Source organism: Gastrolobium bilobum, unplaced genomic scaffold (assembly GCF_033153095.1).
Source record: "Gastrolobium bilobum isolate Gb01-03AN ecotype WA unplaced genomic scaffold, APGP_CSIRO_Gbil_v1 utg4571, whole genome shotgun sequence".
Taxonomy (NCBI): domain Eukaryota; kingdom Viridiplantae; phylum Streptophyta; class Magnoliopsida; order Fabales; family Fabaceae; genus Gastrolobium; species Gastrolobium bilobum.
The window spans coordinates 172,074-243,850 of NW_026897812.1; the positions used below are offsets into that span (position 1 = coordinate 172,074).

At 36.6% G+C, this 71,777-nt stretch overlaps 6 protein-coding genes across 8 annotated transcripts; 1 reads left to right on the forward strand and 5 right to left on the reverse strand.

Annotated features, from left to right (window-relative positions):
* Positions 1–2,101: 2,101 nt before the first annotated feature.
* On the reverse strand, positions 2,102–3,971 carry LOC133310529 (uncharacterized). Its single transcript, XM_061511466.1, has 2 exons — positions 3,697–3,971; positions 2,102–2,702 (listed from the first exon to the last, which is right to left on the reverse strand). Exons 1-2 carry the CDS (start codon positions 3,969–3,971, stop codon positions 2,102–2,104), a joined length of 876 nt encoding a protein of 291 aa, XP_061367450.1.
* Positions 3,972–28,053: 24,082 nt separating this feature from the next.
* LOC133310527 (thioredoxin-like 1-2, chloroplastic) lies at positions 28,054–29,211 on the reverse strand. 2 transcript variants are annotated; one of them, XM_061511464.1, is made up of 4 exons: positions 28,990–29,211; positions 28,720–28,908; positions 28,402–28,566; positions 28,054–28,320 (listed from the first exon to the last, which is right to left on the reverse strand). In XM_061511464.1, exons 1-4 carry the CDS (start codon positions 29,209–29,211, stop codon positions 28,075–28,077), a joined length of 822 nt encoding a protein of 273 aa, XP_061367448.1. In that variant the 3' UTR covers positions 28,054–28,074. The 2 variants fall into 2 exon arrangements, with proteins under 2 accessions (XP_061367448.1, XP_061367449.1); XM_061511465.1 differs by having other exon boundaries at positions 28,999–29,096.
* Positions 29,212–34,472: 5,261 nt separating this feature from the next.
* Positions 34,473–34,967, reverse strand: LOC133310512 (uncharacterized). Its single transcript, XM_061511442.1, has one exon. It carries the CDS (start codon positions 34,965–34,967, stop codon positions 34,473–34,475), a length of 495 nt encoding a protein of 164 aa, XP_061367426.1.
* A 1,268-nt stretch (positions 34,968–36,235) lies between these two features.
* Positions 36,236–37,078, reverse strand: LOC133310513 (uncharacterized). The gene has a single exon (XM_061511443.1). The coding sequence runs from the start codon at positions 37,076–37,078 to the stop codon at positions 36,236–36,238; it is 843 nt and encodes a 280-aa protein (XP_061367427.1).
* A 4,057-nt stretch (positions 37,079–41,135) lies between these two features.
* On the reverse strand, positions 41,136–42,809 carry LOC133310524 (photosynthetic NDH subunit of subcomplex B 4, chloroplastic). Its single transcript, XM_061511456.1, has 6 exons — positions 42,641–42,809; positions 42,507–42,551; positions 42,258–42,417; positions 42,071–42,126; positions 41,922–41,993; positions 41,136–41,355 (listed from the first exon to the last, which is right to left on the reverse strand). The coding sequence occupies exons 1-6, from the start codon at positions 42,737–42,739 to the stop codon at positions 41,227–41,229; spliced, it is 561 nt and encodes a 186-aa protein (XP_061367440.1). The 5' UTR covers positions 42,740–42,809; the 3' UTR covers positions 41,136–41,226.
* A 4,086-nt stretch (positions 42,810–46,895) lies between these two features.
* On the forward strand, positions 46,896–53,402 carry LOC133310520 (2-hydroxy-palmitic acid dioxygenase MPO1). 2 transcript variants are annotated; one of them, XM_061511449.1, is made up of 4 exons: positions 46,896–47,341; positions 52,757–52,819; positions 52,905–52,976; positions 53,062–53,402. In XM_061511449.1, the coding sequence occupies exons 1-4, from the start codon at positions 47,003–47,005 to the stop codon at positions 53,176–53,178; spliced, it is 591 nt and encodes a 196-aa protein (XP_061367433.1). In that variant the 5' UTR covers positions 46,896–47,002; the 3' UTR covers positions 53,179–53,402. The 2 variants fall into 2 exon arrangements, with proteins under 2 accessions (XP_061367433.1, XP_061367434.1); XM_061511450.1 differs by lacking the exons at positions 52,757–52,819; positions 52,905–52,976; positions 53,062–53,402 and adding exons at positions 50,498–50,652; positions 50,764–50,889; positions 50,976–51,244 and having other exon boundaries at positions 47,209–47,341.
* The last annotated feature ends 18,375 nt before the right edge of the window (positions 53,403–71,777 follow it).

Consider the following 71,777-nt stretch of genomic DNA (forward strand, 5'->3'; position numbering starts at 1 on the left):
AAAGTCAATAATCCGCTTCAAAAATATTGCCCGAAGCAAATGCCAAATCTATGAAAGAAAGTCAATGATATAACCATTGAAAGGGTGGAAGAAAATTCAACATTGGATCAAATCATAAAAAGGAAAGAAACCAAATAACGGTGGCTAAATAAAAATAAATTAAGAACATGCATGGTGAATCTCATGCCATGAAAATTACTCATATTGCCTTAACCACTTCTAAGACAAATAATATCTTTGTCAGTTATTAATCTTGAAGTAGCAAATACATATTTAGATTAATGTTTCTTATTATTTTGTTTTATATTAACTTCATTCATTGCTTAATTATCTTTTATGGTTTTCTTCATGTTGTTTAAAAAATACAGATATATTTTTATGTTTCATCCATGGAGATTTTATTGTCGAATATTATTGACTAACATGTTTTGTCTTATATTGAGTTTGTTAATTTTGTTAACTTCCTGAATAAGTTATATTTTATATATCCTAGAATTATTGGACAAAACCAATCATTTTTCTTGGTAATTATTTTAATGAATATATATGGTATAGCTCCCGAGGAATTATAACTTTAAACCATGATTGAAAAGATCTTATAGATTTGTAAAATAATTTGAAATAAAATATTAAAAGAAAATATTTTTTATATTTTATGGCTTTTGAATATGCTACAACAGTAGTTATATCAAGAAAAAAAGGCTTGTAAAGTTTGGTCAATAGATTGAACCATATTCCCTTAAGTGAATGTTGGAAATTATAATTTTAGACATGATACAAATTTTGGTCATATTTGATGACGAATTGTTAATTACGACCAATCAGTTCTCTGTCATTTCTTGAAGTGAATACAATACAATTACATAATTATATATGGTCGTATACATAACTACTACCGTGGTCACGCTTGCAACAATATTTGGAATGTGATGGCTCTAGAAGAGCTAGTTATGTTAAGAACCTTGAGGTCACCACCCCAAAAGCTAGCTCAAGGGGTGGGAGTGCCCAAGGCCTTATAAAGGCCATATTAGTTGCCCGTCCAATCAATGTGGGATTATATATCTCAACAAGTTATGCATTTAGATGAATCACTTTGATGAAATTATTTTTTAGAAAAGGTGTGATGATGGTAAAAAATTGATTTTGTCTTTTACCTTCTTAAGAGGATTTTATATTATTTAACAACAGGGAAGACTACAGTTCTCATGCATTATTATTTAGAGTTTCTTTCGATAATATTGTTACTTACACAAACACATACATATTGGTTAGTTGTACTTAATTAAATGAAAATCTCTAATAATTTTGTCAACACATTTACGTGTAAGTAAAGATACTTTTGAATAGGTTTTTTTTTTTAATTTAAATTTTCAAAAAAAAAATTGATTTAAAATATTTTTTTTGAAGTACCATTAGTTATATTTTGTTGAACTTCTGAAAATTATTTAGAACTTTATTTGGTGCAGTTAGCTACAATTAGATAGAATTACATCCAAAATTCATTTAAATACATTCAAATATTTTCGAATCCATTAAACTGTAAACTACTTTGACAATTGTTTGTAACCTATTTTGACAACAGCTTTTTTGGACATGACAAATTGTTCCATTCAAATTTCCATCAAACTGTAAACTATTTTGACAAATGACAAGTGTTTTTGGATACCGCAATTCGTTCCAGTTGAATTGTGCTGAAATATCCAGACCAAGAACAAATTCTAATGAAATATACTGTTTGCATCCCTCGTAGAATCTAAAAAAAAGTCTGTCACTATTCCATTCCATTTTATCAATCCAAATTACTTGTCATCAATACAAACAAAGCCTTAATTGTGAATTCAGAGTCACTTTCAATTGGCAAATGCAACAACCAAATTATTGCTGCCCACTCAGATAAATTAAAACTACCAAAAAAAAAAAGTACTGTTATCCATTCAGCACAACAAAATCAGTTCAACAGAGCATCAAACACCAAAAACAAAAAATTGCTTGTAGTATATATATATATATATAAATATAAAATAAAAAAAACCTTCAGGCATAATGTATAAAGAAAAACAATTGAATTTGGCCTATATATTAAAAAAATCAAAATCACTGCTTATAAAAAGAATGGGACTGTCAAATTAGCAACCTGACTGTTCTCATGATCGTTGCTCTGAGCAATTTTCTTTAAACTAGTCCAAGATTTTCTTCGTCTTTTGCTCGCTGTGCTTAGAGATTTTGCTTCTTCTACTTTTGCAGACATGCCTGTCATTTCAATTGCTTTCTCAGACGTCAAACTATTTCTCCTTCTCTTCTTCCCTTCTGACAAGGTTGTAGACGTAGTACTTGTACTTGGGGGAGTTGCCAGACTATCTATAAGAGCCACGTCCTTAACTACAGCTCGTGAAGCAAACATATTTATTTCATTAGCTTCATCTTTGCTTATAATGCCTTTCTCTAACTTTGAACACCCGTGTGTGACGGGTCTTGAAGGAGGTGTTGATTCTAACAATGATTTATCTTTTGATGGGCATATTCCTTTTATATGTCCCTTAGGGGTCCCTCTCTTCAAATTCTGATGGAAACAGAAATGGCACTTGTATACTATGTTATTTTGAGTGACGGTACCCGACTTCCTGTGTTTATGTCTCACCTTTGATCTATTCTTCTCAATTCGTACAGTTGAATTAAAGCCGGGATGCAGTACAGTTTCACATCTGTAGAGTAGTCAAATGATTTAAGAATATTTTATACTGAATCTTATGAAATTTCCAAGTATCAACTGTTTAAAGATAACCTAGGAAGTTAATCTGAGATATTCAAACACATCCAATAAATAAATAAAAGTAACTTCAAACATTTGTAGCTGTTAGAGCTATCTCATGTTCTTTATTCTATCAATTACATTATAACAAAAGATCACCAAATGCTTCAACAATACACCACATGGATGCTAAAAGTAAGCAGAAAAACTTATAAACTAAACCATCTTACTGAAGTATAGCATAACAAAGAGGAGCACAAGAACAGATGGTCTGTTAATTTGAAACTTGACACATTCCACAAATAATATATGGATCGTGTCCAACTAATGGAAGCTGTTATATCTATCCACGGAGGGATGGCAAAGATGTTTGATAAAGTATGGATCAGAACCTCCAATCAAATGTCAGATAGAAATAACAAGGAGGGGGTGTGTGTGCACATCAGAGGAATGCCCTGGAAGTGTGTGTGTGTGTGTGTGTATATTTCCCCCCTTGACGCTATACTAGCCTTTTATAGAGGCCTTGTGGCAGTTGGGAGAATGTGGGGTTATTCACCGTACAAATCCTGCAGGTGGTGATCCTGGGTGATGTAGTGGTGACACAGAAATATTGAGAAAAGGCCACCTCGTAAGCTAGTAAGACATGGCTGGCTGGCGGGCAAAGGCAAGTTTTGCCCATAGACAAGAGTGGCCTCTCACCTAGCCAGGCGCCCAATACTCAGGTATCTGGAAGGCCCTCTAATCCGGGAACCTGCTCGGGACAAGATCATATTGCTCCGTATTACACTATTCAAAAAGTTGAAAACGTATTTTTATAACTCACCCATCTTCATAGTTCAACTTTTCAAATTTACTAAAGGCATTAAAACACAATGATAACTAAGCACATAAAAACAAACAAAATCTGTAAGCAAGAATGATATAGGAAACAAAATGGAAAAGCAAACCTTTGGCAAGTCATTAAAGAAGGATCAGGCGGTATTCCTGTGGCCTCTCCAACGGTAGCCAAATGCTGGCCATAGAAGGCACCCAAAGACGGTATCAAAGGGTCATTAGTTGCCCACAATGCTAGCTTTTTCAAGTGCTCAAATCGCAAAATTGACTTGAGGTTAGAGGCTGGCTTGGTTTGTATTTTTCCAGTGGCTTCTTCCCTCAATGATATTGGGGTGCGGGACCCATATTCTAAATTTGGCAATTTTTTTGCCCCTCCTTTCTTGCCCATGAATTTTGTTTATAAGGAATTTCTTCGAGCACCTGCTATGCATATATATATTTAGGTTTCCCACATAAATGTTAATAGATAAAAACAATGCAGCACTCAACTATGTTCACCTTGGATTGGTGGAATGGGGAATAATCTGGAGAAATACAAGGTAAGATTTTAAGTGTAAGGATGGAGACCACAACAGAATAGATAAAAATGGTGGAGGGCTTCCATATCTGCTTGAAGGGGGCGGTCACAGAATGTAAGGAGGGGTTATTACTACAGCAAGCCAAGACAATGGAGCAGCCGTCGACCCAGAAATTTCAACCATTGAGAGTTGCAAGGTTGAGGAGAAGATCATAGCTGCACAAGGGAAGGATCAAATGATTCAGATTCAGGATATGTGTTAACCTAGAGGAAATTACACTTCACTATTCTTCATCGATATAAATTCTAAACAACCAAAAATTAAACTTTTTTATTAACTATTAATTTAATACTGTTAACTATTTGAAAAATAAAAAATTACTTATTATTAAGTCTTAATACTTACCTATATATAGAGAGAATGTATCAACCTACCCAAATTTAAAAAAATTTACATTCAATATTACCTATGGGCTAGGGCCAAACCGCAGGCGTTCCAAACTTTAATATATATATATATATATATATATATATATATATATATATAAAAGGAAAAGAAAATAACTTTCATGATATAAAGCCTTCTGAATTTGATCAATACCAACATAACTGATAAAAAGAATAAATTTGATAAGTAAAGGATAAATGAAACAATCACACATACTGATAAAGGAATTATGAACAGTTGTCAACCATATTACAGAAAATTACACAATCAAATTTTCATTTGGAGCATTTATATTTAGAAGATATAGCTAACCCTTAACTTCACAACTTAATCCTTACACATACTCATTCGGAGTCATGTGCCAAATAGTGAAAATTGAATCTTCACGTCACAATCATGAATTGGCACGTCACCGGATACATGGTATTTAATAAGAAAAGTATTATATAGAAGCATTTTTTCTGTGGTCTATGGAGAGAGTATCTTGTTGGAAAAACTCGGTTCCCTCAAGCTCGGCTAAGCAGCCTTTGTGCGAAAGTCAATCAACAAGATCCTGATTTCGGATCTCGGCAATACCTCGGCCTGAACTTCATCAGATCGGGCAGCACAGCGAAAAAATCAAAACGAAAAACACGGGAGAGAGAAGAGGAGGAGAGAGAGAGAACACAAAAAGTTTTTAACGTGGGAAAATATTCTCCAATGAAGAAGTAAAAATCCACGGGACCTAGTCCAGATGAAAAATCCATTATGAAAATAATGGTTACAAAGAATCAAATACACCAATGTGGTGGTTAACTCAACCTCTCCAACAATGGTGATAATCAAACTATCCTAGAGATGTTTCACTCAAACTCTCTCTAGAGATCTCTCAAATACAAAGCATAAAGCTTTGCTCAAAACACTCAAACAATTTTTCTCTCAAATCTGTTCTCTCATACTCTGACCTAGCCTCCACCCACAACTAATGAGTATATATAGAGGAGGTGGAAATTAGGGTTAGAGATTTTAGGAAACCCCTCAAATGGGCTTGGGCTTAGCATTGAAGGAGGAAGCCCAACAAATCTCCCCCTCCGACTTCAACGCATCGGCTTCAACATCAACCCGGCTCCTTCACAGCAGTCTTCAAATTTTCTTGCTGGAACCGGCTTTGTCATCATGTCGGACCAATTATGGTTAGTGTGCACCTTGACGAGTTCGAGCTCTCCACCTTCCACCACATCCCGGATCTAGTGATACCTCACATCAATATGCTTAGTGCGGGAGTGATAGGTTGAATTCTTTGCAAGATTGATTGCACTTTGATTGTCACAATCCAGCTCGTACTTGTCTTGATCATGGCCGAGTTCCATGAGGAACTTCTTCATCCACAGCATCTATTTGCTTGCCTCAGTAGCGGCAATGTACTCAGCCTTAGTTGTCGATAATGGAACACATTTCTGAAGTCTTGATTGCCAAGAGACAGCTCCTCCGGCAAATCTCATCAAATATCCTGTAGTCGACTTCCTCGAGTCGGCGTCTCCCCCTAAATCAGAATCCGAGTAGCCTTGCAACTCGGTTTTGTCTTCTCCAAATCGGAGACATAAGTCGGTTGTACCTCGGAGGTACTTGAAGATCCACTTCACTGCTTCCTAGTGCTCTTTGCCGGGGTTTGACAGATACCGGCTTACCATTCCAACAGCATATGCCAAGTCGGGTCTGGTGCAAACCATTGCATACATCAAGCTTCCCACGGCGGATTGGTACGGGACCTTCATCATCTCATCTTTGTCTTCATCATATCTTGGACATTGCTTCTGGTTCAGCTTTATGTGTCCGGCAAAGGGGGTGCTCATTGTTTTGGCTTTGTCCATGCTAAATCTCTTCAGAATCTTCTCAATATACTTCTCTTGACTTAGCCACATTAGCTTCTTTTGTCTATCTCGGATGATCTTGATTCCGAGAATCTGCTTTGCAGGGTCGAGGTCCTTCATTGCGAAGGACGAGCTCAACGCCTTTTTCAGGGCGACTATCCTCGATTTGTCTTTCCCTACAATAAGCATGTCGTCAACATAGAATAACAAGATCAAAAAATCTCCGGCCTCATACCTCTTCACAAATACGCAGTGGTCGGCTTCTGTCTTCTCAAACTTATGATCAGTCATAAATGATTCAAACTTCTTGTACCACTGCCGAGGTGCTTGCTTCAAGCCATAGAGGCTCTTTTTTAACCGACATACCAAGTCTTCTTGGTCAAGAGCTCGGAACCCTTCAGGTTGCTCCATATATATTTCTTCTTCTAAATCACCGTGAAGAAATGCCGTCTTCACGTCCATTTGTTCTACCTCGAGGTCCATTGAAGCCGCCATGGCTAACACAGTTCGGACCGAGGTCATTTTCACCACAGGAGAAAAAATCTCCTCAAAATCTCCTTCTTTCTTCTGATTGCAGCCTTTCACTACAATCTGGGCTTTGTATCTCGACTTTTGCCCGTTCTCTTCGTTCTTAATCTTGTAGACCCATTTGTTTTTCAAAGCTCGTCTTCCTTTCGGCAACTCGGTCAGCTCATAAGTCTGATTCTCGTGCAGAGACTTCATCTCGTCTTGCATTGCATTTTCCCATTCTTCTTTCTCTGAGCTCGTCACAGCCTCATCATAACTCTGAGGCTCACCGTCTTCAGCAACAACGGTGTATTCATCAGATGAGTATATTGTAGAGGGTATTCTTTCTCGAGTTGGATATCTCGGTTGTTCTTCAGCTTGAGAACCCGGTTCATCATTCTTATCCCGGATCTCATCCTCAACTCGGACCTCAATGTCTTGGTCATCTTCAGCTTGTTGCTGGTCATTAATCTCTTCATTCTCTTGATTTTCTCCCCCTGCTTCAGCTCGGACATGAGGGATGAGTTCTTCACGTTTGACAGTAACTCGGACTTTGGGCTTCGAGATGTCATGAATGTTCTCATGCTCATGAAAGATCACATCTCGGCTTCTCACGATCTTCTTATTGATTGGATCCCAAAGTCGAAACCCGAACTCACATCTCGGCGAACCAAGATAGATGCATTCTTTTGTCTTCGCATCGAGTTTTGCCCTTTCATCTTTAGGGATATGCACGAAAGCTCGGCATCCAAACACTTTCAATTGATTATAGGCCGCTTTCCGACCTGTCCAGACTTCTTCCGGAATTTCTCCTTCAAGTGGCCATGATGGTGAGAGGTTGATCAAGTCAACAGCTGTTTTGACGGCTTCTCCCCAGAATGATTTCGGCAATCCAACATTGGATAGCATACTTCGGACCTTCTCTTCAATAGTCTTGTTCATCCTCTCAGCCAGTCCATTCAACAGTGGAGTCTTAGGGGCGTCTTCTCAAGTCTGATCCCGGCCGCTCTGCAGTATGCATCAAATGGGCTGCAATACTCACCACCATTATCAGATCGGACCACCTTTAATTTCTTGCTAGTCTCCATTTCAACCATCGCATGGAATGCTTTAAAGGATTGGAGTACTTGGTCTTTAGACTTCAACAAATATACCCACACTTTGCGGGAATGGTCATCAATAAATGAAACAAAGTACTGAGCTCCTCCAAGGGATCTTTCCGACATAGAGCAGACATCAGTATGGACGAGGTCAAGAATATACCTGCGTCGTCTTGGTTGATCCGGTCTCACAAAAGAAACCCGGTGCTGCTTTCCAGCTAGGCAGTGCGTGCAACTCTCCAACGCTTGGCCTTTCAACCCGGTCAGTAATCCTTTTTTGTTCAGGATCTGTAGCCCTTTCTCGCTCACGTGGCCGAGGCGCTAGTGCCATAGCTCCAAGCTAGGTTCATCTCGAACAGAATTGGCTTCTCCACCATTGATTTTTCCTTGCATCACGTACAAGGAGCCTTCCTTCTTACCTCGGGCCACGACCAAGTTTCCCTTGGCTAGCTTCCATCTCACACTACCGAAGTAGTTCACTAACTCGGCATCATCAAGTTTGCCTACCGAGATTAGGTTCAATCGCATGTCAGGAACATGCCTTACATCTTTCAACACAAGTTGGCATCCGACATCTGTGGTCAGAGTTACATCACCGACACCAACAATCTTGCTGGTCACTTGATTTCCCATCTTCACAACTCCAAAATCACCTCCTCGGTAAGAGGAGAAAAAACCTTTGTGTGGAGTAACGTGGAAGGAGGCACCGAAGTCAACAATCCAGGTGCAGTCATCATATGCAACATTCAAATAATTATCCTCACCTAGGAGGAATATCTCGGCATCCGGGTTGGCAGCCATCGCAGTGGTGCTCATGTCTTCCCTCTTCTTGGGAATAATCTGATCCGGCTTCACTGAGCCGTTCTTCTCATCATTCTGCAGAGTCCAGCAATCTGGCTTCTTATGACCTGTCTTTCCACAGTAAAAACACTTCAACTCATATTTCGGCTTTGACCAACCTCTGGACTTTCCTCTTCTATCACGATCTTGACCCCTGCTTTTGCTTCTACCTCGGGAGTCAGATTTCCCTTTGTTCTCAGCAACGTTGGCCTCAGACGTGCTCAGAGTACCTCGTTCTCTTCTCCTGGATTCTTCGCCCAGGAGGCTGTCTGTCACGACATCCATCTTCAATTTTCCATCTGGAGTCGAGTTATTCAGGGTCACCACCAGAGTATCCCAGCTTTCTGGCAGCGAGCTAAACAGCAGCAATGCTTGGAATTCTTCATCAATTTTCATATCACCCTTTGACAGCTGATTCACAATACCTTTTGTTAGAATATTAGATATGATATGATTAGATTTGATTAGATATGATTGGATTCTGTCTTATCCGTAAATAGTCTGACTGTATTCTGACTGTATTAGGATTAGGTTTGGATTAGGTTTGGGCCTTACACTTAAGCCCATTAGGATCTCTATATATTGTAACTCCCTGACACAGATCAATATATAACGTATTCTTTTACATTTAACTTGGTATCAGAGCTTTTTCGCTCTGGGGATCCGCTTCCGCTAAAACCCTAAGCCCACTGCTTAGGTGTTCTCTTCTACTTTACCGTGCATTCTTCCGGCGAGTTTCTCTCTAAGCCGTGTGTCTCTCCGGCTTGTTTCTTCAACTGTCAGAACCACTTCCCACCACCAACAACCGCCGCTCGTCACTGTTCAGGCCACCGGAACCACTTCCGGCCGCCAACAACCGCCGCTCGTCACTGTTCCGGCCACCAGAGCACTGTTCCGGCGAGTTTTCAGCCCAGACTACCTGCGATCAGGACCGTCTCATCCCGGCGACCAGTTCTGTGGTGGTCCGACCACCGTCGCGTCATCAACGCGCCTCCACGCGTCGTTCTTCTCCTCTGCGCGTGGTGCTCACGCGCCACCTTCAACCGGCGCGTGTGCACTGTTCCGGTGGATTTTTTCGGCCGTTCTTGGACAGAACTTCTCGCCTTCTTCTCCTCTTTCTGGATCTGTGCTTGGTTCTTTGTGGGTCTCACTTTAGACGCGTGGTTCTCCTTGATTGGATATCGTTTGCCTTCGTTTACGGCTTTTATATTCTGTTTTTAAATGGCAGCAGCGTCCACTGATCTCTCGGAGGTTAACTCTCCTTGTCCTCCTGTCAAAACTTCCTCAGGAATCATCTCTACTAATATTGGGCTCATTACATCTTCCAAACTGAAGGATTCTACCTCTCTTGCTGCGAATATAGCTCAGTCAGACAATGCATCATTTGGTTCAGTTTCTCTCTCACTTGCGGACTATGCTGCACTCCAAACTCTTCTCAAGAAAGCTTCTCCTCAGTCTCAACCATATACTGGTAATCCCGTTGCTTGTGTTTCTCATTCTACATCACTTGGCACTTGGATATTTGACTCAGGTGCTACCGATCATCTCTGTGGTAATAAGGAACTTTTTACATCTCTTACTTATTCTGATCATTTACCTTCTTTTACCCTTGCGGATGGAACCAAAGCCCCAGTTCGTGGGATTGGACAAGCTCGTCCGACCTCTACCTTGGCCTTGACATCTGTTTATTACATTCCTGGCATCCCTTATAACTTAATTTCTATTAGTAAGTTGATCCACTCCCTCACTTGCACCATTACTTTCTCTAACCATTCTGTTTCTGTGCAGGATCCGGGTACGGGGGAAATGATTGGAGTGGGTCGTGAGTCACGGGGGCTTTACTATCTGGATGTGCCTCGTCCTTCAGTGGCACTCTCTCTCACAGAATCTCCACAATTTATCCACAGTCGCCTCGGTCATCCAAGTCTTTCGAAGTTGCAGAAAATGGTTCCTCTTTTATCCGGTCTTCAGTCTTTAGATTGTGTGTCATGTCAACAAGGGAAGCATACACGTTCCTCTTTTGCCAATCGAGTCAATAAACGAGCTGATGCCTCTTTTTCTCTTGTTCATTCAGATATCTGGGGTCCAAGTCGTACCTTGTCTGTTTTAGGTTTTCGGTATTTCGTTACCTTTATTGATGATTTTTCCCGTTGCACTTGGGTCTATTTAATGAAAAATCGTTCTGAGTTATTTTCCATTTATAAAAAGTTTTATACTGAGATTCATACTCAATTTGGTGTTTCTATTCGTATTCTACGTAGTGATAATGCTAAGGAATATGTTTCTATTGATTTTTCTAATTTCTTGGCCACACAAGGTACTTTACATCAAACTACTTGTCCTCACACTCCACAACAAAATGGGGTGGCTGAACGTAAAAACAGACATCTCATTGAAACTGCACGTACCCTTCTTCTTCATATGCAGGTTCCCCTTCACTTCTGGGCAGATGCTGTACTCATCTCTTGTTTTCTCATCAATCGCATGCCCTCATCTGTGCTCAACAATGACATTCCTCATAACCTATTGCTTCCAGATGTTCCTCTTTATCCTCTAACTCCACATGTCTTTGGTTGTACTTGTTTTGTTCATGATCTCACTCCTGGTAAGGATAAGTTAACATCCAAAGCCTTTCAGTGTATCTTTCTTGGTTATTCTCGTCTTCAAAAGGGTTATCGTTGTTATTCTCCCGATCTTAAGCGTTACTTAGTTTCCGCTGATGTCACTTTTCTTGATCAACAACCCTTTAATTCTATTCCATCTCAGTTGTCACAGGTTGATCATGTTCTTCCTGTCCCTTTTCTTGACTTGTCTTTGCCAGCTGCAGGTGCTTCTATTCCAAACGAGCAACCTATTGCTTCTATACCTGAGGACCGTCCACTTCTCACCTATCAGCGTCGCAAAACTATGCCTCCTGTCGACTCGACTCTTGCTGACTCATCGCCCACTGCTGTTGCTTCTTCCTCTCCGGATCCTTCACCAGAGGCTCTTCCCATTGCTCAAAGAAAAGGTACTCGTACTACTCGTAACCCTTATCCTCTTTATACTTTTTTGAGCTATGACCGTCTTTCTTCACCTCATTTCACCTTTGTTTCTAGTCTTTCTTCTATTTCTATTCCTAAGACCACAAGTGAAGCACTTTCCCATCCAGGGTGGCGCCAAGCGATGCTTGATGAGATGACTGCACTTCATTCCAATGGCACTTGGGACCTTGTTTCTGCTCCTCCACAGAAGTCTACAGTTGGTTGTCGCTGGGTGTTTACTGTGAAAGTTGGACCTGATGGCCATGTTGATCGACTCAAGGCCCGCCTAGTTGCAAAGGGTTTTACTCAAATATTCGGCCTTGATTATAGCGATACATTCTCTCCGGTCGCTAAGATGGCGTCCGTCCGCCTATTTCTTGCCCTTGCTGCTGTTCGTCACTGGCCACTCCTTCAACTTGACATCAAAAATGCCTTTCTTCATGGTGATTTACAAGAAGAAGTTTACATGGAGCAACCACCTGGTTTTGTTGCTCAGGGGGATCCTGGGAAGGTGTGTCGTCTTCGAAAATCCTTATATGGTCTCAAGCAGTCTCCTCGAGCATGGTTCAGTCGCTTCAGTTCTGCTGTTCAGGAGTTTGGCCTAATTCGCAGTAAAGTTGATCACTCTGTGTTCTATAGGATCACATCTCCTGATAAGTGCATCTATTTGTTAGTCTATGTTGATGACATCATTCTCACTGGGAGTGATCAAGACGGAATCCATCAGTTAAAACAACATTTATTCAGTGCATTTCAAACAAAGGACCTTGGGAAGCTGCGTTACTTCTTGGGAATTGAGGTAGCACAATCTAGACAGGGCATTTCTATCTGTCAAAGGAAGTATGCCTTGGATATCCTAGAAGAGACTGGTATGTTGGCGTGTAAGCCAGTTGATACACCAATGGATCCTAATGTTAAGTTATTGCCCAGACAAGGGGAGCCGTTATCTAATCCTGGACGTTATCGAAGGCTGATTGGGAAGCTCAATTATCTTACTGTGACTAGGCCAGATATTTCTTTCGCTGTCAGTACGGCCAGTCAGTTCCTTGATTCCCCTTGTGATTCACATTGGGATGCTGCTGTGAGGATCCTCCGATACATCAAAGGAGCACCAGGAAAAGGTTTGTTGTATTCGGATCAGGGAAATACAGAAATTTGTGGTTACTCAGATGCCGATTGGGCAGGATCACCCTCGGACAGACGCTCTACTTCTGGTTATTGTGTCTTCTTCGGAGGAAACTTAATCTCATGGAAAAGCAAGAAACAACCTGTTGTTTCCCGATCTAGTGCAGAAGCTGAGTATCGTGCAATGGCAAATACTACCTGTGAGTTGATCTGGTTAAAGCAGTTGATTCAGGAGCTTCATCGTGAACAGAAACAACCCATGACACTCATCTGTGATAATCAAGCTGCGCTACATATATCCTCTAATCCTGTTTTTCATGAGAGGACCAAACATATAGAGATTGATTGTCACTTCATTCGGGAAAAGATTCAGTCAGGAGAAATCAAGACAGCTTTTGTCAACTCATCTAATCAACTAGCAGATGTTTTCACTAAAGCTCTTAGAGGTCCTCGGGTTGAATACATTTGTAACAAGCTTGGTGCTCATAATATATACGCACCAGCTTGAGGGGGAGTGTTAGAATATTAGATATGATATGATTAGATTTGATTAGATATGATTGGATTCTGTCTTATCCGTAAATAGTCTGACTGTATTCTGACTGTATTAGGATTAGGTTTGGATTAGGTTTGGGCCTTACACTTAAGCCCATTAGGATCTCTATATATTGTAACTCCCTGACACAGATCAATATATAACGTATTCTTTTACATTTAACTCCTTTGTAGGTGTTCAGGTGTTCAATCATGCTCATGTCGTCCTTGTATTCAAGCTTAACAAGTTGGCGAACCAGGTGTGCTTTGTTCTTGGGAGTCTTCTTCTGAATCATGGACTCTAATTTCGTCCACAACTCATACGCATTCGTGAACTCGGACACGTGCTCAAAGAGGCTCTTGTCAATATATTTCCTGATCGTGGCTACAACCTTCCAACTCAGGATCTCCCACTCCTTATCTATCTTGCCTGCCGGTCTCTCATCAAGGGTAATGGGCTCATGTAGATCTTTGCAGTAGAGATGATCTTCCATCATCGGTCTCCAATAAGTGAAGTTGTCTGCGGTCAACTTGAACATATCTCCATCATTAGTTATGCCACTGGTCTCCATCTCGTCTCCCTCAGAACCCGTCGAACTCGGGATTTGAAACCACTGTTGGGAAAACTCGGTTCCCTCAAGCTCGGCTAAGCAGCCTTTGTGCGGAAGTCAATCAACAAGATCTTGATTTCGGATCTCGGCAATACCTCGGCCTGAACTTCACCAGGTCGGGCAGCGCAGCGAAAAAATCAAAACGAAAAACACGGGAGAGAGAAGAGAAGGAGAGAGAGAGAGAGAACACAAACAGTTTTTAACGTGGGAAAACCTTCTCCAATGAAGAAGTAAAAACCCACGGGACCTAGTCCAGATCAAAAATCCACTATGAAAATAATGGTTACAAAGAATCAAATACACCAATGTTGTGGTTAACTCAACCTCTCCAACAATGGTGATAATCAAACTACCCTAGAGATGTTTCACTCAAACTCTCTCTAGATATCTCTCAAATACAAAGCATAAAGCTTTGCTCAAAACACTCAAACAATTTTTCTCTCAAATCTGTTTTCTCATACTCTGACCTAGCCTCCACCCACAACTAATGAGTATATATAGAGGAGGTGGAAATTAGGGTTAGGGTTTTTAGGAAACCCCTCAAATGGGCTTGGGCTTAGCATTGAAGGAGAAAGCCCAACATATCTTAGGGAAATAGCACCAGTGAAAATAATCAAAGGTTACATTAATACATTCACCTCTCAAGAATTTGTTTGTCTTGTTGAGATCAAGTCTGATAGAACCAAACTTTCTGAGGTTGTAGCGTATGAGTATCCAGTGCCAATAGGTGCATCTAGAAATATAATGCTAGTAGTTTGGAAAAATCACCAAAGCCATCATCAATTTATTATACGAAAAAACACGAGGGAGGCAAGGGAGAAAATTAATATCGCACATTACATTATAGTTAACCTGAAGAGAATGAGAAATTAAGGATATAGTTATGCTTACCGTTGTCTAAGACTAATTGTGGTATACCCCCAGTATATCAGTCCCTTTGAAGGTCAGTGGACCTAAAAGATGGAGAAAAAGGAGGAAGTTTATTGATCAGTAAGCTAATTATTTAGGCTCAATACAAATAACATATCATTTGGTTCTTATGCAAACAGACAAGTCTGAGATGAAAGACACATAGGAAATATTACTGACTTGAAACATGATGTTCAAAAGATTACTGTGCAGAGACCTAATGGCACCAGTGCAGGGGTGTGTTCAATTGTGATTTAAACGGTTATGTCGATAGTATTCCTCCAAATTAACAGTGAGTAATACAACTTACACAACTCATATAGTTGCAAATCTGAATCCAAATGGTAAGCTTTTATTTTTCTTTTAATCTTAAATAAGTACCGTGTGAACAAGTGTTTCCCAGTTATGAACTTAAAATAATTGTGCAGTAAACACTATTTGAAGTACCATGGACATTTTATAAAAATACAAACACAGATCACAAAACATTATATATTCAAAAATAACAGAAATTTACTTTTTAATTGTAGAGAGTGGAATGAAGAAGGATAAGATCCTCCCAAAGCAAATCAACACCAACCAAAAAGAAAAAATATTAAAATCGATGACATAATGATACGAGCCCAATGTGCTATAGCCCATCAGAAGAGCCCAATGACCATGGCCCAAGTGAAACAGCAGCAATGACAGTTGAAGACAAAGAAATAGAGCCAGAGTTGCATACCAATGCAACAGAGATGATGGAACCAAATGAAACAGAATTGGAGAGGTCCATTGCAGATAGAAGAATCAAAAGGTCGATTAGGAAACCAAGGAGATTTGAAGAGTAAGAGTAGCATGCATGAGTGCTGTAAGGACAGTTGAAATAGGATTGTGTATATACCTACTGTATTAGTCAGTTAGGATTCTGTTACATCACCATATGGTGCATGTTCTTATTCTTTTAGTTTTCTGTTAACCCTTGAGTATAAAAAGGGAAACATGAGTGTAATAAAGGTATTGAATTGAAATAACAAGATACTTCTTTCTCTATTCTCAACTTCTCTTCTTCTCTGTCTCCTTGATAGAAATTGGTTCTATCAATTGGTGCTTTCATCTTCTTGAACAATGGCACCCGAAACCCGTTCCAAATCGATCGATGATCGGTGGGAACAAACACAGTCAGATGTAGATGTTCTCAAGGAACAGATGCAGCAACAGTACATGGAAATCACATGCAAGTTGGATGCAATCTTCGACAACTACAGGGAACGTGACTCACATTCTTCTTCTTCTTCACATCCACACTCGTCTGGATCGAAAGACCTTCAAGCAGCCAAGAACTTGCGCATCAAGGTTGCCACATTTTTCATAAACTTATCAACGTACTCACATACGCAATCATAATCTATTATGGAATTAATATCCCATCATATATAATTATAAATTCAGAAAATGTTTCAAATTCATGAAACCAGGGCCCGAAAATGATAAGTTGATTCTTTAATCAATTTAAATATCAAATCAATTTGTAATATATATTAAATAAATATATCAAATCAAATCAATTTGCATACAGTGTCCGAAAATGATGCATACAGTGTCACCAAATCAATGCATATTTATCCATGTAATTTCTTCTTTTATAATACATATTGGGTCACGAAATCAATGCATATTGATTTTTCAAATTAATATATCAGAATACCCGGAAACATTGATGAAGGATTAACAACAGTCATCATCTTGTGAGCAATTGTGTTAGGGTAGTTTCTCTCTCTAAGCCTTCTTTACTTTGATATGTATTCTGATGGAGAGAATGACATTAGGGTTGAAGGGGAGAGAGGACCATCCCTAATATATATATTCCATAATTCATAATCTGGTACATCCATCATATACCAAATCAAATCAATGATTGAGATTAAGTGTATCAGTAATTAATTGGGCCATATAACGTTTAATGAGAAATATCAAGAATCTTAATATTATAATTATAATAAAATCTTCCTAATATTATAATTGATTCTTAATATTTCTAACAATATATGCATACTATGCACTCTACAATCTTTCGTCTTAAACGAACCAACCAATAGTTGTAATGAATTTAAGTTGGTGTTGATCCAAAGAGTTGCATTTTTTAAAGTTTCAACAAGCTAAAGAAAATGTGTGCAGAAAAATAGAAATGTTATTATGGTGACATATTGACTTACCAATCGACATAGATGGAACAAACAGTACAACTAAATTAAAATATTGCTGTTATAAAAAAAAATTAAAATATTGTAAGGGGTTATTTTGTAATTTTAACCTGGTTTTCCATCAATATTTTATCTTCAACCAAACATAGATTCAGAGAATTTCACTCAATTTACCCAGTAATGTTTTGTCCAACCAAATATCTTTTTTTCAACTTTCCTACTTAACTTACTTTTCAATCATTTCCCTATCAATTACATTTCCCTAGTATTCAAAAAAAATTTCCTCAACCAAACGCCCCTTTAGAATTTTTTCGATGGTTTAACGCAGAGAGAGAAGGGTCAGGTTACAAATGAGGGTTGGAAGACAATTTAACCCTTAAAAAAGATTATTGGGTCATTAAATGATGGGCAAAAATGGAATTTGAATACCATTTTCTGTAGAGTTGCAATTGTCCCGAGATTTGGGAAAAAATTATAAATTATAAAAAATTGAGAACGGATCCACTTACTACCAAAAAAGTTTACCACTCTTACAACCAATTTAATCACCGTTGATTTTCGTCAATCTAACGGTTATAATCTATTAAAAATTATTAACATTTATTGTGCCACATTTATTAATTAATTATTAATTCCCAATAAATTATAACTGTTAGATTGACGGAAATCAACGGTGATTAAATTGGTTGTAAGAGTTGTAAACTTTTTTGGTTATAAAATAAAAAGATTTGACCTAAACTGATTAGGCTCTTTAAGCCTATCAAATCTTTAATAACTATGAGAATTAAAAAATATGTAAAATAATACTTTTATTAGTTAAAATTATGTAGATAATTATTTTATTTTATATTATTTAAGATAAATAATATTATATGGCCAAGGATGCATATTGCCTCACAAAATGTCTATAATATCCTGTTAAGCCTAAGAATCCCCTAAGCTGTTTTAATGTTCTTGGGGCTGGCCATGGAAGCATTGCTGAGATTTTCTTGGGGTCAACTTATCCCCATCACCCGAAACTAAGTGTCCTGGATATTCTATCTCAGAAACACCAAAAGCACACTTACTCATTTTCACATAAAATTCGTTCTTCAAGAGGCACTGCAATGCAGTCCTTAATTGAACAATATGATCCATCATAGAAGCACTGTACACGAGGATGTCATCGAAGACAAAAATCACAAATCTGCGGAGATGAGCCTTAAACATGTGGTTCATGACAGCTTGAAATGTGGAAGGTGCATTGATTAAGCCAAATGGCATAACCAAAAATTCATAATGACCCTCATGGGTTTGAAAATTTGTCTTGAATATATTATCCGTACTCATCATTATCTGATGATAGCCACTGCGTAAATCCAGTTTTGAGAACACCCTTGCCCCATGTAACTCATCCAACAACTCATCGATTGTAGGAATAGGGAATCGATCTTTCACAGTAATATTGTTAAGTTGCCTATAGTCAATGCATATGCGCCAGATTCCATCTTGTTTCTTGACTAGCAACACTGGAGAAGAGAACAGACTTATACTTTCCCGTATGTATCCTGAAGTTAACAGATTAGCCACCTGTTTTCTATCTCAGCCTTTTGATGGTATGCATATCTATAAGGTCGGACTGACACCGGTTTCACACCCTCTTCAAGATGAATTGAATGATTGCAACCTATAAATGGAGGCAACTCATGAGGGATCTTGAAGACTGCCTGAAATGCAACTAAAACCTTCCATAATTATGAGCAAACCTTATGTTCTATCTACTCCACCCCTGAACTTGGCTGTTGTTGTTCTCCAAGATGGGACATCAAATTCGGGTTTTGATTTTGATCAGAATCCCCCTTCAGTACTATTGTCGTATTGCACCACTCAAATTCCATTGTCAAAAGGTCATAATCATGTATCACCCTACCCAATTTGGCTAACCACATGATTCCTAGAATTATCCCCAAGTTATGAAGATCAACAACCCACAGATCTACTACAAATTGGTGACCTTGAATCATGAGTTTAACATCATTACATTTTTTGTGACACAGCAAAAATTCTCCATTCCCAAAATATACCCTCATTTTATGTGTTCTGAACATGGATAAACCAAATTTTTCAGCTAACTCCCTATTGATAAAGTTGTGAGAGCTACCTGAGTCGATCAAAACATTAATTGTTGCTCCTTTGAATGGAATAGAAAAATGCAAGGCCCGAGGATTGGTTTCACCCAACATCGAATGTAAGGCTGCATCACTCATTTCAGCCGTTTTGGCCTCTGGCTACCAAACTATTTGCTCTTCTGGTTGATCCTCCAACTCTTCCTCCTCTCCAATCAACAGTAACATCTTCCCTTGCCATTTATGGCTCATATTCCATTTTTCATTACAATGATAGCACAAGCCCAATTCTCTCTGTCTTTGTAGATATTCATATGACATCTTCTTGACCTGAGGGAGATTGGGAGCAGGTAATGCTAGTACAAAATTCATTGGTTTAATTTGGGGCACTTGTTGTGAAGGAGACAATTAAGAATCACCCACTGATTGTCGTTGTAACGACTCGAAATTTAAAAATTAAAAACAATGGAGTCGCCCCCAATTTTATTCACTTTGGAAAAATTGGAAAACCTCTTATTGCAAACTGGTCTTTAAGATTATAGATCAAAGGTTCGGGAGTCTAATTATGCGCAAGGAAGGGTGGAAACTTAATCCCACTGCACCCCTGACACATCCGTTTATAAACGGTTACCTTAAATTAATTGTGCGAATTATTAATAGCTTTTAAAAATATTTGTTTTTTCCCATAAATACAAATATGATTAAAAAGAAAAATAATTTATTAAACTTTATTTTAGCTTGACGAAAAGAGTTCTGCTCCGACGCATCCTCAGGTGCAGTGAGGAATTCAAAGCTACGTCGTTCTTAAAAATTATTTGTGTACTGGTTGGTTTTAATTTTTGAAAATAATTTTAAAGAAATTATTTTAAAGGCTTCGGATTACCAAGTTGTCACAACTAAAATAACCCGAAAAATACTAACGAGATTAACAAATCATCACAGTTAAATTAATCCTTAATTAGAAAAAATAAATAAATTAGTATAAAATAATAATTTAAAACTAGCTTGGGTCATCAAGCTGTCACAGCCAAAATGACCCAAAAAACTATGAGATTAACAAGCCGTCATGTCCATATTAATCCCTAATTAAGTTTCTAAATTACATAAGAAAAATTTTAATAAAACAAATAAAGAGATTAAAAACATACAAAAGTAATAAACAATTATAAGAAAATTTCTAATAAAACAGATAAAGAGCATAAAAAAGGCATACAAAAAATAGGCAATTATAAATTAAAAAAAATAAAGAGCATAAATTATAGACAATTATAAACTAATAAAGCGAATAAAGAGCATGAAAAGACAATTATTAACTAAAGGAGAAGGTAAGCAGACTTACTGTAAGAACCCGCACCGTTAATTAAGGAAGTTAATTAATTAATTATGTGAAATTAGGAAATAATTCCATAATTGAACCTAATAATTATTATAAGTCTTTCATAATTATGGCAAGTAATTAATAATGCTGAAAGTCGCTTTTCTGACGAAAAGCGTAGATACCGATTCTGCTACTCGGTATAAATGCGTACCGATGAAGTATCCCGGAAAATTATAAAAAGTGTGTATATGTCACTAGAATAATATATAGGACTTGTAAAACAAGTTTCAAGTTAAAATAATGAGAATTGGTGCCAGAAATGATACTGGCTATGGAAAAGCGCGTACCGGAAAGGTGCTGTGAAAAATAAAATAAAAATATGTTAAATCTTAGAAAAATGAGTAGGTTCAGAATCCTAAGTTTGGAATTAAAATGCTAAGCGTAGCAATTAGCGCTAATACAATGCGATTAAGCTTAAACCGGCTATAAATACAACTTTTGCACAAAACCCTAGGCATTTCCTTTTGCTACGTGACCTTGGGGGAGCTGACCAGCCTTTGTGCACTGTTCCATTGCATTCTTCTTCATTTTGTGAGCCTAAGGTGCCATTCTTCTACCTTTCCCTTCTCCAAAACACCTTGAGTGGGTGAGGACTTGCCTTGGGAGTGACTAGGAGACTCCATTTCTAGGTTTAAGTTCTGAGTTTGAGGGGTTGTGTTGGCTGAGTTCTTGGTTCTCTTGGAGGGAGCTTTGGTCTTAGCATTTTGGGCTTGAAGGAGCCATCTTGTGGTGAAAGGACCAACCTTGATCACCATTTTCGTGTTCATTAGAGGTCTGACCTGTGGAGCTGTTGTGAGAGCTCTAAGAGCATCATCCACCTCTGTTTGAGCTTGTGGTATGATCATCACTCTTGTTCTTGAGTTTTCTTAGTAAAAAATGGAACCTTGATGCATGTAACAAGCTAAAGATCATAACTTAAGGTTGGGTAAGGTTAAACACACCTAGAAATGCATGTTTAAGCTTCTGTAATCGGTAAAAATGGAACCTTTGGATTGATATCTCGCGAAATGCAGAATCTGAATTCTGCCGCGAAATATCCGGATATTGGGTTAGAAATATCCGGATATTGATATCTGAATATGGATATCCGGATATTGATATCCGGATATGGGGTTCTGAATATCCGGATATTGACATCCGAATATTGCCAGTCAGATATTCGGATATTGATATCCGGATATGCCCCCGACGAATATCCGGATATGGGGTTCTGAATATCCGGATATTGATATCCGAATATTGCCAGTCAGATATTTGGATATTGATATCCGGATATGCCCCCGACGAATATCCGGATATTCTGGGTTTTCGAAGAATAGTAGCTGCACTGTTCATACAGAATGATGTTTGGGGTTTGTGGACCCTAGATTGGTTAAGTTGAACCTCTGTAATAATTGAACTAAGTCAGAATCAAGGGATTTAAGGGCTTATGGCTTTGTGAGAAGCCTTAAGACTTGGAAAGCAAAGGAAAGACGCTGTCTTTATACCGTATGCTTGTTGAGTGTGAATATTGATATTGTTATTGGTCCGAAACAGATTGTGATTCTGCTGTGTTTGGACATTTGAGCTTGTGTGGACTTGGCTTTGATTGATTGCTTAAGAGGTAAGCTTTCGTGTCCTCGGTTTAGCCATTGTGTGGTTTCACCATACCCCATAGGGGAATGGTTTATACGCATGATGTGTTTACATGCTTTGATAATTGAAAATGCTGTTGAGCTTTATGTGCAATTGCTTATAATATGTATGTGTTGTTCCACTTAGACAGTTAGCCTGAGTATGTGGCGTCATACAAGACGGTGACACTGTGGGTGGGTGCAAATGGCGTCTTGCATTAGTGTGGGTAATAGACGTATTCCTGCATCTCTCTGGCCAGTAGATTAGTTATAACACACATGACATGATTATCTGCTGCATTGCACTATTTTGGAACTTATACTGTTGAACTGTTTTTGGAACTTATATTGCACATGTAAGTGAGCTTGGGGTGGAAGATCCTTGAGGACCCCTTGCCTTACTGAGATTTCTTGTTTAGATATCTCACCCCACTTTTGGGGACGCTTATTTCAGGTTCAGGTAATTTGGGGGCTGATGCCTCTGGCGGTAGGAGGCCGGAGCTTAGCTGATTATATATGTTGTATGTTGACATGATTGGATATTGGATGCTGTTTATGTTTTCTGTCTTTATATTGATATTTGAGTTGAGACCCTTTTTGGACTTGTTGCCTTGTTTGGTGAGCATGGGGTTTGTCCATGCCGCTTTGATGTTAGTACCTTTTAGCTTGAGTTGTATAAACTATCAGGGTTTATGTTGTAGTTTCGTGACTAAAGACATAATTATGTTATTTATTCTATGAGGTATTACAGTTAGCTGTCTTTTGCAATTTACATACAGGCTATGTTTTGGAAAATGATTTAAGTAATCAAGTTGGTAACGAATAATGACGTTATAATTGAAAAGAAAAAAATATTCCGCATTTTAAATTAAGCGTCGCTTAATACGATGATATGATAACAAACCGGATATATACGGGGTGTTACACTTACCTCAAAGACGACAAAACTTGGTGTACGGAGCCAAGTTGTGGAGAATTGCCTCAACTCAACAAGCTTGATGCCCCCAAAAATGTACTATGAGGTTAACAAGCCGTCACGGCCAAATTAATCCTCACAGATAAGTTAACAAGCCGTCACAGCCAAATTAACAAACCCCCTTAATTCTACTCAAAAACAAATTTTTTACTATGACACTAGCTTTAATATAAAACCCAAGTGTCTTTTTTTAACTCTTGAAATAGTCTTTTTATGTTTTTTTGTTTGGTTTTCTCCAATTGTGTGTGTTGGAAGGAAGGGGGATGAGCTCTTTATATAGAGGGAAGGGAGGAGGAAGGAATGAGGAGTGGGCAATGTGGGACTACATAGGAAAATTGATTTTTTTCAATGTGGACAGCCATTTTGCGACACCCATATCTCACACTAAAAGGCTTAGCTTGAAAATCGGTTCGGTCATATTGAAGTATCATATGCGAGGAACATGCCGACCAAATTTGAGGAAGATCGGACGGTTCATTTGAGAGAAATGATCCTTGCAATATGACTGCCCGAAATTGCATCTATTCTAACAAAACTAACAACCCATCTTTCGAAATTTATATCTGATGTTAGGATGCTCAGTTTGAAAATCGGTCCTGTCAGATTGAAGTACCATACGCGAGGAACACGCTGACCCAATTTGAGGACGATCGGACGGTTCATTTGGGAGAAATGACCTCACAAAATCGCTGCTTGCTGTAGAAATGTCTAGAAAAACTGGTGCGGATTTGAATTTCCTAGGAATGATATAGACATCCAATCAAGAAATCCACCAGTTGATATGAAGGACGATGAGTTAAGATCTTGCTAAAATATTTTCAGCGCGATCAGACAGTGGATGAAGGATACATCGCGGCTGGAACATGTCCTACTCAAAGCTGTTATTTTTTCTGAAATGGTCTTTCTTCCCTTTTCCATCTTTTTGATTGCTCTCTTCCTTTTTTTCTTATTGAAGGACAAAAATATGTGTTCATAACTTAAATTTTTCTTTTCTTTTTCTTTTTTCTTTTTGTATTTTTTGTTTTTTTAAATATTTGGGACAAAATTGGGTGTTCACAGTCGTCCATAGAACTGTTTGGAGTTGGTAGAGAACGAAGTACGAAGCTTAGTGTCATGGGCCTCGTATGCCACCGCCAGTTGCATGGCTTGATGGAGAGAAGTTGGATTATGAAATTGAATAGCGCGCCTCAGATCCGCATGTAATCCAGAGATAACAAAACTAGCAAGGACCTCGTCTGAAAATTCGGTCACTTGATTGATTAAGGCTTCAAATTCCCGGATATACTTGTAACATCCCGAGCGCTGACGAGGGCGGAGAGTGATCACCGGTGCAAAGAGGCATGGACAAGGAGGGGCTCCTGACAGGCTTCCAGCGGGGGGTTACATGCATGAATGAATCGAATCGACACCCGAAAGAGAGGGATTCCAAAGGCTGTGCAGGTATAAGACTGCACAGTTGGGATAGCTTATAAGAATTAATTGGTACTACCTATGCTAACAAGATGCATCTGCTTTTCGGTAGTCCGGATCGGAAGAACTCCACAGTTAAGCGTGCTTGACTTGGAGCAATTCTGGGATGGGTGACCTCCTGGGAAGTTTTCCCGGGAAGTGTGCGAGTGAGGACAAAGCACGCTGAAAAGTCTCGTGTTAGTGTGTGGGGACAGTCGTTGATCCTTGCAAGTTGTCAGGCGTTACAAGTGGTATCAGAGAAGGGCCTCTCATCTAGTACGGTGTGGTTCGAGGACGAACCAGGCGGAAGATGGTGGGAATGTAACATCCCGAGCGCTGACGAGGGCGGGGAGTGATCGCCGGTGCAAAGAGGCACAGACAAGGAGCGGCTCCTGACAGGCTTCCAGCAGGGGGTTACATGCATGAATGAATCGAATCGACACCCGAAAGAGAGGGATTCCAAAGGCTGTGCAGGTATAAGACTGCACGGTTGGGATAACTTATAAGAATTAATTGGTACTACCTATGTTAACAAGATGCATATGCTTTTCGGTAGCCCCGATCGGAAGAACTCCACAGTTAAGCGTGTTTGACTTGGAGCAATTCTGGGATGAGTGACCTCCTGAGAAGTTTTCCCAGGAAGTGTGCGAGTGAGGAAAAAGCACACTGAAAAGTCTCGTGTTAGTATGTGGGGAATATAACATCTCGAGCACTGACGAAGGCGGGGAGTGATCGCTGGTGCAAAGAGGCACGGACAAGGAGCGGCTCCTGACAGGCTTCCAGCAGGGGGTTACATGCATGAATGAATCGAATCGACACCCGAAAGAAAGGAATTGCAGGTATAAGACTGCACAGTTGGGATAACTTATAAGAATTAATTGGTACTACCTATGTTAACAAGATGCATATGCTTTTCGGTAGCCCGGATCGGAAGAACTCCACAGTTAAGCGTGCTTGACTTGGAGCAATTCTGGGATGGGTGACCTCCTGGGAAGTTTTCCCAGGAAGTGTGCGAGTGAGAAAAAAGCACACTGAAAAGTCTCGTGTTAGTATGTGGGGATAGTCATTGATTCTTGAAGCAGCCGGACGTTACAATACTCCTTCAAGGCTCCAGTTTGTGTGAGCTTGGAAAGAACGCCCTTTAGATCCATGTAAGCTTCAACTTCAAATCTTTGACATAAGGCTATCTTAAGGTCTTTCCATGATTTCAGTGACCCCCTTTTGTACAACCATTGATACCATGGTGAGGCTGCTCCTTCCATTTTGAGTCCTGCCAACCGAACTTTATGCTCCTCAGGTACATGTTGCAATTAGTACAATATCTCTGTTTTGAAGATCCAGCCGTTCGGATCAACGCCGTGAAATGTCGAAAACTCCATGCGAACAAACTTAAAGAAGGATCGTGGGCCATTGTGGTTAACCCTAACATTCCCTCGCCCATTGTTGTAGTACGAATCTTCAGGCATCGACGCCGATTATGGATCCCCTTGCATGCGTGGTTCACTCGAAAAAGAAGATTGATCCTTCTGTGGTCCTGGATCACGAACACGACTTTCCAATCCCAACAAGACTACATGAATTTGTTGCAATTGATTGTTGAAAGTGGCGATTTGAATCTGATTTTCATCTAAGTGTTGCTCCATACGAACTTGGGAAGCCCCAAACTCTTCGTGGGAGTATGAAAAGGACCTTCAAAATTTTTATCCTGAGCTGGACCTTGTGGTCAAGGTCCCTTTTGAAGGAGGGACATGTGAAACGGTAAAGGGTAGATCCAAGAGGCTAACAAGTGCCCCAAGCTAATTAAGTAATATTTAATGATATGTACTAAATATTATTAATTTTAAATAATTAATTATTAAAATTGTTAATATAATAAACATTTTTCACTTAATAGCTTTTATTTTAAAGTTTGTATAAAATACATAATCTAAAATAATCATAAACAAATTCTATGTTTTATATAAACATTTTTTTATAATTAGTTTTATATAAGTCGCATCTCATTTAATGATTTAATGTCCAAAAATATGATAATAATGACAAACGTAGAGACAGACTAACACAGCCATGATCCAACCCTTTTATGTAAGTATTCGCGTGGAGAGTGGCAATAATGGAGGTAAAGTTATTAAAATCTAAGGTTGCATATCCCTCGTGCCGTGATTTTTCTTTAAGCTACTATTTGTTTTTCTTCTTGACATATAAAGAAAAAAGTACCTACCAAATCTCATAATATTTTATTCTGTGTTTTTTAATGCAGATCGTAACTTTTAGTCTTTAATTCTGGTGTTGACTTTTAATTACACCAACAAGATAACGCCAAATTCATATGTAGATATGAATCTGATAATTGAGCAACCAGTTTCATTTTCAAAATTAGAAAATCACTTCATAGAATTGAACACAAATCATGCCTTTCAAAGAATTGAAGAGGCAGCCTCTCATTCAGAATGAACTTCTCTTAAAAGACGCATCTCTGGCTACAACAATTATAAACATTCAGAAAGTTGCAGGAATTTTAAGATGGTTTAATAGTGAATAAAAGGGGTGTGAAAAAAATCAAATAAATTGAATCACACTAAAGTAATTACATTTAATCAAATTATTTTTTCTTAGGATAATGCTTCTCTCACTTAACATGAATGAAATTTTTTTCCCTATACTAACAAGAAATATGAAGCCCATGAATTAAAGAAAAATAAAAAAGGAAAAAAATTGTAGTCACATCTTTTTATATTTCTATAACATGAGATAATTATCTCAGTTAAAGAAAATAATTTATCTTTTACTTAACCAGTTCAAAAATAGAATCGTTTTTACAAAGTCAGTTCAATTCAGGTTGAAAACCAAACCGAATCAAACCATATCTACTCCTAGTAATATGAACAAATCAAATAAAACAAACCGAGCCACGAAATAAATTGAACCGCATCACATTTTTCAGACCTAAAATAACCGCTTTTTAAAACCGGTTTGATTTCCCCAAACCGAACATTTTTCCGATTTGCTTGAATTCATATTGAAAACCGAATTGTACACTCCCCTGAATCATATACAATCCGGAACATTGTTGCAAGTAATATTACTCAACCGAATATTAACACTTGCTAAATTGCAGGGCTCAATTCCACCCAAAAAAGAAAAATTAATAAAAGTTACAAGCCCCCATCAAACCCCTCCCAAAAAAATGTAGAATTTGCAGCCAAAAAAAATTAACAAAAACATCATACGAAAATAAATGGAATGGAGCAACCTTAGTCCATTACAATCTTCATTCTCTGATATTGGAAGATAAATGCCCTACTTGCTAGTTTAAACTATCACTATATAAGGTCCTGCATAAGACCCCTGCTATTATTAATTGCCAGGCTCCAAACACCAGAAAAATCATTGCTTTCTAGAACCAAATCCTCTGATTTGCCTTCCTTGGGATATAGTAACGGAGAATTAACTGATATTTCACCAATGGAAGCCAAAATTCTCAACTCAGATTCATCCAAGCCTTTTGCTGAGCCTAAACTACAGCGTTCATTCCCATGCTTTGTTAAAGCGTCCTTAAATTTCTTAATCTGTGGCATAACATGTTTTACATTAAGTTATGATTTGAGAAAGACATAACCAGAATAGGATTGTATCAATCAGATTCTTACAGTTGCATTGGTACAGCTGAAGCTACAAACTCGACCCTCAGCACCTCTATAGAACCTGAAGAATGGTAACACATGAATGTGCAGACTGTGACACATGGTTTTCATCTCCTCGTAATTGACTTTCAGAAATATTGTATTTGGGTACAATTTCGCTATTTGACAGATCTGGTCACATGAAACTTGGTTAAATTTTGTTACCCCCAAAAACCAAACTCGCAAATTGAAGATCACTTTCAATTCAATTAGACAGGAACAGTTTCCTTATCCTTTCCAAAACAAATTTTTTTTTTTTTTATTTCAAAAAACAAAAAAACATACCTTGGGATGAAGGGCTTTGCAGCCTCCACAGCCAGGTGAATAGAAGTCCACTACAACCAATGCATCACCAGCTTTGAGCAAAGAATGGACCAGTTCTTGGGCTGAATGGATCTCAATCATATTAGGCTTTAGGTTCTTCTTCCACCACTTCAAAGCTCTACTAACGCAAATTGTTGCTTTTGCTTGTGCCTGAAACAAAAATTTTGAATGTAAAGAATAGGAAACTAGTTGGGAAGCGAAAAGTTGAATACCCAGAAAGCAAAAGTTCACTTCACTTACATTGCTGGATTTCAAACTGCAATACCCTGAGCCTTTTACATCTGGAAGAGCAATGGGTTTTCCTATGAAATCAGTACTCAAAACAGAACAAAACCTTGACTTTGCTATGCCAGGTCTTGAGGCACAAAGCCCCAACACCCCTTTGGTTTTAGAACCAGGAAAACTCTCATTCAATTCATAAACACATAGAACACTCTTCAAGGAACATGCCATGATTAGTCAAAATAAAAGATCTTGTCAAGTTCAGATCATGAGATGAAATGGATATATTCAATAGTAATTGTTTCAGCTTTAGGATCAAAACCTCGTTTATCAAAACACTGGGTTGTGGAGAAAAGATTCCAGCTTTGTAAGACGCTAAGAATGTTTAGAGGCTTCTGAAACAAGAAAAGCCAACAAAAGTAATGGATAAAAAGTGCAAGCTTTGATCAGACAAAAAGTGTTCTTTTCTCGTGAATAATACTCACTCGTAAGAGAGCGATGGTGGCTTCCAAACTCATTAGAGTAATAGTGAAATGCGGTTGGTGGGGTCTCTTCTGAGTTCTGAGTTCTGAGTAACGTTGTCCATTTTCTTGTAAAAAGCAAAAAATAAAAAATAATAATTACCTTTATCCATTTTCATTTTATAAAAAATTACTAAAAACCAAAACATTATCCACATCCACGTCATTCCGCATCCGCGTTATCTTTTTTGCATTTATTAAGGATAATTAATACCTAACTACTTAGTTGTCCCATGTCACGTCACATGTGAGTCCCTCCGAATAAATAAAAATTACAAGGCCTGTTATTTGATAGGGTTTCTGAGTTAGGCTTGGTTTGGAACTTTGAAATTTGAATACTTGAAAAAGAAAACCAGAATAAAAAATGGAAAAAAGAACCCACGGAAAGAGGGAGATAGGTGAAAGAAATTATTAAAAAAAAACTAGAATTTAACTTTTTTATACAACTACTGTTTGTTATTTTGTTCTTTGAAAGAGATAAAGAAGAAAAAAAAATCAGATATGGTAAAAGGAAAAATTATTTAACTTTTTAAATGATATAATTTATGTCATATTACTTTTATAAAAAAAATATGATTTCATATTTTTATTTTTTTTTGTCCTTTCTCTGCTCTAAACAATGAAGAAGTAGATGAGGAACATTCAAGAGGGAAGAAGAGAAGATGAACAACATGCATCCATTGATTGAATAACTAGCTAGTCACGTTTAACACTATATGGGTATTTATATACAATCCAATAACCAAGTTAACTAACTCTAACATAACATGGTTTAATACCACTAATTATGCCACGTCAGCATTAATATCTGATTACATCTCTTTCATGATCTATCTTTTTTTCTCACTTAAAATAACATAACTTTATATTTTTTAAAATTACACACACTTTTTCCATATGATAAAATTCATAATTTTTAGAATTGGACTAAACCAGTAACTTGGAACAAAAACGAATCTTAAATTTGGTCTTCAAACTTTATGAACTATATAGTAGAACCTCGTCAAATTATTGAGGTAGAGAACAAATTTGACACGTCATTAACGTGATTTTGGTTGTCGGAAATGGGACTACGAATTCTTCCAACCAAACCTCATTTTAGATTCTAGAATCATGTTAACATTATTTTTCTTAGAATCATTTTTATCAAGACCAAGGTATAAACAATTGTGAAACCTAAAATTGTAATATAAAAAAAATCATAAAAACGGAAAAACATTTTAAATATTAGTGTACCGTTGATGGTACATAGATGTGTCCCATAGAAGGTAAAATATGTTGATGTAGGGGTGCTCATAGTGGCAATTAGGGGTGCTAAACGAACCAGAAGCCTTTGGCTCGGCTCGTGAATGCCTGAGCTTACATCTCTAAAATTGGTTGTTGGCACTAGGCTTGAACTTGTATAAAAACTCGTTTAATAAAAAGGCCCCAGGCTCCAATTCAAAAGCTCGGCCTTAGAGCCTCTCAGGCTAGCCTAGTATATTATTATTATTTTTATTTTATATTTTTTTATACTACTTGTAATAGTCCTCTTTTTCTACTCAATCTATTTCACCCCATTTTATTGGTTTAACAAAGTTTTTGAATGATTTTGTTATATATTATGCTGTTTGGATATACATTGAATTTATGAATATTAATGGAATTACTAGTGTTGTTGATTGTATATTCTGTTTGGATAAATTTTTGTTGTCTTATTTTTTTTAAACAGGCTAACAAGCTTTTATTTTTTGTAAATAAGTCAGGCCACAAGCTGGTAATTATATTTGTAACAGATAATAGGCTTGATAAGACTGACATATTTAAACACAGGCTTAGCCTTTTAAGACCAAAACTCGGCCCACTAACACCCCTAGTAGCAATGGTAAAGACCAAAGCACTGTAGAGACTTCCCATGTATATGCATCAAGGGGGAGTGTGTGGAAGTGGCTAGAATAGCTCCCATGTTGGCAGCGTAACCGCGTGAAGTTGAATAGAGGAGAAGAAGCCCCCTCCTCAATGTGAGAGGGGGTATTTAGAGTAGGAGTAGAGAGTTGTAGTCAACCTAGCCAGCTTAGCCTTTTCAGGCTAGACATGCTGAACCTCTGCTGGTGTGCAGGGGTAGCAGTGCTTGGGGAAGAAGGAAGGGAGTTTTTCTTAATGGAGAGCCTTTATGGCTTGCCATGGGTTCCCTCTAGAAGGTTCTAGATGTGAGCTTCAAGAGATTGGACCCAACTGGTGGGCCTAAGGTGAGTGTATCCAGAACAATTGGTAAAAGTATTTTGATGAAAAAAATCGTACATGATAAATAGAGATTTTAACTACTATGATCAAAATACCTTTTTAAGGTGGTTTTGGCTAGAACAAACATCTATAATAAAACCCACTAAAGGTCAAATTTGGGGTGTTTTTATCAATTTAAGATAATTAGTTTTTTAATTTATTGGAATAGTCTAACTTTTAAAAAAAAATATCTAAAAATGTTATTACGATTAATCTAGTAGCAAGGAATTCAGATAATTTGCATGACATAAGTTTGAATCTCACCAGCATTATATAAAAAAATTGCTGAATAGAATAAGTTATTACGTGTTGGTCCCGAATAAACTCAATAGGGGTGAATTGAGTTTTATAAAAATAATTTGCTAATTAAAAATTAACTTAAAGCAATAAATCAAGATAAGGATAAAAAGATATTAACACAATAGTTTTTATGTGGAAAACCCAAAAGGGAATAAAAACAACAGGCCCTAAAATTGAATATTGAAATTCGATAGACAACTTCACTATGAAACTTGCGTACAAAGAGTTCTCTATAGGACTTTAGCTTTATGGACTATGGTAGATTAGATTGTGGACTATTATGAACTTTTATGGATTATTATGCTTTCCTTCTTGCTTCTTGCATAGATTGTTTTACGATTTCTCTTTATACACTTATGCTTTTTGATGTTGCCAAAGGGGGAGAAAGATACGTAAATTGAGAAAATCATAGGCAAATATTAAGGTAAAAAGGGGGAGAATGAAATTCAAATATAAAAGGGAAATTACATGACACCTAGATTTTCACCTCGGATATCAATCATATATTAAGGGGGAGTTTCAATACTACATTTGTCTAAATACATGCTATACTAATCATTTTCTCAATTTGAGTTTGTCATCATCAAAAAAGGGGAGATTGTGGAACCAATGCACTCTACGTAAAAAATATATAAAAGTTCAACAATTTTGATGATAACAAACAAGCATGGAAAGAAAGCTTCAAGGTGCAACCATAAAAAAGAAGTCTAAACAAGATCAAGACTCAAGCTTCAAGAGAAGTCTCTAAGTCCAAGCAATCTCCAAGTAATATAGTATAGGACTTAGGATCATTTGAAAAGGTAATTGATTCCTTACGTGAACGAAGCTCAAAGTATTTTTCAAATACATGCATTAAATCATCGTTTGACTTTCAAATACATTCCTAGCATGAAAATATAGTTTTCAATGTTCATAAAATGTTTAAACAATATTTGAAACTAATGTGAATCAAGAGAAAACCATCTTAGGGTGAAATCCAACCTTTCAACAGGTTGGTAGTCGATTACCCAACAAGGGTAATCAATTACCTACTGTGCAGAAGACAAAATAACGGCTATAAAATGGCTAGTTTGCGAAAATGAGTGTGAAAAAGGCCATGGGGGCCCTTTATAAATAGAGACTACTGTTCCCATGGACACACTTCTTGATCATTATTACTCATTAATTCTTATCCTATTTGCATTATTCTTGTATTCTTGATCATAAATTATATTTGAGCTTTATTCTTGTGAGAAGTGTCATATACCATTGTTCTTCAACTTGTCTTATTTGTACTTTGAGAGTACTTAGCCATTGTTAAACACCTTCCTTTGATTTCTTGAGTAGTTAGGGGAGTAAACCCTATACACTTGAAAGGTCACCAAATTCCTAAGAAAATTTGGAGTGAAAAATTGTAAGGCATCAAGAGCCCGAAGTCTTGAAAGATTGTAGTGGTTTGTCAAGCACCCTCAAGCTTGGTAGTTAGTGAAAAGAATTGATCGAGCAGCTTCAGTCTGGACGTAGGTCACGGTGGTGGTGACCGAACCAGGATACATCTAGTTTGCAATTTCTCTAACCTTAATCTCTTTATTTAAGTATTAAAATTGCATTTTAGATTGTCTTTATATATTCGCTTGCTTACTTTGTTGATCACTACACTTTCTCTTACACTTAGATCTTTCCTCATAAATCACTTTATTGAAGAAATAGTCTTTAAAATATCAAAGGATGTACTTTGCGAAAAGATTTTGTAAAACTCAATTCACATAAAACCCATTACCTAGGAGAACTTTGAGAGTCTTTCATATCATGCTCGTGGAGCTTGTTTCAACCCATACAAGGCTCTCTCAAGCTTGTAGACATAGTCTCCAATGGAAGGGTCCTCAAAGCCCAAAGGTTGCTCAACATACACATCCTCTTGCAGCAAGCCATTCAAGAAGGCAACTTTCACATCCATTTGGTATAGCTTGAATCCTATATATGAAGCAAATGCAATGAGAATTCTAATTGCCTCTATCCTTACTACTAGTGCGAAGGTCTCTCCATAGTCCATCCCTTCTTGTTGATTGTAACCTTTAGCTACCAGTCTTGCTTTATTTCTTATGATGGAGCCATGCTCATCCAGCTTGTTTTTGAACACCCACTTTAGTCTTATTACAATTCTATCCTTGGGTCTAGGTTCAAGATGCCACACCTTATTTCTTTCAAATTGATGAAGCTCATCCTGCATAACTAACACCCAATCTGAGTTGCTCAAGGCAATTGCATGGTTAGTAGGCTCAGTTAGAGAAAGATAAGCATTAAAAGCACAGAAATTTCTAACTTGAGAAATAGTTTGTACTCCCTTTTCAATGTCACTGATGATCATGTCCAGTGGGTATGAGCTTTGATGTTTCCATTTTCTGAAATGAATTTGATCAATTTGATTCATCATAGGCTCATCAGGTGTTTCTTCAACTTCATCCTCAAGAAGATCGATACGTTCATGAAGTTCTTCTTTTTTGTTTCAACTTCCTTAACTGTGGTATTTGTATCTCCTACTCCTTGGTGATTTGCTGCTTTGACACCAAAGTTATCTTCCTCATCTATATTTGGCTCTAAGCCTAATGTAGATGACCTTAACAAACCTATATCGAAATCATCAAGAACCTGCACAACTTTATCAAAGGCATCAGATTCATCAAAAATAACATGTATGCTTTCCTCAACACACATTGTCCTCTTATTATACACTCTATATGCCTTACTTTTCGAGGAGTATCCTAAGAATACACCCTCATCACTACGTGGGTCAAATTTTCCTAAATTGTCCTTACCATTATTGTGCACAAAGCACTTACACCCAAATGTCCTGAAGTGTACAATTGAAGGCTTCCTCCTTTTGAGTAGCTCATAGGGAGTCTTCTTTAACGATGGCCTTATCATTGCTCTATTGATGATGTAACATGCGGTATTAAGAGCTTCAGCCCAAAGTTCCTTGGTAGTCCACTTTCAATTAGCATGGTTCTTGTCATCTCCTCTAGGGTTCTATTTTTTCTTTCCACTAATCCATTTTGTTAAGGAGTCTTAGGAGCTGAGAAATTGTGATTAATGCCATGCTCTTTGCAAAAGTCAACAAATTTTTTTTAGAAAATTCTCCTCCATTGTCAGACCTAATAGACACAAGTCGGTGTTCAATTACATTTTGATTTTTCTTAACAAATGCTTTAAATTCATCAAGTGTTTCATCTTTTGTAGCAAGAAAAATCGTCCATGTAAATCTTGAGTAATCATCAACTATAACAAAAACATACTTCTTACTTGACCTACTCATGACTGTCATTGGTCCACATAAGTCCATATGAATAAGCTCTACAAGTCGAGAAATATAACACCTCGTATTTCTAAAACATATAATTATATATTAAAATATGGATTAAGGGATATGATTAGTAAAAATCCTGAGTTCTGGTTCAAAATACATTAGAAGGGTAAACGGTAATTCGCCAAACACATAATCCTAGGAAAGGAAAATTGAGTAGAAGGTTTCAAATGGGAAAACTAACCTTGGAAATGGACTCAGACGAAAAATTAGTGGTTAGGCAAGTTTCTGGAAATTTGATGAATAATATTTTTACCGGATAAAAATATTGCGGTATAGTTGCATCGTAAAGCTTGTCGAATGAATTTTGAGCTCTAGGTTTGGAAATAACTTATAAATGATACATAGGACTAGGAGTTATGATTTCTAATGAAAATTGATTGAGATTAAGATTTTTGAGGAAGCGTGCCCAGAATGCGCATAACAGCTTAAAACTGTGATTTCACCGAACGACTGGAAAACTCCGGATTCATTTGATCAAGGGAAATTAAAGAACTTTGGTGAATATTAAATTTTGGAGTTTATGAATAATTTATGAATTATTTGGAGATTGGTGGTTCAAGTGAGAGATTTGAAATAATTTGAATTGAGTGATGTGTCAAGTGGGACCCACCCACTTAAGTGACTTAAGCCACCTATGCAATCAGCCACTATTCATCATCTTCTCCCCCATTCTCTCTCATCAAAACCAAGCTCCCCTTCATCTTTGTACAAGTTTTGGTTCAAAACTTCATTCCACCAAAACACCACCAAAATCCAACTTCCACTACATCAAACTTTAAGTAAATGGCATTCTAAACACAACCATGTTAGTCTCAAGGCTTGAAACTCACTAAATTGGGAGAAAAAAGGGACCCAAGTCTGCAGCCAAGGTGTGGAAGATTGGTGTTCTTGTAGTTGATGGATCCTCCAATGCTTGGGTATTCTTTTTCTTCAGCATCTCTATTGTAATTTCAGAATTTTCTAGTGGAGAATCAATGTCAAGAGCTTTCAAATCTTCTTCGAGAGCTGGATCATCATATTTCTTCTTAAGCAGCAACTCATCAAAGATGTCTACTTGAAAGCAGTCATCCTTATCAGTTGCTTGCTTCATTGCATCAAATACATTGATGGTAACCTTTTTGTCATCCATCCTCAGCTCTAACTTTCCTTGCTCTACATCTATCATGGTTCTGGTTGTGGCTAGGAAAGGTCTTCCTAAGAGAAGGGGCATGTCACCTTCTTCTTCCATACCAAGGACTATGAAGTAAGCAGAAAATATGAACTTGTCAACTTTAACAAGAACATCTTCAATAACTCCATTTGGTCTTCTTAGAGATCTATCAGCAAGTTGTAAGGAGACCATGGTGGGTTTCAATTCTGAAATTCCCAGAGATTTCATCACAGACAAAGGCATGAGATTGATGCTTGCTATGAGATCACACAATGTCCGGCCAACATTAATGTTGCCTATCGCAATGGGGATGTTGAAACTCCCTGGATCTCGAAGTTTTGGTGGAAGCTTCTTCTGGATAATGGCGCTGCACTCCTCTGTGAGAGCCACTGTCTCAAATTCCTGCAACTTATGCTTTCTAGACAAGAGGTCTTTCATAAGCTTAACATAATTAGGAATTTTAGCTAAAGCTTCAGTAAAAGGAATATTAATTTGTAACTTTTTAAAAATATCTAAAAACATGGCATATTGTTGCTCCTATGAGTGCATTACATTCTTTAGTCTCGTGCTCTCATTTACGGTATTCACACACTACTGGTTGAGCTTGCATTGCAGAAGCTTGAAACTTTTCAAATTTGCTATTCAAAATAGCAATTTGCTGAGAGATGAGTTTCTGTCGGCTAACATTGCATCATTGTTCTACGGTTGAAGAACTCCTCTCTTAGGTTGTGTTGTAATGCTTTCATTCTCAAGTGCTGCCATGGATTCAAACAACGCCAATGCTTGAGTTGGTGCTTTATGTGTTATAGACCCTCCAGCTGCAGCATTGATAACCATCCTTGAAGAAGGTGTAATTTCATTGAAGAATATACGGACCTTTTCCCCAGGTTGTAACTCATACTGAGGACATTTTCTCAGTAGTTCTTTAAATCTCTTCCATGAAGCACAAAGAGTTTCTCCTTCAGGTTGCATAAAATTTGTGATCTCATTCACCAACCTATTGTATTGTCATTGGGAAGAACTGAGCTAAAAACTTGGCAGCCAAGTCTTCCCAGGTACTGATGCAGTTTGCTGGCTGTTGTTCTAACTAGTTGAATTATTCCCTTTTAAGAGAGAAAGGGAACAGCGCAATCTCAGTGCATCATCGGATACCCCATTCCATTTGACGGTATCAAATCATCAAGAACTTCTCCAGATAAGCATGTGGATTCTCCAAATCATTCCCTAAAAGCTGGGATTGTTGAACCAAAGATACCAAAGCTGGCTTGATCTCGAAGTTGTTAACCTCAATTGTTGGCTTTGTTATGCTTGAGTTTGGTCTCGTGAAGCTCGGCGTGAGAAACGCATCCATCAGAGCCTCTGGAGGAGGTTGAGGATTGTTGCCAGCCATCTCAATTGGTTCTGCTCTTGGCTTTGAACTGGAAGGTTCTTCTTGTTTCTTCTGTTTAGTAAGCTTCTCGTTCTTCTTTGCAGTCTTCTCAATTTCAGGATCAAATAGCAGAGAAGCAGGATTTACTATACCTCGCATAAAATAAAATAAAAAAATCAGATTAATAAAAACAAAAATAACGTCCAATCTCAAAGATCGAAAGCTATAATTAATATTGGCGTAATTTAATCCTCGACAACGACGCCAAAAACTTGTTGTGATTACGGCAAGTATACCGATTATTTCAAGTAATAAAGCAGTGAGAAAGAGTATCGTCCCACGAGGATTACAACACCAAGTACTATTATAACTATTCCCTTTAATTTGAACAATCCAATTTGGTTTAGAGAATAAATTTTGAATAAAAATAAAAATAATTGAAAGTAAATTTACAAACACTCAAGAACATTCAAGAACGCAAGTAATAAGTATGATTAAATAAATTGTGATAAGGAAATGTAGCCAAGGCACATTTCACTTTTGATCCCGCTTTATTAATTAGAATTAATTCTTATAATTAATTAACTCAATAGTTCAGACAATTCATCTTCTTCAAAATTAATTGGTTAAACCCTAATGTCTTAGTGTATTTAACTCTTTAACCCAATTAGAATCATAATGTCTTTGTAATTCTTCTTGAATTAAGCATTTAACCCAATTAGAATCATAATGTCTTTGTAATTCTTCTTGAATTAAGCATTAAGTTCAATGAATTACGAAGTCTGCAATCCATACAGACTATGTCTAGATCATGCACAAATTGTTATTTTACCCTAGTCAGAATTAAAACCCCAATATGTCTATTATGAGCTATAACCCTCAAAACCCTATAAGATTGATCAAGTCTAATAAGGATATAAAATTTTCATTCAAGGTAAAATAAAACTAATTGAATTAAAATAATTATAAAAATAATTCAAATATCCAAAAAAGATTCACATCAGATCCATGACCCTAATTACAAAAGAAAACTAGCCAGACATATTCATTTGAAGAATGTTAAGAAGATGAAGAAGAAGAAACAATGGTTGATTAATTTCTTCACGCTTCCTTCTCTTTGATTCATATGCCTCAGCAAAACTTCATGAATTTTTCTCTGTGCTTTTCCAATTATCTCTGAATTCTTTTACGTCGAAAAATCTACTAATAAGGTTTCTTTTTCCCTATTTATATAGTGCAACCAAATCTCCTCAGAATCTTTCAAGGAATCCTTTTTTTTTTTTTTATAAAGTTCCACCTCAGCATATTATTGCACATGATATCTGCGTGGTTAGCGCCAATACCGCGCGGAGAGGCAGTGAGTTAATGAGCTTCAAATCTTCTTAGCGCTGATCGCGATAATCCCATGCCAGTAGCGCAGATTCAATTATTCCTGGCGCGGATCGCGCCATTCCAGCGCCAATCGCGCTGTGAGGCATTCACTAGACTTCTTTATGTGAATTAGTCCTTTTTTCTTGCACTTTTCTTCTACAAAACATAGAAATTCAGTGAGAGTGTGCCTGAGCAAAGATTATCAATATTTCTAACAGATAGTAACATTTATTGCTCAATTAATATCAAATCCTTACTCTTTATAGTCTAGAAAACTATATATGCTAGAGGCATATCATACACTATTGCACCAACAAGCTGCCGGGTCATCAAAATGAAATGAAGTTAAGAAGAGACGTAACTTCAGGTGCATTGAAGAAGGAACAATACCCCTCTCGAGTGATGGTCTAGGTTGTTGGGTCTCCTTAGGAAATCTGGGAAAATCCAGCTTAGCTTGACGAGATTGGACAAATTCAGAACCATTATGTGAGAATTTTGGAGTGGTCCAGAACCAAGAATTCCAAATCTGGCATTTCTAATTTATCTTGAAGAGCATTGTTGTAAGTCAATTAAACGAGTCAGGTCCTAGTGTAATAGTGCTTGAGATTATTGTAAACTAGTTTGGGACTCCTGTAGTCGGGTCTGAGACTCTTGGAGTGCCATGTACCAATGTTCCCTAATGAGCTCCTCTGTTTCAATTCGTTCTTGTAAGTGTATAAACTCTATTGGTAAGATCGCGGAAACGAGTGTTTTCAGCCATGTATATTAGGAAGGAGAGGGGTTCACTGGAAGCACCATAATGTAAGGAGACAAAATTGCAGATGAATAGAAGAAGAAGATGAACCGAGAGGAAGGTGAGGAAAAGAGAGAGAATTCTATAAAATCGGGTTATGTCCTGTTCCATTCATTTTCCTTCCATATAATCCACGTACTATTTGTTACAACAATCCATAAAAGTAAATTACTGTAATACCCTTTAGTAACATAAAGCCTTTGACAAACTTAAAATTGGAATTCAATAACACTCCTATTAGTTACTAATTACATATGATAGTCTGAGATATGTGGGCTTATTCTTATTCTTGATTCTAGTGGACCTTCTCCCTTGTTCGGTTGCTACAATAAACATTGTGTATTGTGCCAAAATATATTTGTGAAGTTATATATAATTATGCTTGATTCTTTATTTCCTTTTTCTTTTAATATAATTCATTATTCAATGAATGTAATTTTCATAATATAATTTTTCTCAACTAGTGCAATCTCCTTTTCTATTTAGACAAGCAATACATATTGCGTATTTTCTGAACTTGTGGTTAATCTAATCTTGACACGACCCACGGACCCAATATTAAACCCAATCTAAGCCCCAACATGATCTATTTGTTTAAGTTTATAAATCTGTAAAATTAATCCAATCAAAATCTTGCACAAGAATCGAAATAATTCAAACCCAACTCACAAGCACTCGCGATTTTGCATCGGCAACGCTGCCTTTCCCAAAACTTTTATTTAAGAAAAGGATAAAACACATATTCTCAAGGATAAATCGCATTTGGATGAGTGGATTTTTAAATTTGTTACATTAATGGATTCCCTTTTAAACAAAAAGTGAAACCCAATCGTTCAAAAAAGAAAAAAGGCCCCAGTTTTTCAGCTGTAAAATAGAGTTCAAAAATCCCAAAAGAAAGTCGTGAAGTGCATGCGGGTTAACTCTCATTAGTTTTAACTGAAACTGCCATGCCAATGAAAAATTGACATCCTTTGGATTTATATTACGAAGCCATATTGAAAGAATAAACCGTGGTTTAACAGTACCTTTGAAGCATAAGAATTTACTCCTAATAATGAACTTATATATATATACATACAATAATGAAGGATTGCTTGGTTAACCGATGGAATCAAATGCATGCATGACTGCAGAAAATCACTTGACTAGTTCTTCATTCTTGCTTGCTTCTTCAAGTTCTCTCAACCCTCCAACCTTTTGTTCTATCTCCTCAATCAACTCCTCCCGCAACAGAGCTTCTCTGGCTTCTACTTCCATCAGCTCTTGCTGCATAGCCATAATAATACTCACAGTTCAAAATGTTCTACCTTAAGACTTTACTTGCAGGAAGGTGCTATCTTGCCATTATAACGTATTTGGCCTTTTTGATTATTGCGTATTTCAATAAAAACATTCATATTATAAATGCTTAATTTCCTCTTATGAAAGGAAAATATTTTCAGTATTCTAGTAGTATTTAAAACTCAGCGCATCATTGTTAAAATTAGAAAGAAAAAAAAAACATTTAAAAAAACAACAACACATCTAACCTTATTTATTTTATCCGCCTTTTTATGGTTAATACACTTGAGTTCTATTTTTAGTAAAGGAATACCTATCGGAGATAGTTTGGCCTCATCTAATGTTGATACATAATGTGGATAACAGAATGTTTAAGTCATGAGCTAACTGAAACTGAATGGTTTATGACAAAAAGCATTTAAGCTTGGTAGGAGTAGGAGTAGGACTAGTTATATATATGTTTTGTGTTTACTTCTTAGGATTTGATTTGTGCTCCCCTGTTTGGGGCTTTTAGTGCAAGAAAAGAATAACAAAGTCATTAAGAAAATTACCTTGTCATAGATCCAATGGCCAGTGCCATCTCCTCCATCTCCCCTATATGTTTCTGAGTCGTAATATGGATCCTAAATCATATGAAACTAAAAATTAAAAGATCCATACACAATTGCCAAACATGAATGGAAGTACAAGTGTTTTTTACCTTCATGGAACCAAAGACTAAGCATCCCCAAACGGTGAACATTATGTACCAAGAGTCTGCAACAGAAAGGGTACCAATAAGAAATCAAATTGAAATTCCTAAGAGAGAAAACAAAAATTAAAGAACAGAGTTTGGAGGAAAGAACTCAAAGAAGGGTTGAGGAGGAGCTATGATATTTGAGACTTACACACATTCTTTATTTCATTATCACTAAGATGCACAATTGATTTATGGGTTATCAAATCTCTCTGCCCTTCAAATTGCTCTACTAGAACTGCCATCAATGGAAAATCTGGCAAGCCATTCACTTTACACAAAGATGCTCTTTTGGTCTTGCCCTCTTCGACCTTGTTTACAATTACATAAGAAACAACATGCTATCATTGTTTAAAGTGTAAACTGAATCTAGCTTTCACTTTTAATATAAACTACTTACCTGCCACGGTCTGTTGAAAAGGGTCGAGCTTGAATGCTGCTTGGGCTGCAAAAGAAAGACACCTTCATTTTTTCAGCTTTGAAACTAGCAAGTGAATCTCAAGAGATGAAATGGATAGCAAAGGACCATTTTACCAATCTTGAAGAGGGGTTCACTTCAAATCTCCTTGTTTGTAGACATGAACTATGAATATGTGATTTGAAAACGGTGAAACCCATGATAGCTTCAGCCATGGTTTTGAACGAGCACAGTACTAGAAAGTGGTTGCTATGCTGGTCCTTACATATATGGGATAGAGTGGATAAGAGTACAATGAAGAACCACCTTTCAAGTACATATTTCCAACAAATTTGATTTGTATCGAATTCTTCAAAATAATTCATTAAAATGACCTCCGTATCCTCGTTTATTTATATTAGGGGTTATATTTTATTTTATTTTTTGAAAATATTCTAATCGATTCATTGTTTCGTAGCTAATTCGATTCGGAGTGGGTCTGAATTAAGACTTTAAATTTCTACCAAAGATGAATGAGATTGCATTTTCTTATGCAACATAAGAGAAGTTTTTTTTCCTACACATACAACTAAATGAGCTCATTAATTAAAAAAAAAAGGAAAAAAAATATTAACACGAGAGTAACTTTGTTCCTAACATTTATTTACCCCTTTATATAAACACACGTTGAATTTCTATCAACTTTTACAAGCCAAAAACCTTGAAGCTATCCGTGTTCAATGTTTAAACCCGTAACTTCCCAAATTCATTCCCCTAAATCTCCCATTTATTTTTACCGTACATAACTTAAAAGATCATATCATTTATGGGTTTTATGAGAATAATGTTGCATAATATAAATTTTTTTTCCTACCCTCACAATAAAGAAGAAAGAGAAAGTGAAATGATGAAAGAGAAAAAAAAAACATGTGGACTCCACCTCTTAATTGTGTGTAGGAAAGTTTTCTTAGGTTATGTAACATGATACTACTAAAACCCATCATTTATTGCAGATATTTTTTCATATTAACTGATATATCAACGGCCTCTTTTAATATTTTAAGAGTAAAATCTCTTTTGGGTCCTAACAATAAAAAAATACGGTGCCTATTTTTGTCTTTTATACAAATAAAGTTAATTTTTGGTCCTTCTAAAATTTTTAATTTTTGAAAATGTGATCCTTCAGAAATTTAATAAAGATCTAATTTAATTCCTAAAAAATGACTAATATAAGTATTTTTTTTATAAAGGACGAAAGTGAGAATCATATTTTTTGTCAGAGACCCAAAAGAAATTTTACTCATATTTTAAACATTTATTGACAGCTCAACCATTAATAAATATAATGATAATTTTTTTTAGGAAAGAGAAAAAAGAAAATAAGCAAGAAAAGAAAAATTAGAGAGAGAAGAAAAAGGAAAGAGCCAGTCGCAGAAACAATTCTTTTGCTTTTGAAATATATATAATTTTTTCGAAGGAAGTTTTTTTTAAAAAAAAGAAATATATATAATTTCCCCTTTTTTCTTAACACAAAAATTTTGGCTGTTGGTGATAATTACGTATGAGCGCACTGACGAATTCGATAGATGCCTCCCCTAGGGTAGTGTTTGGTTCGGGAGAAATTTTTTTTTACTAGGGAAATATAATTGATAGGGAAATGGTTGGAAAGTGAGTTTGGTAGGAAAATGTAAAAAAAGTTGTTTGGTTGACCCAAATATTACCAGAGAAATTTATTTAAATATGCAAAATCTATATTCGGGAGAAACTTTGCACTTGTTTTTTCACTTTCCCAGTTATCTCAAAATACCACATTTCAAGTGGTATTCAACACAAAAGTCATTTTTCCATCTATCCTATTTGCCTGATATTTTTTGAAAAAACCTGAACCAAATATGGTATTTTTCAATATCCACTTACACTTCCCATCAATCCCAAAATAAACCTTCAACCAAACACTACCTAGGAGAAAACTTTTACTCAACATTGCATGTTTTTACTATAATCATGTATGTTAGAGAATATATAATTATACAAAAATGTATTTGTTATGTTACATGATAAATGAATAGTTGTTATGTTAAGAAAAAAACAAGATCAATTTATTAAATAATGTGCCATCTTATTTTCTTTAATATTATATAACCTGTTTTTTTTTTCTTAACATAGCAACTATTTATTTGTAATGTAACATGACAAATGCATTTTTCATAATTATATATCCACATCAACAATATTTTTATCTCAAATTAATCGGGGTCGGTAGTAGATGAACCCAAATAAAAGATACGAAATGATTGAAAAAAGATAAGAAATAAATAAATAAAATAGTAATAATAACGAGTCTAACCCTCCACCATGCATATAGATTTTCTCCATTTCATTCTAAGGCACACCGTCCGCCAATCTATATCCCACTTCATTAAGTCTTGCTTTACTACCTTCTCCCAAGTTGGTTTCGATCTACCTCTACCTTTCTTTGTGTTAAGCTCTTGGTAACAAACTTTTGTTCTTACGAGAATATTTAGGGGCATTGTCATTACATGCCCAAACCACTTCAATCTATGTTCTCTCATCTTTTCAGCCACCAATAGTACTCCTACCTTTCGTCGAGTATCTTCATTTCTCATCTTATCCATCCTCGTATAACCACACATCCACCTTAACATCCTCATCTTTGCTACTCTCATTTTATGCTCATGTTGTCTATATGCTGCCCAACATTCAGCTCCATATAGCATTGCAGGTGTTCTATAGAATTTTCCTTTTAACTTAAGGGGGATTTTGCGGTCACACAAAAATCCAGATGCACTACGCTATTTCATCCACCTTGCTCTGATTTTATGATTTACATCCTTATCAATCTCTCTACCTTTTTGCAAAATGGATCCCAGATATCTAAAAGCATCTTTCTTGGGTACCTCTTGACCAAGTAGGTGCACGAGATCTAGGTCTTCATCTCTTGCCAGAGAAAACTCACACTTCAAATACTCAGTCTTGCTCCAACTTAACGTGAATCCTTTAGATTCCAACGTGCTTATCCGTAATTCAAGTTTTCTATTAACACCATCTTTGTTCTCATCAATAAGCACAATATCATCTTCAAAAAGCATACACCATGACACTTTCTCTTGAATATTTTTTGTTAGTTCATCCATAACTAAAGCAAAGAGATAAGGACTTAGAGCCGAACCTTGGTGTACACCTACCGTGATAGGAAAATAACTTGATGTTCCATTACAAGCTTTCATACATGTAGTAGCCCGCCCCATCATACATATCATTGATTGCCTTTACATACTTTGATGATACCTTTTCTTCTCAAGAACCCATCATAAAACATTCCTTGGAACCTTATCATATGCTTTTTCAAGATTTATGAACACCATACGTAAGTCCTTCTTCTTTTCTCGATATCTTTCCATTAATTGTCGCATAAAAAAAATGGCTTTCATGGTATATCTTCCTAGCATAAATCCAAATTGATTTACAGAAACTTTGGTGTCTCTTCTCAAGCGATGTTCAATAACTCTCTCCCACAACTTCATAGTATGACTCATTAGCTTAACGTCTCTATAGTTTGAACAATTCTGTAGAGCATATAATTATAATATTAATTTTTTTTTCTCTTTTATATTAGCTAATAATTTTATATGAAAAAATAATTTTAATATTACAATTAGAATAAGGTTATATTTACGATCTATTTTTATGTAGAATCTCTTATAATTATGTCTTAATAATTGATTTCCGTGAATTAATAATTAATTAATAAATTTGATTTACTAAAATAATAATCATTGATCGACGAAAATCAACAATTAAAATATAATTATAAATTAAAACAAATTATAAATATAAGAGTAAATACCCTTTTTGATCTCTAACAAAAAACACAGTCCCCTATTTTAGTCCCTTACAAAAATAAATTAGTCAGTTTGTCCCTAACAAATTCAAGGTGGACCCATTTTAATTCTTTTGAGGAACTAATATGAGTCTTTTTTGAATTTGTGAGGGACCACGATTTCAACTAAATGGGTTTACTTTGAATCTGTTAGGAACTAACTGACTAATTTATTTTTGTAAGGAACTAAATTGAGAAGTGTATTTTTTGTGAGGGAGTAAAAATGATATTTACTCTTTTTTTTTTTTTTTATAACAGGTATTTACTCTTTTAACCAGCTTAGTATATGCCGGCCAAATTTCATAATTATAACTCGATGCGACGGCTGAACCGAAGAAATTTCGCCTTAGAAGAAAGAAGGTCTAGAAAGCAACTTTCTATGTGCTACCCTCTCTCTATATGCTACCGATTCATTGATTTATATATTAACATCATTTAGCTGTTGACCTATTCATTAATGTTAGTTTTATTACAAACGATCACGTTATAAATAAAAGACTCAGAGATTTAAGAAGACCAAAGAACAACCCAATATCCGGAACAATTAATTTCTGTCTCTTAGAATCGGAAAAAAAAAAAAAAAAAAAAAAATTCCCCAATGGGTTTGTTGGATCTGGAGAAGCACTTCGGCTTCTACGGCGCATACCACAGTAACCCCATCAACGTTGCGATTCACATCATTTTCGTATGGCCAATCCTCTTCACCGCACTTATCCTTCTCTACTTCACCCCTCCCCTATTCTCACCCACACAATTAGGGTTCATCATCCACCCTGTCCTCGTCTTCAACTTGGGCTTCTTCTTCACAGTCTTCTACGCACTCTTCTATGCCGCTTTGGATACGAAAGCTGGGTCCCTCGCTGCTTTGCTCACTTTCCTCTGTTGGGTCGGTGCCAGTTTTGTTGCCAATAACCTCGGCTTCGCACTCGCTTGGAAGGTACTTAAATTCACCTCAATTTGCTTCATCTTCACCCTATCATTGATGTAACTTTTGTGGGTCGGGTTAAATTTCTCAACTTTATTTATGTTCGGAGTGGATCGTATTACGCAAGAGAATCCTAATCTACAGTGATAAAAAAAAAATAGAGAGAAAAAAAATATAAAGATAGAAAATTATAAAATTAGTACTATTGATTTGATTATTGATCGTTAAATGATTCTTTTACATAATATAAACATGTTATGAGAATCAATTTCCATCTATGTTAGTCGTTGATTTGGACCAGAACGTATAATTGTGTAAGTCATATCTGTAGTCTTTAGCAGGGGGTCTTTTTAATTTTGAATCAGTGTTTCTCACTATTTAGATTTTTGTCATCGAACTGTTAGTTCATACTTTTGTCTAAAGCTCCTAAGGACTGTTAGTTTTCCTTATGGGTGGTGGTCCTGTATAAGTAATTGTACCTTTGTACGAGTTCCTCTGCCACCCTCTATGTACGAGAGTTCCGTGACTGTTAGTTCATCCAAAGGTACAGTTACGGATATGTCCTGACAACCAGACCCATAGGTGTTAAGTGAAACTCTGGCCCTCTTGTTTTCCCAACAATTACACCAGAATTTGTTAGTTTTTTGCTTTCTAAAGATCAAACTGGTAGCTTAATCTTATATGGTTCTGGTATATAGTTGGATGAATTATTAGAATAACTTTTATTTTTATTAGTTGCATAATTAGAGAGTTGTTAGTTATCTCTGAGATCTTCATATTACATTGTTGCCCTCATCACTCTTAAATGGTCATTTGCTGCCCTTTGCTTAAAAGGCAAGAGTTCACAACTGCACAATAAAGGGTGCTAGGGGCCTGCTGGGGAATCATATTTACAATGTGAAGTCTTATTGTCATCGAACTTGTTATCTATTCTCATAAAGATAAATTTGAATCACATTTTTTACAAGATTATTTATTTTTAAGGTAGAGACTCTACTAGATGTTGTTCGCCAACCAAGTGTTTTAGGAATGGGGTTTATGTCAATGCTTCTTTAGTTCATCATAGTTGCTCTACAGCACTGTCGAATCTCAACTGTTTGCTTCAATTATAAATGGTTGCATGTCGGCAACTCTTTTGCTTAATTGAAAAATGGAAATAGTTACCCATTTGCCACATATTTTTAAAAAATTACTCAAAGTAAAATTTTCCAAATTGCCACGCGTGTTAATTCGTTGCAGCAGGTAGCGAACTACGTTTGCAAAACGTGGTACATTTCTAGTGGCCACATAATTTGCTACTGACAGTAGCGAACTAGGTGGTCAATAGTCAGTCTACTCTGAGCTGAAGTAGGACATGTGCCAACCCCTGAGAAATTTGCTGGCTGGCATAGCAAACTAGGTGTGACATGTCAGTCTGCTGTCAGCAAAAGCAGGACACGTGGCAGGTTGTGCATAATTCGTTGGCTGGCATAGCGAACTAGGTGTGACATGTCAGTCTGCTCTGAGCAAAAGCAGGACATGTGGTAGCCTGTGCATAATTCGCTGGCTGGCATAGCAAACTAGTTACTGCTTTGACACGTCGTAGTTTGCTATCTGTTCCAGTAAATTTAGTGTTATTTATACCCAACCTAGTTTCCCTCTCGACCAGTGTCATTCGCTCCATTTCTTCATTTTCATTCTTACCTGTTTTGTTGCCCAGGTTATTTCCTCCTATTTTTTTTTTTTTTCATTTTTACATAATGAGTGACAGTAGCAATGATTTAATCGCCGTTGTATATTATAATGGAAGGAGGTATTTTAGACCGAATGATCAAGTTTTTGAAGGAGATACAAAAATATTTCGCATGAGCCTTCGATGCAAGTATAATGAACTAAAGAAGATAATATACAAGAAGTTGAGATTACAACGGGGTCAATCTCTTTCTCGATTGACTGCTAGATGCGTATCGGGCCCGCAACAGTGGGTTGCTGTGGAGATTGTTAAGGACGAAGATGTAGCGTTAGTTGTAGACGCATTTCGACATCATGGAGACTCCACATTTGTCAAACTGTACGCGGAAGTAAAATCTGGCAGACAATCAAACACTCAACATTATCTCCCATCCATTCACTCCATCGACATTAATAAGGAGCCTATGGTTAATCCGAAAGAAAGGTATGTGTCACCCCCACCAATGTCTTATGAAATGCTTTCGGCCCATGACATGTACGATTTGGCTTGGCGTACGGACAGTTCCGAGGAAGAGGTGGACGAAGGTCTTGTTTTGGACAGTGACTCATCGAATGCGGACGTCGATGGTGATTTCGATTGTTGTCCGTCTAGCGCAGTGTGTCATCTGATTCCTTTATCAGGCGTTGTCGGAGTGCATGACCCGCCAGTTGTAGGTTAGTAATTGTAATGGTCAAAAGTGTTTTTTAACATAATTTTTATTGAAACATTTGAGAATAACGAATGCATGTATGATTAAATAGGAGACAATAGTGTACCTTTTTGGTCTCAGATAAGCCATTACACGAATATTAATTGGTCACACCCAGATCAGGAGTTGGATGAAATGGAGGGAGCACAAATACCTAACTAGCAAATGGGTCAAGAGCTATATAAGGACAATAAAACAATTTTGTATGGTGAATCATCGCACAACCGTTGTAGAAAAGAGTGATACCAAAAGGTTGATCATGGTTTGTGAAAATCACAATGACGGTTGTCCATGGAGGATGAAGGCATTCGTAAAAAAGGGCAAATGGAATAACGAACACACATGTGTTAGTCAAAGTTAGCAACTAGACTCAAATCTCATTTGTTCATTGATCATAGGTATGTCAAATAGTCTTTCTTTTTAGTTATTAATATTTTTGGAATAATTACTAATACATTATTGTTTGACCAAATCCTTAAATGATAAGGGAGGGGCCCAGTGTTAAAATTGCTCTAATCCAGGAAAGGATAGCAACAAATCTTGGATTTCATGTATCTTACAGGAAGGCATGGAAGGCAAAGCAAAAGGCAATTGTAAAATTTTTTGGGGATTGGGATGATTCTTATGCATTTTTGCCAAGATGGTTGGATTACATGTTGCTATTTTCTCCAGGGTCTGTTTATAAGCTAGATCTGAATGATCATTTTGATTTTGGATGCCTCGATCGATCTCACAAGGTGTTCCACAGGGTGTTCTGGACATTTAAACAGTGTTGTGATGCTTTTGATTATTGCAAGCCGGTTATCCAAATCGATGGTACCTACTTACGGGGAACGCTTTTGATTGCTACAACAGTTGATGACAACAATTACGTCTTGCCAATTGCATTCGCGGTTGTTTCCGGTGAGAATCTTGACAACTAGTCGTGGTTTTTGGCATTGATTCAGATCCATGTGACTCAAAAACACAGAATCTGTCTTATTTCTAATCAACATTCGGGAATCTTGTCTGCAGTCAACATTGTGGAACTAGGATTGCAACCACCCCAGGGATACCATGTCTTTTGCCTTCGCCACCTCGGGAGTAATTTCAATCACAAGTTCAAGAAGGTGATGTTGAAGAAGCAATTGAAGAAGTTAGGTATGTATGTGCACATATGCATCTCTTATAGCACCATCTTGTGTGAAATTAAGTGACTTATATTCAGTTCATGCTTGTATGTGCAGGTTATACAATCTCGCGCTTAAACTTTGACGCTGGACGTCGCGATCCTTGGAGGTATTCCACACATACGTGGATATATGTTTCTCCTGTAATGTCAGGAGAGAACGGTCGGACAGACCTAGATCAATCACACTTCGCGGAGACCTAGGGCATGAGGGTTCATCATGCTCCATGGATCTATTTAGAGGAATAATTAAATGATATTACTATTTTAACTTATAATTATTAACCTAAATAGTAGCAATAACATGTCCTCTAACCCAAGGTTTTGAGACCAAAAATAAATAACATTAATATAAAAAATATAAAACATAATTTGTATTTAACATTTTAAAATATTAAATAATTCACTAACAAATAACATGTCCTCTAACCTAAGGTTATGAGACCTAAAATAAATAATATTAAAATAAAAAATTAAAACAATTTGTATTTAAAATTTTAAATAAATAAATAATTTACTAACTATCCTACATATTAATTCACCAACAAATAGCATGTTCTCTAACCTAAGGTTTCGAGATCTAAAATAAATAATATTAAAATAAAAGATATAAAACATAATTTAAAATTATAATAATTCACCAACTATCCTAGAGTTTCAATTAATATAATAACATTAACACATTGGTTTCTTACCTAAGGTTTCAACTCTTGAAATAAATAATATAAAAAACTAACACCTACTAATAATGCATAAATAACAAAATAAAAAACACTAATAATGCATAAATAACAAAATGTAAAACACTAACCTTGTGAGAGATAAAATAAAGACCTTGTAGAGAGAAAAAGAGAGAGAGAGGAGAAATATGTAATTATAGAGAGGGAGAGAGAGTGGGGAATTTTTTTATTTTTTATTTTGGGGGCGGGGAGGGGTTTTATATAGGCAACCAAGTGTGAATTATCCGTTGGACTTAGTTCGCTACACACTGTAGCGAATTTGTCCTTGTCAAACACGTAGCCCAACAACTATTTTTTTTTCTGACCGTTGGAACTAGTTCGCTGTACAGGTCAGCGAATTACCCATGTGACGTGCTTCAGCTGAGAGCAAACTGACTTTTTGGCCACCTATTTCGCTACTATTAGTAGCGAATTGCGTGGCCACCTGAAACGTGCTACATTTGCAAACGTAGTTCGCTACCTGTTGCAGTGAATTAGCACGCGCGGCAGTTTGGAAAATTTTACTTTTTGTGTGGCATTTGAGTAATTTTTTTATAAAATATGGCAAATGGGTCACTGTTCCTGAAAAATGTGTTAGTAAGAAAGTTGTTCTGAAGCTACATTCCTGCATGAGATGACAAAAACTTTTTATTTTGATTTTACCTTTTCTCGTTCTAATGTTGAGAAATGATAAGAAAATATCTCTCTTTATATAGTGGAATAGATGGAAGAATATTTAGATCATCAGACAGCAAAAAGCAATTCGGTTTATTTTTCTTTTGCTTTCTCCTTTTCTCATCCTAATGTTGAAAAGTGATGAAAAAAAATCTCTCTTAAAAGTAGTGGAATATATGGAATATGATTTGGATTTCTAGTTTGCTTCCAATAGCAATGAGAATTTATAACTTCTAAATGTTGTTTAATACCCCTCAGCACTGTTAAATTCATTTCCATATTTTGGCATTATTAAGTGTCAATTTATTTAATCTTAATTTGTATGCTTTCTTTCTTCTTCTTTTTCATGTTTAAGAGAGAGAAAAAAACCATATAAGAAAGCCACGAGACATATACTGAGATATTTTATTGTGCTTTGAACTTCATTATGACGACAATCTTTCAGGTTGTGTTGGCTGCTCAGTTGATTTGTTGGACTGGACAGTTTATTGGTCATGGTGTGTTTGAGGTAAATGATTTATTCCATTACTAATAAGCTTGATGCATAGGTTGTATGTTTCAATATGTTATAACCCTTTTTATTTTCTGTTTAGAAACGTGCACCGGCTCTCTTGGACAACCTTGTTCAAGCTTTTCTAATGGCACCTTTCTTCGTGTTGCTTGAGGTAATTGTGTGTCATATTTGTATGGACTGGTCTCTTTGACAATTGAAACAAGGTAAAATGGATATGATATGATTGGATTTTTCAGGTCCTCCAATCATCTGTCGGATATGAACCATATCCAGGATTTCAGACAAGGGTAAAGGCAAGGATAGAAGCGGATATCAAACAATGGCAAGACAAGAAACAAAAGAAACTTTCTTAGCTTGAACAAGTTACTTACAAATGTGGTGGTTGTACTTGTAGATCACTTGTCTGGAAACAAAGAAAAATGATTTGTATTATCCAAACACGTTCTTAGAACTATTGTCAAAAGTCTGATGTGAATCTCATTTGAAGTGTTAAAGGAAATATTACAGAGAGCTCATGAACCATTTATTTTGTTGCTACCAACCCTCTTAGTGATTGTTCCAACTTCCATATATGCAAAACCGTGCAATGATTTTCTTTCTTTGGGTCCATCTGTTTTTTGTTTTCTTTTCAGAAGCTACTACCTCTTGATAAGAGCTGAAACTCGATATTAGGTCTTTGCACGAACAACAAAGTATTTAACGAAGTGAGAAATTAACACCTTCAAACCATGTTATGTATTTAAACATGAAGAATTATGTAAAGAACCAATTTTCTCAAAAGCTTAAGCTGATAGGTGAGGGTTTTTTTAACTGTTTATACTATTCTTTAACACGTCCCTTCATACAAGATGAGTTTGAAGGGTGGATAATACACACTAAGAAAATTTCACAAGGTAAAGTGGGAGAGGGGGGAGGGGGGAGATGATGATCGAATCCGTTGCGCCGAGGCTTTGATAGCATGTGAAAAACCAATTCAATCTAAAAATTTAATCTGTTGAATGAGGCTACATTAATGATTTTATATATCTCTAACGCGCCCCCTCACATGAGAGCCTATTGGGCTTGAAGGGTGGGTGATGCATCAAGCTCAGCCTACCTGTCAGTGGCGGACCCGGAATTTTTTCTTGTGGAGGGCTAAAAATTAAACATTTGTTGCTCTCTTCAAACATAATATATGAGAGGTCAAAATACGAAAAATTAAATATTTGTTCCTCTCATCAACCACAATATGTGGGAGGCCGAAACACCAATCCAGAGAACATAACTCATAAATACCTCTTTTAACTTGTTATAGAGAGAAAGAAGGAGACAGAGAGAGGTGGAAGATGTCACCGTAAAATCTACTATCAATTTGAAAAAACTACACCTTTTCAACCCCTAAAATGAGCATTTTTTATGCAAAGAAAACAAAGAAAATGAGAAAAGAGCAAAGGTTTAGATTTCACAAAAAATATGTATTAATTACTATAATCTAAATAGTTAATTCAAAGTAGACCCCTCTCATTTCTTAACCTCTTTTTTTATTTACTCACTGTTAGCCCAACAAGAAAAAAAAAGCCAAATGTAAATCAGAAGAAACAGATTACCAAGAAGCACAATCACCAAAACCATTCTGCCCCTCACTTCCCTCTCTGTCACGATTCATCAGAAAAGGAGATAGATCGAATGAATAAGGTTCATTCTTTCATAAGACTCTCGAACTTCTTATTTGTATTTATGGATGGAAAGATTTGTGCTAACATCTAAGCATAATAAAAGTTGAAACTGTAAGTTTAAAGTCGAGATTTAAACTATAATTTAAGGGAAGGTTATATTTACAAACTTTTTGTTTAGAAACTCTTACAAACTACACTGTGTCTGATCGTCATACTTTAATCAAGAGTGTATGACTGGTCATACTTAATGTAATTTGTAAAAAAAATTGTAAACAAATCTTTCCCTATAATTTAATGCTAATTCCATATGCTAATTGTTACACCAAGTCTGTGCCAACAAACAAGCGCCACGTAACTAAAAGAATTTGAACTAAGAGAAACCATGTAGCTCTATTGGTGGTCATTGATACTCCCAACATTGTGATGTACCAAAAAAAAAATCTTCAAATTTGGGGGGGAGGGGGGCTACCCTAGCACCTCCCTCGGTCCGCCCCTGCTACCCGTGCGAAGAAATTTCACAAGAGAAAGTGAGGGGCGGTGAGTATCGAACCTGTGATAGCATACTATATAAAAAACTATTTCAATCCAAAAGCTTAAGCTGCTGGGTGAGGCTACATTAATAGTTTTATATATCTCAAACAAAATATTAGTATCATAACAATCTTTCCTTAGGTTCATTGAAATATTGATCTAACCAATAATAAAATTAAAACTGCAATTTATCATTATAACATTTTTACTTTTCTTGTGCTTTTACCATTTTGCCCTCTGTTACTCTTTCAAACCTTTTTAACCCTAAGATCAAGTGAAGGGAAGTATTGTTGTATATCTTCTCACCTTCTTCATTGTCTAAGTCTTTTCTCTTTCTTTCTTCCTTTTTGTCATTCTCTTTTTGAAGCTCCATTCTCTATCATGCTTTGCTGACATGTTGGTTCGTAGTTGAAGAGTGACTGTGTTGGTTTGTTGTTTTCTCTTTTGTGGTACAAAAGCTTTAAGATTTTTTAGGTATTTTACTTTCCTCTGTTCTTGTTCATACTTTTCCATTTTCTGGGTTTTAAATCTTCATACATTTTCTTTTCACTTGCTTTTTTTTATGGATTTATTTACTTTGTCTTGCTTGTTTCCTTCACACTGGTTTGCATTCTTCTGGAATTTCTGGGTTCATAGTCCTTCGAGGGTGTGCGTAGTTAGCTAGGTGTTTGATAAAATGCATTCTAAACATAACTTATCTTCTTACTTTAGAATGGTAGAAAGCACTGACTCAACTGATCCAAAGACTAGACCACCCAAGTCTCTGAGTACTAGTAGTTGGTGGCTCTTTGGAGAAGGGATTTCTTAATGGGAGAAAGCTAAACTTCTAGGCACATTGCCTTCAACATTGAGAGGCTATGGTGAATGCTCTTCATCCAATAGTGGGAAAAGTCTTTTAGAAGAGGAGAATCTCGCAAGGGTCGCGAAGGATCTTATGAGATGCCTAGAGCCCCTTCTCAGCAGAGTGGCGTTGGAGAGTGGAGAGAAATCCTAGGGAACCCATTATCATATTGAGTGACTTAGAAACAAATTCTCTGTCGATTTTTGATCCCGAACATCCTTTACCATCTCGCTCCCCTAGTCCCCAACCTTTGAATGTCATCTACCCAGATGTCCCTTTTCCACAAAGATTCCAAGTAGGCGAGATGCCAAGTGACTCATCCTCTGATTATTCTGATTCAAGCTCTACTTCTTCCTCCCTCATGTTATCAATGGGCCGTAGTAAAAAATTGATGGAGAAGATGGCTACAAAGAAAACTGTGGCGGTAGATGCGGTCAATCTTGCTTAGGTAGCTTCAAAGGTTCCATCAAAAGTAAATTCTGATGAAAGGGTAACAAAAATCTTGCGACTTTCCATCTAACTCCCAATAGAGAGAAGGATCACGAATGGCGATTTGCTCCAGTTTTCGCACATGAGATAGTCTACTCATCTCACGTAGACAAGAACTCTGTTCACTTTTTGATGATGTATTCTTCTTTCTTTCTGCAAATAGGTATTCTTCTTCCTTTTTCTTCTTTTATTATTGATGCCTTGAATCACTTAGGAGTTTCTATTACCCAACTTCCCCCCAATGCTTAGGGTTTCTTTTGAGTTTTTGAACTTTTGTGTCAAGTGTATGAGTTTAAAGCTTTTGTGAAGTCTTTCTTCACTATTTTCCATACTTATAGCTCTAATAACAAATCCAATAGCTACTTTCGTTTCGCTCTAACACCCAATCATCATTTTTGCTCCCTTTTCTAACAAAATTCATTCTTGGAAGGAAAAGTACTTTAAACACTATCTTGTTGTAGATAAGAATAAGACTAATCTCTATCCCTTCTTTCTAGATGACAACAACGATTCTCTCCTCCCCCTGTAATGGTCAAGGAACTTCTATGATCGAGAAGATCATGGCTTCAATATTATTTTTGGAGATCTAACGGCACTAGAAAGAGAGACTGTGAATGGTTTGGTCAATTTCGCAAAGAATTTTAATATAAGGATATTCTAAGTACTTTTGCGATATTGACTGAGTATACTGAAGCTGAGATCAAGGCCTCTATTGGTAGGATTTGTTTGATACTAACCTCTTTTCGTGTTTCTTTGTTCTTTGATTTGGGATGTTGAATCTATTTTTTTGCTTTTGTAGATAGCTTAATGGAGACCAAAAAGGAACAAGCAAAATCTGCTACTCCACCCATATCTTCATCTCCTCTTTCTCTTCGTGAGCCTTACCCATCTCTTGGAATGACTGATGTTGTGCAATTTCGCAATCCTATATATATATATATATATATCAATCACACAAGTATGCAAGTGCACGTATCACAAGTAATAAAATGGACGTGTGAGTCTAAGTATCGTTCCCACGGAGATCAAGTAAAGCTACGACTCTAATATAAGCAATAAGAGTAACAAAGATGATTAAGTTATGATCTAAAGTATTAACTAATGATTAAACTAAGTTAAGACTATTGATTAACTATGATAGCAATTAAAAAGATAAGTTTCATGTATTCAAAGATAGATTGAAATTAATTTTCCCAGTATTGCAATTTCACCATAATGATGTAACAATGCTATAACAATTATCCATCAGTAATCAGAACACTTATATATGCAAGGGCCCTCATCGACCTTCCAAGTATACTAGTTACCGTATCTTTATGGCCAATATAGTTATGAATCCATTAAGTGCAAGTACCATATGATTTTGTAGTCTGAATGATCTCTTTACCCACGCTTAACAAATTTCATTAGTTAATCCACAATGTTTAATAACTTTTCCAGATTCACCCATATCTCTATAGTCCAAACCCTAGAACACTTGAATCTTTATTAAACAACTAATGGAAAATTACATAGCAAATTTTAGGCAAACATGGTTACATTACAATACGAGTACTCTCTCACCCAATCATAGACAATTTAGTTCATACGTGAATAGAAAGAAACAACAAAGAAAGATAAAAACTCCATAGAACTAAGACAGAATAAACAGGGACAATGTTGCAGCTCTGCTCTCACTGCAATTGCTGGCTCCGCCACCATCCACCGTCTCTCAGCCACCAGAGCAATGTAGAGATCAACCGATTTCAGTGATCTCTCTACTGGACCCTAGCTCCACCCTTTGGCCCATTAGATCTCTCTCAACAAACCATCAAAATCTCGCAAGTATTTCGCGGCTTCAAAACCTTCCAAAAGCTCTTTGAACGTGTGTAGGCTATTCTTTATATAGAAAAAGGTGACTTTGGCGCTAAGTAGCTCTTCAAATCCGATCGTGATTTGGGTAAAGATTCTAGTCTTATTTGTTAATGATCTTTGTGTTTTAAATGCACCGTTTCACTTAAGCACAATTGCTACAGATCTGCTACTTAGAGCTACGACTCTGACCTGCAACAGAACAAAAGAGACAATGAATTGCTCTAGCACTCAGAATAACAACAAATATCAACGCTTAACATATTTCTTATTCAAAACATAAAGAGACCAGATTCATGCAATAATTATGTAATTATAAGGGAATTATGCATTTATATGGCACCAAATCTTCAAGTATAAGCTTGAAAATAACTCTCCAAGAGAAAGTTATCAATTGATTCTGAGAAGACAGTTCTTGAGCCTCTAACAAAAAAGAGGAAAATTGGTAAGAAGAAATTCACTCCTTATGTAGCGTTTGAGCCATTTTCCCTTACTAAAATTGCAAGATGAATAGATGATCACACTTGGGCTAAATACCTCTATATTATGGAAAGGTTCCTTGCTTATGCCACCTTATTATGGCGGTATTCACTTCTATTGGTGGAGAATTATAGCTTGTACTGGCTACATTATGGGTGAAATGCCTATGGTCAGACTAAGCATTTGAAAATGTCGCAACATGTAGGTTTTGTCCTTCAGTCATTGGTTCAAGTAGTGGTGAAGTTGTTCTGAGCAGCTGATATTGCAGGGTCTTCTTGTCTAAGCTGCTGGTTGTGTTTGCCATGAGGTTTAGGAAGTTGCGAGATCCTCACGTAACACGGGATGGACATGTTTTCCTCTTTACTAAGTAATGTCCTCTTGGGCTTATTGAGCCTACCCCTGATTTGAACCTACTATCTCGCATAAGTAAGGTCCATATCAACTTTCACTATGATGAAGTCTAATTGGGAGGAATTACATGATTACAAGTGTAAGAACTCGCATCGCTGAATAAAGAAATAAGTAAATTTAATAATGACAGAATATGAATTTAGGAAAAATATCCCATAATTAACTTAGAATAATTATAGAAGAATATTTTGGGGAAATAAAATCGCTTTTAGGAAGAAAAGTGTTGTTACTATGAATTTCGCGGTATAAATGTGTACTGGTAAAATGACTCAAAAAATAGAAATAAAAATATGATAATTATTAGAAAATATATTAAGTCTATAATATTAAGTTTGAAAGAAAATGAAGGGAAGTGATAGAACTAATACTGGGTGTTTTTAGTGAGTAGTGTCTTAAATAACCAAGTCACACTTAAATGCTCTCATTTCATGAAACCTACGTCGACAACTTTTTAAACCCTATAGCGTTCTTTTCTTCCTCTCCAAGTCACTTAAGCTCTTCCTCCATGAAAATCACTCAATTTTTTACCTTTCTCCATCCCTCCTCCATGTAATCGTCTTAAACCTATTAAAGCTTGTGTCTTGTAGAAGAAAAACTTGTTCTTGGAGTGTTTTCATTTCTGTTTAGAGGAGGTTAAGGGCTATCTTCTTGGATAGATATTGTGGGAGCCATTTCTACACACTTTGGGGTACCAAGGAGCTACTTTGTGGAGAAAGAACCAAATTTGAAAGCTCAAATTTGTGCACCTCTTTTGGCAGTGCTTGGAAGTGAGTTTCTAGTATTAAAGAACCCTCCTTTTAGTCCTTTATCTGTTTTTCAAAGCTCTAAGGTAACCCTCAACCATTTCCCTTGCATTCTCATGAAAATAGCTTGTTTTGAGTAATGAAAAAGAGAAACTTCAATGGTTTAAGTTGGGGGTTGTTATTCTAAGTGCAATGGGGTGGGTTGAACTTCTGTTTTGGGACAAATTGCGAGTTAGAACCATTGAAAGCCATTAGAATGACGATTTTTGCAGTAAAGACTCGTGTTTTGTGCACTCTGCAGAGTGGTAATGGATTACCACTTGGTGGGTAATCGATTACCTAGTGTAAATGTGACAACAACACACTAGTTTGACAATATCGTGATATCTTAAGCTACAGAGCTCCAAATTGAGTGAGATTTGGACCTATGTAAAGCTAACATATAAGGCTACAACCCTGTAAAATTTCAAATCCATTGGACAAGGGGATTGATTGAGGTTTGGGTTTGAAGCTGCTGTTTTGCTATTGGAAATTCAGTTTGCAACAGTCACTTTGCGAAAAATATAATCGGAGTTATACAACTCCAAATGAGACATATAATATGTCGTTGGAAAGCTTGTGATGTCTAGTTTAACATACTAAATTATTAGGATTTTTGGTAAAGATTTACAATACCATTTTAAAAAATGATAAACACGATGTAGTGTTTGGAGCTTTGGATAGAGCCTGCAGTAAGCGAAACGAAAAAGAAATAATGTTCCTTTTAATCTTGAAAGCTAGGATATGCTTATTGATGGTATACTTTCTATGAAAAAAGATTTGTGACCTTGCTAGATACTGTGTTTATGGGTGACCCTTTGTATACCGAGTCATTAAGAGGGGACTTAGCTTGACAGATAAATTTCTGGTCCTCGGATTGATCTGTTGTATGATCCACCAAACTCCATGGGAGGTTGCTTTATGTGCTTGGTATGTGTTTTGAAAATGATATTTGTTATATTATGAGCATTGGATATTTGACTGAGATGAGAGTTATTTGGTGCAATTGATATATATATATATATATATATATATATGCATGTGGGGCTACCACACCGGGTGGTAATCCTTGATGTATGGAAGATGCCATACAAGGTGGCAAATCTGCGTGTGGGGGTATAATGAGAGCCACTTATACTCTACATAGGTTGCAAGCATGCATAAAACTTACTTTGTTCTCTGATCAGTAGAATAGTTGCATACACACATGATATGATCATATACTGCATTGCACAGTTATTGATATTTACTGCTCATATTATTTTATTATTCTATTGAACTTATATTATGCTGGTAAGTGAACTTGTGGCGAAGGAATCCTTGTGGACCCCTTGTCTTACTGAGATTTGTCAAAATCTCACCCCGTCTGGGGTGCATTTTCATGTACAAATATCCATGAGACAGATGCTTCTAGAGGCGCGAGGTCGGAGTAGACATTCTATATTGGCATGCATGGACTTTATCTGCTATATGTTTATATTCTCTGAGACTTATGTATTTTGGTGCTATTTATCAGACTATGTATGTATTTAATTGATGTGAGCATGGGGATTGTGCAAACCACTTTAAATAATTTGATGTTTATGTTGAGATTGGGTTGTATATGCTATGTATCAGGATTGGTGTCATGACCACTTGACGAGGGTTCATGACCAAGTAATTTATTTATGGCTATGAGGTATTTCGGGTTATTTCTGTATTGCAATTACATAAGGATTGATTAGTAATTAAAGATAAAAGAAAAAGTAATCCACTTGATTATGATAATGATATTCATAATTGGATAAGTAGCTTCTTCGTTTAATCGGTTACGCTTAATACTATTGTATGTTTAATACACCGAGTGCACACATGGTGTTACAACAAGCCCTTAATGTCTTGTACATTTGGTGGAATCAAACTCTTCCTTGATCATACTTTGATAGAATAGGTTTTGCAATTTCTCATGGGACTTAATAACCGATTTGTACAACTTCATGATCAAATATTATTGTGGATCGTGTCTCTCCAATTAACATAGTTTTTCTCTAATCATTCAAGAAGATAAACAAAAATAAATAAATAAATTGTTCTAACAACTCTCCAAACTTGGATCCAAAACTTGTTTTTGCTGCAAAGTCCAATGCCCTAAAACCCAAGCAAGCCAAGAAAGATTGATTTGTTTGCACGTATTGTAGCCATACAATGGATAACTGTTGCAAAGCCCATGGTCACTGTTCCAATCCTATGTAATGGATATGGATCCATGATGACTGGCTAACTACAAACACTAAACTTTTATGTTGCAAAGTCCTTTTCCGCGATAGGAGAAGGACCCTTATGCTTTCTTCTTTTTAGACTAAGAGAGCTTTCAGCCTCCACGTTCCAAGTTTGCTGCGATGCATGGTGGATAGTTTTCCCAAATCACTTGTTTCAATTAGAGATATTAAACTCGAACCGGCCAGTTGAATATCTCCTACTGATCTAATTCAACTATTCCCAATCAAATAGGTAGGAAATCGATTGAAAATTGGGTCCAACTGGCATTGACTCAGTATCGATGTTTGAGTTGAATCGATCGTTGAGTTAATTGCACCTATGGGATGTGAGGATGTAAACTCAATCACTACATCAAAGTAACTTTCTTGACATGATACAACTATTATTATTTTATTATATATTAATATATAAATTCAGTTCAATCAATTCAACTAGTGACTCATTAATCTAGTACTTTGACTAAGTCGACCACTGATTCAGATTTAATAACTGGTTTTAATTATTGATATATCACATTACTCCAATGCTATGAGATTAATCTTAGTACCACTATATTAATTATGTAAAATTAGAAATGATCAACCAGTGGAAAAGAAAAATGCATTATTAATTGGGAGTATATATAGTTAAAAGTTGAAAGGGATGGCACCATCATGATAGATGGTTCATGGTGGGTTAAGAGCCGGTTACTTTTTTTTTTTTTATCAAATGTGACAAAGGCAAACCATGGACCACTAAATACATATGGTCCTCTCTGAGTAAACCAACCTAATAAGCTTTTACCTTTTGGATTTATTTGTAGTGTGTTAGGTACTCTTATGGTTGAACTTCGGTAACGAGTTATTTGTATTGCTTTGTGTTTTAATTGGTTGGAACTTCAAAATCAGCTTTGAGTCCACCGACATGCATGAGAGTTTGTCTATCCCACTTTCCCCAGGCTTCGCTTGTGATGCAGCGTTTATTGAATGAATTTGAAAAGCCCAAACAAAATTTGGTAACATTTGCATTTGGCATTGCCTAGCTTACCCAACTCAGCTGTGGGTAGAGCTTTGGGCTAGAACAGGCTTAGTAGGGTTGGTCCCCAATGTAGGCTTAACATGGACTTTGACATTTGTTCTTCATTATCATCGAAACAAAACCTTTCTCCTTTATAATAATAATAATAATAATAATAATAATTTTAGCAAACTCATGGATTTTTACTTATTATACTCGATCTGTAGTAAAATAAAAATTTGAGTTAAATCATATTTCTCTTACTTGTTTTTAAGGGTCTTTTTTTTTTTTTTTTTTAAGGTCTCCATCCCATGAGTAGATAACGATCATGTGCAGATAAAATAAAAGAGTTGACAAAATTAAACCTGGGTTGACGGCCACCGTTACTAGGAGGTCACTTGCTATCAACCTACATTTAGGGTTCTATACCTGTACATTTTTTTTCCTACTCATTCACATTTCTCTGCATGTGAACATAAGATAACAACACTAATTTGGAGCTAGTTTGACACAATGCTTTAGCTTTGAGTAAGGGTAGAGTAAACAAATCTATAAGCTAAGACTTAAAAGCAAAAAAAGAAATTTTAATAAAGTACTTTTTAAACTAGATGTAACGATTCTGTTTTTTTTTTTTTTTTTAATGAAATTGGGACAATAAACTAAAATTTCACAAAAGGTTTATGTAGTTTTCTCTTAATAATATAAAGAATTCCAAAATAATCAAATATTGATTCAAGTACCAACGAGTTTATTTCCCTTAATCAGGGGTCTTAAGTTCAAGTCGTGATAATAAGAAAAATGATCTCTAAGCTGTGAGCTGAATTAAAAAACAAACATTCCAAATTCACAAGATTGAAAGAAACAGAAAGAATGAACTTCAGTGCCTGCTAATGGCGATTAGAAATCAACTATGTCTAGGCTTGGATCCATTCATATTTTCTTCGTTAAGAAAAATATTAACAATGCCAATTGTGACTGACATATATGAATTATGCCTAATCTCTATATGTTACGATTAGGTTTTAGATCCCAATTTTACCGATTTATGTATAATGTCTTTGGGACAGTCCCTTTCAATTTTCATGTTTGCAAGTCGTGCATGTATAGACCCTGCAATTGCCAATTATTAAGGAATCTTACCTTTAACATACACGTTAAGGGGTTTAAAAAGCTATTAGCACAAACCCACCGAAGCTAGGTAGATTAAAATTTCCTATATTAATAATTTAGTCTTTGTTTGATAGTCATAAGGTAGCATGAATCATCATCACTCTTGTATGTATAGGTTGAAATTAAAACTGTGAAATATATAAGAATTGGTTTAAGTGGCTGGTGAATCGTGACATCTTCTGCATGCATGTTACTTTAGTGAATGCGGACAAGTAGAATAAGGGTGAACTAATTATAAAAATATTATATGCTAATCAATGTGCCTAACCCAATCCTGTAAACCAATCAAATTGCTGGGCAGATATCCTCCTTTCGGGTGAAAATGAGAAAAATAAAAAGAAGAAGAAGCAAAATAAATACATTTAGAAATAGCTTCGACATCCCATTTTTCTATTGCTTGCACTACATTTTTCTTATACAAAAAGGAAAAAAAAAAAAAACAAAATCTTTTCTATTGCCGATTTTCTACTTGATTGTTTCATGAAATATAATTATCTGTGTTTTCCCTGGGGAAGCGATCAGATTTAAATATTTACTTTTGATTCATAAAAGTAATTATAAATCATAAAAACATGAGAGTGGATTCGATTTTGAAATCATTCCGATTTTAATTATGTACGTATCGAAATCTTTCAAATTTAGTTCTATTTGATTTCATTTTTAATTATTTGAATTATGATTTTGTTTTTATTTGCTAAAATGAAAGAGAAACCTATCTACCAAAAAAAAATAAAAAATGAAAGAGAAACGAGAAAATATGAGTAATCCACATGCTTTAGAGGAGCAATGGATATACTATTATATAACTCAGTACAAGAGGATACACATGAGAATTAGATGATGTGGGACTTTGTCCCATACACTAGACTACTCTATATATTATACTTTCAACACTCCCCCTCAAGCTAGAGCATAAAAATCAAAAGCTCCAAGCTTATTACATATGTAATCTATTCGAGGACCCCTTAAGGGCTTATTAAAGACATCTGCTAGTTAATCATTTGGGTTGACGATATGTGTAACAATCTCCCTTGACAAGACCTTCTCCTTGATGAAGTGAAAATCTATCTCAATATGTTTAGTCCCTTCATCAAATACTAAATTGGAGGCAATATGTAAGGTAGCTTGATTATCGTAAATGAGAGTTGTTGCCTCAGTGTGATCAAACTTCAGCTCCTTGAGTAATTGCTTTAGACAGATTACTTCACAAGTAGCTGTGGCCATAGAGTAATACTCAGCTTCAGCACTGAATCTGGCAACCACACTCTGCTTTTTACTTTTTCAGGAGACTAAATTATCTCCAATAAACACACAGTATCCAGAGGTGGAACTCCTATCGGTAGGACAACTTGCCCAATCAACATCTGAGTATCCCACGACTCTAGTATGACCTTTGTCCCTATAGAAGAGACCCTTCCCTAGAGCTGACTTGATGTACTTGAGAATATGAATTACTGCATTCTAGTGCACCCGGTGTATTAAACATATGAATGGTAATAAGCGCAGCTAAATTAAATTGGGAAGCTATGTATCCAATTATGAAGACTCATTAGTGTAACCAAGTGAATTAACTTTTTCTTTTTAACAATCCTTGTGTAAAACTTATGTATTGCAATAAAGACATAACTAGATATATAAAAATGCATACATGTCCTATCATATAATCATCAAATAAAATACTTGGTCATGATCCCACCTTAAGTGGTCATGACACCAATTCTGGTAATATAGCGTATACAACACTAGTCTCGACATAAACATAAACTTATTTAAAGTGGCATGGACAACCTCCATGCTCACACCAAATAAACATACCAAGTCTGATAATAACATAAGAATAATAATCAGGTCTCAATGATCATAAACATAATTAGATAAAAGTCAATGCATGCCAACAAGTAATATATACTTCGACCTCTTGCTCGTAGATGCATCCATCTCATGGATATCTGTACCTGAAAATATGCCCCACACGGGATGAGATCTCTAACAGAAATCTTAGTAAGACAAGGGATTCTCGAAGGACTACTCCTCCCCCAAGTTCACTTATAGGCATAATATAAGTATGAACAATATAAACAATATAAGGATGCAACATATGTATATCATGTAGGTGCGCTAAAAATCACAAGTCTACTGGTCAGAGAACAAAATAGGCATTACACACATCTGTAACCTGCAGACAAAGTATAAGGATCCACCCTATACCCACACTACTAGAGTTCTACCCCTTGTATGAAATCACCATACTCAGGAACCCCATCTAGGTGTTGCTGCACACTACCCCATATACATACATATGAATACAATGCACAATATCTTATGTTATCATGTATTACCAAATACATCAGATAAACATCTGTGCATAGCCATTTTCGGAAAAATATACCATGCATATAAACCAACCTCCCATGAAGTTCGGTGGAACAAACAAGGGATTAACTCTAAGAACACGAAGCTTACCTGTAAGCGCTAAGTGTCCTAACTAAACCTTGGTGTACAATCAAGGCACCAACTCAGTAACTAGCAGTGTCATAATCTATTTCCACAACATTTATACCATTAATAATCATATATTAGCTTTTCAAGTTAAAAGGAACACTATTTTCTTTTTCGTTTCGCGTACTGAAGGCTTCTCTCAAAGCCACAAATACAAAACCTTATATACCATTTTTAAAACTACAATTCCATCCCTTTACCAAAAATTCTAAGATTTTACTAAGTTAAACTAGACATTCTAATCTTTCCAACGACATATTATATGTCTCATTTGGAGTTGTATAACTTTGGTTATGTTCTTCGCAAAGAGACTGCTGCAAACTGAATTTCCAGCCACCAAGTCGCAACTTCAAACTTACATTGCGATCATTCCACTTGTCTAATGAATCTAAAATTTTATAGGATTGTATTCCTATGTGTTAGATTGACATAGGTCTAAACCTCACTCAATTCAAAGCCCTATAGCTCGAGATATCTTAATTTTACTGAACTGAATTTGTTGTAATCGATTACTGTAATTGATTAACTATTTCGTCAAGATTTAATCGATTAAACCACGGGGTTAATCGATTAAATCTTCAACAAAAGGCAGAAAATTATTTTTTTACTGCATAATTGCCATTCCAATGGTTTCCAAAGGTTCCACTTCAATCTTTACACTTACAGAAGTCCAAAACAACTCACTTACACTTAGATTATCAGTTTTACACTTAACCCCTTAAAGTTTCTCTTTCTACATGACCAAGAACAAGCTAATTTCATGGAATTGCAAGGAAAATAGTTAAGGGTTACCTTGGGGCTCTTGAAAATAGAAAAAGGAAAGGCCTTTAAGGTCTCCAATGTACACCCAAACTCTGTCCAAGAAGGTGTACAAAATCTACTTAAGAAAGCTTGCTCTTTTCTCCCAAAAGGAAGCTTCTTGATGATGAAGGATGAGTGTAGAAGGTCACAAATAGCAAGATGATTATGGAACACTCGCAAACCCTCCACGGTAGAATCTAAGTAACTCAAAGATGGAATTTTTCCTCACCAAGACACAAGCTTTCAATGTTTTCTAGCGATCCCAAGGAAGAAAGATTTTAAAAGATGAAGACTTTGGGCATTTTTGATGAAGGAAGCTTGATCTTTCTTGGAGAAGGAGTGAAGTGCTCTCTAGGTTTGTCACTAAGTGTTCTATGTAGGAAGGAAATAAAATGAGGGCTTTAAGTGTGACTTAGCTATTTAAGACACTACTTATTTAAGACACTTAGCATTAGTTCTAATAGTTCTACTAATTATTTTTCTTCCTAACTTTATATTCTTAACCTAAACATTATTTTAGGAATTATCATATTTTTATTTTTATTTTTCGAGACACTTCACCAGTATGCTTTTATACCGTGAAATACTTGGTATTTGCACTTTTCTTCCAAAAAGTTATTTTCTTTTCTCAAAATATTCTTTTATAATTATTCTAAGTTAATTATGGAATATTTTCCTTAAATTCCCAATCTTTCATTATTAATTTATTTATTTTATTATTTCACGATATGGGTTCTTACATTCATTTTACCTTTTAGAATTTTGTCCGCAAAATTACCGACATACTTGTCCCTAAACTCTGGATATTATCGGAGAAGCTCTTTCTCCCGCTCCTAAGTGCACACCTCGGGTTTTCTACCTTCCCATTGTACCTTGACCACAGGGATGGTCTTGTTCCTCAACTTCTTCTCGCAATTCCACATCATCAGGTTGTACAATGTGAGAAGGATCTTCTATATACCTTCGTAGTTGTGACACATGGAACATATCATGGATGTTGGTCAAGTTCAGAGGTAAGGCAAGCCGGTATGCAACAGGCCCTACCGTACTAAGAATCTGGTACGACCCAATGAATCTAGGGCTAAGCTTCCTCACTCCGAGGGCTCGACCAACTCCCGTGACTGGTGATAGTCTCACAAACATGTTCTCGTCGTCACTGAACTCAAGAGGTCAATGCTTGTTGTCGTAGTAACTCTTTTGCCAACTCTATGCTTGCTTCAATTTCACTTTGATCATCTGGATCTGCTAGGTAGTATCTTGGACAAAGTTCAAGCCAAACAATTCTTGATTTCCAACCTCAGACCAGCAAGTAGGAGTTTGACATCTCCTACCATATAGCGCCTCGTAAGGTGCCATGCCTAAGCTAGCATGAAAACTATTGTTGTACCAAAATTTAGCCAATAGTAGATATCGATCCCATGCTGAGGCTTGCTCCAAGGTGCAAGCCCTCAACATATCCTCTAATGTTTGGATGGTCTGATCAGTCTGTCCGTCAGTTTGAGGGTGATAGGCTATACTCAATCTCAACTGAGTACCAAAAGCTCTCTGCAACACCTCTCAGAACCGAAATGTGAACTTAGGGTCCCTGTCACTGATGATACTCTCGGGCACCCCATGAAGCCTCACAATCTCGTGAACATATAGCTTGGCTAACTATTCTGTACAGAAGCTCATCTTCATTGAAAGAAAATGGGTAGACTTAGTCAATCTGTCTACACTGACCCAAATAGAGTTAAAACCAGCCTGAATCTTAGGTAATCCCACATCGAAGCCCATGGAAATGCTCTCCCACTTCCATTGTGGAATCTCAAGAGGTTGAAGTTTACCAGACGGTTTCTAGTGCTCAATCTTCACTTTTTGACATATCAAACACTTGAACACATAAATTCCTATATATTTCTTCATGCCCAGCCACCAGATGTTTCTTTTAAGGTTTTAATACATCTCTGTTGCCCCATGATGGATGGTGAATTGACCCTTATGAGCCTCAGTCATTACTTCATCTGTTAGTGGACCCCTAGGTACCACAATCCTGTTTTGAAACAATAACAATCCCTGGTCGTTCAACGATACACCGTCTTGGTTCTTCACGTAATCAAGGAATCCTCTTTGCACTTGTGCCTCTTTGATCTTGTCCATCACCTCATTTTCAATTCTCACAGTTTCCATCTCAAGAAGCATACCCCCAAACAAAGAGGTTACACTCAGGTCTTTGAACTTCTCGATCACATCAATATCATTAATCATTAAGCTGGATAGACTAATGAATTTCTGACTCAAAGCATCAGCTACCACATTGGCCTTACTTGGGTGGTACTTCAACTCAAAGTCGTAGTCCTTAAGAAATTTCATCCATCTTCGTTGTCTCATGTTCAGCTCCTTATGATAAAAAAGGTGCTTCAAGCTCTTATGATCGCTGAACACCGCAAATTTCATTCTATATAGGTAGTGACTCCAAATCTTAAAGGAATAAACAAAAGCAGCCAACTCAAGATCATGATTCGAGTAGTTCTCCTCATAAGGCTTCAACTGCCTCGAAGCATACGCGACAACTCTACGGTTCTGCATCAACATGTAGCCTAGCCCCTTCTTAGAGGCACCACAATAAAGCTTAAACTCCTCCGCATGATCCAAAAAATTCAACACTGTTGCGGTCATTAACCTCTCCTTCAACTTCTGAAAACACTCCTCGCACTCGTGGGTCCACACAAACAGATTCTCCTTTCGGGTAAGGCGAGTGAATGGCAACACCATCTTGGAGAATCCTTCAATGAATCTCCTATAATAACCGGCCAAACCCAAGAAAGTCCCAACCTCGGTAATTGTTTTGGGTCTCTCCCAATCAATCACTGCCTCTATCTTACTTGGGTCCACTGCCACTCCCTCTGCATAAATGACATACCCAAGGAACTTGACTTCAGTGAGCCAAAACTCACACTTCGATAGCTTTGCATACAATTGCTTCTCTTTCAAGACTTGCAGAACTGTCCTCAAGTGCTCTGCATGTTCCTTCTTGCTCTTGGAGTAAATCAGTATGTCGTTAATGAAGACAATCACAAACCAAAATAAGATCACCCGATACTCGTAGTGTTCGTATCTGAACCGAAATATGGTATTAGCAATATCCTCCGGCTTCACTCGGATTTGATGGTATCTAGACTGAAGATCGATCTTAGAGAACACGTAAGCACCCCTAAGCTGATCCAAGAGATCATCAATATGAGGAAAGGGATACTTGTTCTTGATTGTCATCTTGTTCAACTGTCTATAGTCGTACACAATCGCATGCTCCCATCTTTCTTCACAAAAATGATCGGTACTCTCCACGGGGACAGACTTGGTCGAATAAAATTCTTGGTGGAAAGTTCTTCAATATGTTTCTTCAATTTCGCTAACTCGGGTGGAGACATTTGACATGAAGTTAATGAAATAGGCCCCACACCAGGTAGACGATTAATGGAGAACTCTATCTCCTCAGGAAACACCTCAAGGAACTCCCTCACAATAGGAATGCGTCCCACTCACCAAACCTCCTAACATGACATAGCCATATGCCCCTGCTCTCACGGCCTTCCTAGACTGAAACACCGATAAATAAGGAGAAAAATTACTAGTGGAATCACAATGAGACATCACATTTTCTTTGCATAATAATCAATCATCAAAAAATTCCTGGACAACTAATCCATGCCCAAAATGATTTCTAAGTTGACCATGGATAGACAAATGAGATTAGCTACGTAATCTCGGCCATCCAACTGAAATGCTACATCCCGATAAATAAATAAAGTGTCGCATTTCTCCCCAATAGCAGTAGTAACCCTCAAAGGTTGGAGAAAGCTCAGATATGTGCAAGTTTAGCCCCACAGCAATCAGACTTGCAATAAACGAATGTATAGCTCAAGAGTCAAACAATGCATCAATATCATAACCATCCACATAAATAATACCTTTAACAAGGTTCGGAGCTTTATCTGACTACTGACAATCCAACGGGTAAACCCTCCCATTAGTTGGTGGTGGTGCTGGCACAACATGAAGAGGTACAGCCTGAGCCATTGCAACCTTGACTGACCCTAGGAACACTGATGCACAAAATGTCCACTTTTGCAACATCTGAAGCACACAAGTTGTCTAGAAGCACAGCGTCCTAAATGCTCCTTCTCACATCTCGCACATCTAGGAAT

What these genes read in the sequence shown, in the direction of transcription:
- LOC133310529 (XM_061511466.1), bottom strand. Translation starts at nt 3,971, where the DNA reads ATGGGCAAGAAAGGAGGGGCAAAAAAATTGCCAAATTTAGAATATGGG. An exon ending in TCTTTAATGACTTGCCAAAG is followed by an intron (nt 2,703 to 3,696) that starts GTTTGCTTTTCC and finishes ACTACTCTACAG; the next exon opens with ATGTGAAACTGTACTGCATC.
- LOC133310527 (XM_061511464.1), bottom strand. Translation starts at nt 29,211, where the DNA reads ATGGCATGTTCCTTGAAGAGTGTTCTATGTGTTTATGAATTGAATGAG. An exon ending in AATCCAGCAATGTAAGTGAA is followed by an intron (nt 28,909 to 28,989) that starts GTGAACTTTTGC and finishes TTTTTGTTTCAG; the next exon opens with GCACAAGCAAAAGCAACAAT. An exon ending in TCAGCTGTACCAATGCAACT is followed by an intron (nt 28,321 to 28,401) that starts GTAAGAATCTGA and finishes GTTATGCCACAG; the next exon opens with ATTAAGAAATTTAAGGACGC.
- LOC133310512 (XM_061511442.1), bottom strand. Translation starts at nt 34,967, where the DNA reads ATGATAAGGCCATCGTTAAAGAAGACTCCCTATGAGCTACTCAAAAGG.
- LOC133310513 (XM_061511443.1), bottom strand. Translation starts at nt 37,078, where the DNA reads ATGTTTTTAGATATTTTTAAAAAGTTACAAATTAATATTCCTTTTACT.
- LOC133310524 (XM_061511456.1), bottom strand. Translation starts at nt 42,739, where the DNA reads ATGGCTGAAGCTATCATGGGTTTCACCGTTTTCAAATCACATATTCAT. An exon ending in TGAACCCCTCTTCAAGATTG is followed by an intron (nt 42,552 to 42,640) that starts GTAAAATGGTCC and finishes TTTCTTTTGCAG; the next exon opens with CCCAAGCAGCATTCAAGCTC. An exon ending in TAATGAAATAAAGAATGTGT is followed by an intron (nt 42,127 to 42,257) that starts GTAAGTCTCAAA and finishes TTTCTGTTGCAG; the next exon opens with ACTCTTGGTACATAATGTTC.
- LOC133310520 (XM_061511449.1), top strand. Translation starts at nt 47,003, where the DNA reads ATGGGTTTGTTGGATCTGGAGAAGCACTTCGGCTTCTACGGCGCATAC. An exon ending in GCTTCGCACTCGCTTGGAAG is followed by an intron (nt 47,342 to 52,756) that starts GTACTTAAATTC and finishes ACAATCTTTCAG; the next exon opens with GTTGTGTTGGCTGCTCAGTT. An exon ending in CTTTCTTCGTGTTGCTTGAG is followed by an intron (nt 52,977 to 53,061) that starts GTAATTGTGTGT and finishes TGGATTTTTCAG; the next exon opens with GTCCTCCAATCATCTGTCGG.